This window comes from Triticum aestivum, chromosome 1B (genome assembly GCF_018294505.1).
Source record: "Triticum aestivum cultivar Chinese Spring chromosome 1B, IWGSC CS RefSeq v2.1, whole genome shotgun sequence".
Classification (NCBI taxonomy): Eukaryota; Viridiplantae; Streptophyta; class Magnoliopsida; order Poales; family Poaceae; genus Triticum; species Triticum aestivum.
In genome coordinates, this window is record NC_057795.1 from 198,923,220 (window position 1) to 198,995,308 (window position 72,089).

The following is a 72,089-nucleotide window of genomic DNA, read 5'->3' on the forward strand; positions in this document are numbered from 1 at the left end:
CTCCATGTTGATCGTATCTTCCATATGACTCGTGTTTGACCTTTCGTTCTCTGTGTTCTGAGGCCATGTTTGTACATGCTAGGCTCGTCAAGTTAACCCTAAGTGTTCTGCATGTGTAAATCTGTCTTACACCCGTTGTATGTGAACGTAAGGATCTATCACACCCGATCATCACGTGGTGCTTCGAAATGACGAACTTTAGCAATGGTGCACAGTTAGGGGGAACACTTTCTTGAAATTATTATAAGGGATCATCTTATTTACTACCGCCGTTCTAAGTAAACAAGATGCATAAAACATAATAAACATCACATGCAATTATATAGTAGTGACATGATATGGCCAATATCATATAGCTCCTTCGATCTCCATCTTCGGGGCTCCATGATCATCTTCATCACCGGCATGACACCATGATCTCCATCATCATGATCTCCATCATTGTGTCTTCATGAAGTTGTCACGCCAACGACTACTTCTACTTCTATGGCTAACGCGTTTAGCAATAAAGTAAAGTAATTTACATGGCGTTCTTCAATGACATGCAGGTCATACAAAAATAAAGACAACTCCTATGGCTCCTGCCGGTTGTCATACTCATCGACATGCAAGTCATGATTCCTATTACAAGAACATGATCTCATACATCACAATATATCATTCATCATTCATCACAACTTCTGGCCATATCACATCACATGACAATTGCTGCAAAAACAAGTTAGACGTCCTCTAATTGTTGTTGCATCTTTTACGTGGCTGCAATTGGGTTCTAGCAAGAACGTTTTCTTACCTACGAATAACCACAACGTGATTTTGTCAACTTCTATTTACCCTTCATAAGGACCCTTTTCATCAAATCCGCTCCAACTAAAGTGGGAGAGACAGACACCCGCCAGCCACCTTATGCAACTAGTGCATGTCAGTCGGTGGAACCGGTCTCACGTAAGCGTACGTGTAAGGTTGGTCCGGGCCGCTTCATCCCACAATACCGCTGAAGCAAGATAAGACTAGTAGCGGCAAGTAAGTTGACAAGATCTACGCCCACAACAAAATTGTGTTCTACTTGTGCAATAGAGAACTACACATAGACCTAGCTCATGATGCCACTCTTGGGGAACGTTGCAGAGAATTAAAAATTTTCCTACGGTTTCACCAAGATCCATCTATGAGTTCATCTAAGCAAAGAGTCAAGGGAGTGAGTTTGCATCTACATACCACTTGTAGATCGCGTGCGGAAGCGTTCGAGGGAACGGTGATGATGGAGTCGTACTCGACGTGATTCAGATCTCCGATGACCAAGTGCCGAACGGACAGCACCTCCGCGTTCAACACACGTACGGAACGGACGACGTCTCCTTCGTCTTGATCCAGCAAGGAGGAAGGAGAGGTTGAGGAAGACAGCTCCAACGGGAGCACGACGGCATGGTGTTGGTGGAGAAGCAGCACTCCGGCAGGGCTTCGCCAAGCTTGTGACGGAGGAGGAGAGGTGATGGGGAGGGGAGGGGCTGCGCCTTGGGTTGTGTGTTGCAGCCCTCCCCTCACCCCTCTATTTATAGGGGAAGGGGCAAGGGGGGCCGGCCCCTCTAGATGGGATCTAGAGGGGGGGCGGCGGCCAGGGAGGGGGGACTTGCCCCCCAAGCAAAGGGGGCGCCCCCTCTAGGGTACCCCCCCCCAACCTTAGCCGCATGGGCCCAAGGGGGGCACCCAGCCCTCCAGGGGCTGGTGCCCTGCCCCACGCGGCCCATGTGGCCCACCAAGAGGGGTGGCCCCTCCCGGTGGACCCCCGGAACCCTTCCGGTGGCCCCGGTACAATACCGATATGTCACCGAAACTTTCCAGTGTCCGCATGACAACTTCCCATATATAAATCTTTACCTCCGGATCCTTCCGGAACTCCTCGTGACGTCCTGGATCTCATCTGGGACTCCGAACAACATTCGGTAATCACATACAAGTCTTCCTAATAACCCTAGCGTCACCGAACCTTAAGTGTGTAGACCCTACAGGTTCAGGAGACACGCATACATGACCGAGACGGCTCTCCGGTCAATAACCAACAACGGGATCTGGATACCCATGTTGGCTCCCAAATGCTCCTCGATGATGTCATCGGATGAACCACGATGTCGAGGATTCAAGCAACCCTGTATACTATTCCCTTTGTCAATCGGTACGTTACAAGCCTGAGACTCGATCGTCGGTATCCCAATACCTCGTTCAGTCTCGTTACCGGCAAGTCACTTTACTCGTACCGTAATGCATGATCCCGTGACCAAACACTTGGTCACTTTGAGCTCATTATGATGATGCATTACCGAGTGGGCCCAGAGATACCTCTCCGTCATACGAAGTGACAAATCCCAGTCTCGATCCGTGTCAACCCAACAGACACTTTCGGAGATACCTGTAGTGCACCTTTATAGTCACCAGTTACGTTGTGACGTTTGGTACACCCAAAGCACTCCTACGGTATCCGGGAGTTACACGATCTCATGGTCTAAGGAAGAGATACTTGACATTGGAAAAGCTCTAGCAAAACGAACTACACGATCTTGTGCTATGCTTAGGATTGGGTCTTGTCCATCACGTCATTCTCCTAACGACGTGATCCCGTTGTCAATGACATCTAATGTCCATAGTCAGGAAACCATGACTATCTGTTGACCAACGAGCTAGTCAACTAGAGGCTTACTAGGGACGTATTGTGGTCTATGTATTCACACGTGTATTGCGATTTCCGGATAATACAATTATAGCATGAATAAAAGACAATTATCATGAACAATGAAATATAATAATAATGCTTTTATTATTGCCTCTAGGGTATATTTCCAACACACCTGTCCCGGAGCGCCTCATGGGCTGTAGAGGGAAGGGAACCAGCCCCTTGGAGGGCTGGGCGCCACCCCCCCTTGGGCCCTTGCGCCTAGGGTTGGGGGGAACCCAAAAGGGGGCGCCCCCTCCCCTTGGCCGTCGCCCCCCCTCTAGATCTCATCTAGAGGGGGCCGGCCCCCTTCCCCTTATAAATAGAGGGGCGAGGGGAGGGCTGCAACAACACATCCAAGGCGCAACCCCTCCCCTCCCAATCACCTCTCCTCCTCCGTAAGAGCTTGGCGAAGCCCTGCCGGAGAACTGCCGCTCCATCACCACCACGCCATCGTGCTGCTGCTGGAGCCCTCTTCCTCAACATCTCCCTCCTCCTTGCTGGATCAAGGCACGGGAGACGTCACCGAGCTGCACATGTGTTGAACGCGAAGATGCCATTGTTCAGCGCTTAGATCGGAGTCCACCGCGATCTGAATCGCGTTCGAGTACGACTCCTTCATCCACGTTCTTGCAACGCTTCCGACTTGAGATCTTCAAGGGTATGAAGATGCACTCCCCTCTCTCTCGTTGCTAGTTACTCCATAGATTGATCTTGGTGATGCGTAGACATTTTTTAATTTCTGCAACGATCCCCAACAAGAGAGGCTACCAAGGATAAACAACTAGATAGTCAGATATGCTCAATATGTGCAAATCAACAAGGCATCACAACAAAACTCTACAACTCAAGTACTTTATTCAATAGGCTCCGGGGAGCGAGATATTACAAACATGGGTCTCATGACCCAACATTCAGAGCATACAAGTCAAAATACATGCAGAAGCTTAACATGTCTGAGTACAGACATCTACAAATGAAAGGCTGAGAAGCCTGACTATCTACCAGATCCTACCGAGGGCACAAAATCGTAGCTGAGGTAACAAGCTAAACGTCGAAGTTCACGCGGAACTACTAGTGAGACTGAAATCTCTCTGCAAAAACATAAAATAGGCAAAGGTGAGTACAAATGTACCCACCAAGACTTACATCAGAACTAACTACATATGCATCATTATCAACAAAGGGATGGTGGGGTTTAACTGCAGCAAGCCAGCTTTGACTCGATGGCTATCCCGAACTACGACTGAAAGTAACTCTTTTGAGGTGGCGCACACGAGTCCACATATTCACCATATCAATACACCACTATGGTTCCGCTCCCGTCTCCCTACGAGAATGCCATCCATAGCACTCACGCTTATCTTGCGCGTTTTAGAGTATCCACTTTCACTTGTCTATGAACTGTATAGGCAACCCAGAAGTCCTTTACTGCGGACGTGGCTATTCAAATAGATCATATTAACCTTGCAGGGGTGTACTTCTTCACACACATTCTCGCCACTTACCGCCATGTATACGTCATGTATCTCGGCAACCTTCAAGCAGAAGCCTGGCGAGGGTGTCGGCCACGACCTGAGTAATCACTCAAGACTCTAGTCCAGGTTTATCGCCTATTCGGGTTCCATCCGCAAGGAGATCCGGCCGGGGTGTCGCTCACGGCCCCAAACAATGTGTAGAGGGTTCCAAGCCCACCAAACGGGCGGTGCTTGGCATACCCGGCCACAGTGCCTAGTCTGACCCAAGCCCACTTGTACCGGGTGCCACTTGGTAGACTACTAACACAACCTACAAACACCAGAAACTAGTTGCAACTCCTGGATAGAGATCAGGCTGATTAATAAGTCGAGAGGGGTCGAGTTACCGGAATCCAATGTGTGGTAGTAACTGTTCATGGATCACAAACACAGAACTCAGTTCCTGAGGACGACTTCAATGAGATAACCCACCACGTACTCCTACATGGCCTCTCACCGCTACCTTTACCAAATTGTGTTCACACACTTAGCTCACACACAGTAGGACATGTTCACACACCTCCAATTCATCCCCAATGAATCAAACCTGACTCAACTCTAAGCAGTAGCAGGCATAACAAACAAGCATGAATGAGTAGGCACATCAGGGCTCAAACAACTCCTACTCATGCTAGTGGGTTTCATCTATTTACTGTGGCAATGACATGTCATGCAGAGGAAAGGGGTTCAACTATCACAACATGTAACAGTTGAATCATTGTTGTCCTAATATAGTAACAGAGAGCAGGAGCGAGAGAGTGGGATTGTATCGGAATGAACAAGGGGTTTTGCTTGCATGGCACTTCTGAAGATAGTATAGCTCTTCATCAGTGTCAACGAACTCATCGCTGGAACACGTCTACTGAAGGTGGACAATTACAGGCAACAGAAAGGAAACACAATCAATGCAATGCAACAATATAATGCATTAATGTGGCATGGCAATATGTTGTGGTTTGAGCTAATGCAACAAGCAACCAGATTAAATGAAGTTGGTTTGAATCAAATATTCAAATTCAAACTCCATATGTGATTTCTTAAATGCCATTTAATTGAATTTTCCTAAACAGTAGTCATAAGTTGTTCTAACATGCATGAAAACGGTATAGATGGATAGATTGGATTTTTCTGATCATTTTCATATATAAATTATTTCATTTGGAGTTACGGTTGAATTACTATGATTTTTAGAAGTTTATACTATTTTTTGGAATTTCCTAGATTATTTTTAATTCAGAAAATGATTTACTGCGTCAGCCTGATGTCAGTGTGATGTCAGCTGGTCAACTGTCATCAAAGCTGACGTTCAGGACCCACATGTCATTGGCTCACTGTTAAGTGGGGATTAATCCCGTGTTGACTGGGGTTTGACCCACCGCGGGACCCGCTGTCATTGACCGTGGTGGGGTGATTAGCCTCTAATTAAGTGACACGTCGACTTCGCCGAAGCTCGGCCGGTGACGACCAAAACCGCGGCGGGAGCTCGCCGGAGTGGCGCTACGTGCTGTGTTGGGCAAAGCCAAGGGCACTAGAGGGTTGCCCTTGCTCGTGCGCATCCAGGGGAGGCACGCGGGAGGGTGCGGGGTGGCCGGAGCTCGCCGGAGCGATCTCGCGGTGGCGGCCAAGGTACGGCTTCAAGCAGGCTCGGGCTACAGGGCACGGGGAAACTCTCTGAGGGGCTCGTCGGACTCCTAATGAAGCAAGGAGGGCGGTGATGCATGTGGGAGCCACTGCTTTGGGCTCTGGCCACGGCGGTGCCATGGCCGGCGGCGGGGAGCTTTCGGGTGCGGCGGCTGCACTAGCTAGGGAAAGCAAATGACAATGCAAAAGAGGGGGAACTAACGAGGAGCTCACCCTGAGTCGGGGGGGACGCTCAGTGGGCTCGAGGTCAGACGGGGGCGGCGAATCGGGCGACGGCATCCGGTGGCCGTGGTCACGAAAGAAGGCCACAAGCATTGTCTTGGGGCCGTCTTGGCTCGTGTATCTCGATGAGGAGGGAGAAGAGGTTGCGGCGGAGCTGCTGGACACATCAGTTGGGCGAGGGAGGGCCGGTGGGCTTGGCTACAGCGATTGGCGGTGACAGGCTCCTCTCAGGCTGCGCGGGAGAGAGAGCCAGGGGAGGGGAAGAGGTCCAGGGAGAGGAGGGGAAAATGAGAGGGCCCAGCGCGTTCTCTAGGCACTGTTGGGATGAAGGGGAGCTCGCCAGCATGAAGCAGGAGCTGGCACGGCCGACGTCGTGCTCTGATTCGCCTCTGGCTTCTGGCAGGGGTAGGAGACAAGGATGCCCTTGTGGGCTGGGCCTTCTGTGTTGGGCCAGGTGGTTGTGCCAGGTGCACTACAGGTAAACACTTCTCTCTCTCTCATTTGTTTCTGTTTTCTATTTTTGTTTTTATGTTCTGGTTCAAAATAAATACTAAACCATTTAAAACCTTTCTGTGAATTTTTATGTGAGCTCAGAGAGCTAGTCCAAGGTCACATGCAAACTTACAAAATATTTGAACATTATTTCTTATATAGCAGAAATAATTCCAACCCAAAATATATTATTGATTTAAATCAAAGGCCCAAAATAAATTATTTCTGTGACTCCAAAAATATTGGTTTGAATTTTACCTCATGCCAATATTTTCACAGAATAACAAGAACATTTTCTTGGACTCATTTGATGAGTTTTAAATGTTGATTATTTTTAGAGGTTTTCTGAGGCTTTTGAAAATTCCTCAATTCAAATTTCATTTGAATTTAAACATGATGCCCACATGGAAGCTAGCATAGGTCATACCAGAATTAGGGATGTGACAACTCACCCCCACTAAACAAGAATCTCGTCCCGAGATTCAAGACGTGAGGTAAGAAGACAGAGGGGATACAAAGCTAACACGGTCTTCATGAACCAACTGCCCTTCTCGAAGAGGTTGACTCATTGCATCATATTGATCTTGATGTCTTTGCTTTGAGAACTTCATCCAACACGAAGACGACGGAGAGAAACTCTACAGGAATCGATCTCCTCGAAGATCGGGCACTCAAGATCAACTCATGGAGTGAGACGTAAGAACATCTCTTGAGTTGAGACACAAAACATACATCCAAAGGGATGGAGTGAAGCAGACGACGAAGGTTCACTTGGTAGGCCAAATTCCATGCTTAAGAAGATGGTGCATGGTTTTCAACGTAGCGAGGAGTAGATTGCCATGATTCCGTGATGGGGCACCTTAGGGAAGATGACTCGTAGAATTATTCCCTTAGGTGGCAAAAAGAATTACTTTTGATACATAGATCATTGAAACTCTCTATACCAGCCTAAGGAGATTCACAAACGATCGTTTGAAAGAGTTTGAAGAAATGGCATACTCTGATCGAAAAGGGAACTATGGTTATAGCACAACTCGGCAAACGGGAGGCACACTCAAATTTGATACCGAGGATATAACCTAGTGACTGAGTGTGCTTTCAAGAACTTGAGCAATTCCATAATCATCAAGGTTTTACCAATATCCGTGTCAAGGATCCTGGTAACACAACATACTACCATGATGAATGGTGATGGATGATGTAGATGCAAAAGAGAATAACACCTTCTCAGATTTCACCTTAGCGAGCCCAAGGAAACAAAATCTGGATAATCGACTGAGAGACATTTAGCACTCCGCTTCTAATGTTCTCCTTGATGTGCTAGCGTAACCCATTTGTAGATATGGTTGGGTATCTAGAACATCAAGTAAGAGATCGGACTTCGGGAACACAAAAGTCCATAAGGAAGAATTACTAGGTAAATCCTACGAAATCCTTAGGGGGAGGTGGCCAACTTCCTCAATAAAGATACTACAATAATATGTCTTCCGGCTGGGTGCGTTGGCGACAACATCCACTTTACCGGGTTACAGAGAGACCAATATTATAGTCCTTGGGAAACGTTCCAACCATCATAACTGCCTGAGATTTAGATCTGGTTGGCGTCAGGATATTCCAGACTCATCAAGTCTAAAAAGAAAAATGAAAGTTTGCAACACAAATCGACGAGATAACGTTGCGAGATTCTCGGGAAATGGACTATGGTAGTAAGCTCCAAAACATGAGCTGGTTCTGCTACACACATGTGAACATGCTGTCCTAGACAAGCATGACCACGTAATAGTCTTATAATAAAACACTGGCGAGTTTAGGTGGGGAACCATTATCGAGGGTTTCGAAGTCCTTGTATACTTATCGATGAACTTCTTATCCCTGAACAAATCAAACAGTGGCTTGGTGTGCTAGGGATGCATATGGAATGAAGGTAGCTAATCTCACAATCCAATGTATACTTCGCACATGCATGACTGACTTGGGATGATTCCAAAGGAAGAAAAAACTAACTTTCTCGAATTCACAGTGGCAACTTGCAGCAAAAGCACGTGAACCAGAGGAATTCACTACTTTCATCCAACATATGCTTCATGAACAGAACATGAAGGTAATGCTTATAAAAGTTTCCAACACTAGCTGGATGTTCGACACGAATCATGGAGATGATGAAAATGTTGTCAATGGGCTCAACAACAATTTATCGAGATTTCCATATAAATGGAATTCCACAATCATGTGAACAAGGTGATAGCATTGGTCAGACCCAAAAGATATAATGGTGTATGCTCGAGGAAACAACCATGAATAAGGCAACATTATGAATATCGTTGGTTCTGGTTTGATTTCATGATAGCCCATACTCAAATCAAAGGGTGGATAAAATTATAGGTCCATTAACTGATCACGAGGGTCAGTCGATGAAAATATCAACTTTCTTCAACACACATACAAGATATCCCTTAAAATGAACTAAGTCGGACAAGCTTTCATCTTCCAACTCTCCAAGTTGTTGTTTAGCTTAGCCAACTAGTTCGGGGTATCCGACACAGATCCTTGGAGAAAGGGTGGTTTACAAGAAAACCAACATGTTCACGAACTCAACATAGCGGTCAGGTGACAACCTGGTGATACTTCCAAGAAGATATTCAGAAAATCACAAACCATCGATATGTTACTAAGCTCGAGAACAATATTGCTTTTCAGGGCAAGACTATGATCAAAAGAGTGAGGAGTTGACACAATCCTAACTCATTGGTCGAGGAGTGCACTAGAAAATAAGGACTAGGTAGCACGATCAGTCTTAGAATGAGGATTCAATATCCAACACGCTAAGAATGAAATTATTGTCCCTTAACTACCAAGCAACGGGGTTGCTAGGAGTATTGATTTCACACATCATAGTTCACCCGTCGGCATTCTGGTTACCATAACACAAAAACCGAGGAATGAACAATGATAGCAAGAAGTATCACTACGTCAAGTACTCATAAGAGATGGTGTAATTCTCATGACATTCCTAGCATAAAGTGGTAACACTTCAGGTAGAACAGACCAAAAGCTGGATTGCATTTTGCTCTGCGGAATACAATTGCTTTGACCCAATCCTGGAAATGGATAAGGTACCGGAGTATGTTTCTCCTAGTCATTCCGAAGTAGAATGGCTTGACGGACCAGAGGAATAATGCGCATCGATAACACAAATGCATAACTATTCCTGACTAACAATTGATAGACGAGGGCCAAAAAACAACTAAAGAAGGACGACCCAAAAGAACATATGATTTTTTGAGTCGTGGATGCATGGATTGGCATGTCGAACGAGTTCAACATATTTCTCCCGAATAACCCATGCAGAAAGGTTGAACTGGCAGAGTCACAATATACAATGGAGAACTCATCGAGAGCACTCTTGTTGTGATCTTTTGATCCAACAAACTTCTGCCATAAGTGGTTCATAGTATTTGGAAGAAGGAAATACCACAGACCTCGAGGACTAATGCAAAGGTTACTAATAACCTAAAGGAACGAGCAAACACTATCAACATGAAGTAAGTAGGGTGAATCTCGGGTTCAAAACCCTAGGAATAGAATACCTACTAACTAAATTGCATCACGGGATGCTTTCGAGAATGATGGTCAGAATCATCACACTAGGAACACAAAACATGGCTAGGTTACTGGGTGATACTCTAAGACACCTAGGGTCATAATAATAGCTCCAACATATACGTCGAGGCAATAGAGTACCTCAACTTACTGAATAGTGTGGTTAATCTGGCCCAAAGGGACATGGGAAACAGGAGGAAGGGATTTGCAAATGCATCAGACTATTTAGAAACCTGGGATGACTCGGACAACATAACAGTTGTAAATGCTCAAAAAGATTTGAGACATGCTACAAAAATGGTGGCATAACCACTCAAAAGCACAATACCAAGGCTTCGAGATCAACAGTTAACATACGGAAATAGTAGGAACTAAACTTAGGCTTAAGTCCAACAATTCTATAAGTCTATGGAATTAGTAACACGTGTTCCTGATAGAAAGAAGAGAAAGCCTAGTTTCTTAACCCCGTAGGAAGATAAGATGACTCGGATCAGAAGGCATAAGGTAAAGGAGTAAAAAGAGCCTTACGTTCCCATCCACAATCAATTCCCTTATATAACTAAAGAATTTATAGATTCAACTTTGACCATTTTGGCTTGGTAATCCTACAGGCAGTCAGGCTCTGATACCAAAGCTGTCAGGACCCCGATCCTATGCCACATCGATCTAGCATGTAACACCTCATATCACTTTGCAGCCTCACACATGGTATTCCCATGGGTGTCGCCTTACCAGGCCCAGACCGTTTGCGCCTTTTGGCTCACGTATATGATAGTGTCGCTAGCATCCATATGACAAAGAATCCGGGCTGACATGGCTAGTCGTAAACCCAAAGTGGCACTAACTTACAGGGACAGGCATACATGACCCAATGACGAACGTGTCGGTCATCAGCGAGTGAATCCGGGCTGTAGCAGCTGGGCTAGCAGGACTCCGGAGAATCCGGGCTGTAGCAGGCTAACAGGACTCCGGTAGACACCGTGTGACATTTCCCCGAAGGGACAGACATATGAACGAAGAAGGACACATGCCGACCAGCCTAAGTGTTCTGGAGCAGTAGCAAGCTACCATGGCTCACTGGAAGCACTAGGAGACATTTCCCGGTAAGAGAGGCTACCAAGGATAAACAACTAGATAGTCAGATCCCACACATACTAAACATTTCAATCATACACACAATATGCTCGATATGTGCAAATACAACATGGCATCACAACAAAACTCTACAACTCAAGTACTTTATTCAATAGGCTTCGAGGAGCGAGATATTACAAACATGGGTCTCATGACCCAATATTCAGAGCATACAAGTCAAAACACATGCGGAAGCTTAACATGTCTGAGTACACACATCTACAAATGAAAAGGCTAAGAAGCCTGACTATCCACCAGATCCTACCGAGGGCACAAAATCGTAGCTGAGGAACAAGCTAAACGTCGAAGTTCACGTGGAACTACTAGTGAGAATGAAGTCTCTCTGCAAAAACATAAAATAGGCAAACGTGAGTACAAATGTACCCATCAAGACTTACATCAGAACTAACTACATATGCATCATTATCAACAAAGGGATGGTGGGGTTTAACTGCAGCAAGCCAGCTTTGATTCGGTGGCTATCTCGAACTACGACTGAAAGTAACTCTTTTGAGGTGGCGCATACGAGTCCACATATTCACCATATCAATACACCATTATGGATCCGCTCTCGTCTTCCTACGAGAATGCCATCCATAGCACTCACGCTTATCTTGCGCATTTTAGAGTATCCACTTTCACTTGTCTATGAACTGTATAGGCAACCCAGAAGTCCTTTACCGCGGACGTGGCTATTCGAATAGATCATATTAACCCTGCAGGGGTGTACTTCTTCACACACGCGCTCGCCACTTACCACCATGTACACGTCATGTATCTCGGCAACCTTCAAGCGGAAGCCTGGCGAGGGTGTCGGCCACGACCTGACTAATCACGCAAGACTCTAGTCCAGGTTTATCGCTTATTCGGGTTCCATCCGCAAGGAGATCCGGCCGGGGTGTCGCTCACGGCCCCAAACGATGTGTACAGGGTTCCAAGCCCACCAAACGGGCGGCGCTTGGCATACCCGGCCACGGTGCCTAGTCTGACCCAAGCTCACCTGTACCGGGTGCCACTTGGTAGACTACTTACACAACCTACAAACACTAGGAACCAGTTGCAACTCGTGGACAGAGATCAGGCTGATTAATAAGTCGAGAGGGGTCGAGTTACCGGAACCCAATGTGTGGTAGTAACTGTTCATGGATCACAAACACAGAACTCAGTTCCTAAGGACGGCTTCAATGAGACAACCCACCATGTACTCCTACATGGCCTCTCACCGCTACCTTTACCAAATTGTGTTCACACACTTAGCTCACATACAGTAGGACATGTTCACACACCTCCAATTCATCCCCGATGAATCAAACCTGACTCAACTCTAAGCAGTAGCAGGCATGACAAACAAGCATGAATGAGTAGGCACATCGGGGCTCAAACAACTCCTACTCATGCTAGTGGGTTTCATCTATTTATTGTGGCAATGACAGGTCATGCAGAGGAAAGGGGTTAACTACCGCAGCATGTAACAATTGAATCGTTGTTGTCCTAATGTAGTAACAGAGAGCAGGAGCGAGAGAGTGGGATTGTATCGGAATGAACAAGGGGGTTTTGCTCGCCTGGCACTTTTGAAGATAGTATAGCTCTTCATCGGTGTCAATGAACTCATCGTCGGAACACGTCTACTGAAGGGGGACAATTACCGGCAACAAAAAGGAAACACAATCAATGCAATGCAACAATATGATGCATGAATGTGGCATGGCAATATGTTGTCTTTGAGCTAATGTAACTAGCAACCATATTAAATGAAATTGGTTTGAATCAAAGATTCAAATTCAAACTCCATATGTGATTTCTTAAATGCCATTTAATTGAATTGTCCTAAACAGTAGTCATAAGTTGTTCTAACATGCATGAAAATGGTACAGATGGATTGATTCGATTTTTCTGATCATTTTTCGTACATAAATTATTTCATTTAGAGTTACGGTTTATGATTTTTAGAAGTTTATACTATTTTCTGGAATTTCATGGATAATTTTTAAGTCAAAAAATGATTTACTGCGTCAACCTGACGTAAGTGTGATATCAGCAGGTCAAGTGTGGTCAAAGTTGACGTTCGGGACCCACATGCCATTGGCTCACTATTAGCTAGGGATTAATCCCGTGTTGACTGGGGTTTGACCCACCGCGGGACCCGCTATCAGTGACCGTGGTGGGGTGATTAGCCTCTAATTAAGTGACACGTCGACTTCGCCGAAGCTCGGCCGGCAACGACCAAAACCGCGGCGGGAGCTCGCCGGAGTGGCGCTACGGGCGGTGTTGGGCAAAGCCAAGGGCACCAGAGGGTTGCAATTGCTCGCGCGCATCCAGGGGAGGCACGCGGGAGGGCGCGGGGTGGCCGGAGCTTGCTCGAGCGAGCTCGTGGCGATGGCCGAGGTACGGCTTCGAGTGGGCTCGAGCTACAGGGCACGGGGAAACTCTCTGAGGGGCTCACTAGACTCTTGTTGAAGCAAGGAGGGCGATGATGCGTGTGGGAGCCACTGCTTTGGGCTCTGGCCACGACGACGGCATGGCCGGCGGCGGGGAGCTTTCGGGTGCGGCGGCTGCACTAGCTAGGGGAAGCAAACGACGACACAAAAGAGGGGGAACTGACGAGCAGCTCACCCCGAGTCGGAGGGGACGCTTAGTGGGCTCGAGGTCAGACGGGGGCGGCGAATCAAGCGACGGCATCCGGCGGCCGTGGTCGCGGAAGAAGGCCACATGCGTCATCTTGGGGCCGTCCTGGCTCGTGTAGCTCGGTGAGGATGGAGAAGAGGTTGCGACGGAGCTGCTGGACACATCAGTTGGGCGAGGGAGGGCCAGTGGGTGTGGCTACGACGATCGGCGGCGACGGGCTCCTCTCGGGCTACGCGGGAGAGAGAGAGCCACGGGAGGGGAAGAGGGCCATGGAGAGGTGGGGAAAACGAGTGGGCCCAACACGTTCTCCAGGCGCTGTTGGGATGAAGGGGAGCTCGCCAGCGCGAAGCAGGAGCTGGCACGGCCGGCATCGTGCTCTGATTCGCCTCTGCCTTCTGGCAGGGGTAGAAGACAAGGATGCCCTTGTGGGCTGGCCTTCTGTGCTGGGCTAGGTGGCTGTGCCAGGTGTGCTACAGGTAAACACTTCTCTCTCTCTCTCATTTTTTTCTGTTTTCTATTTTTGTTTTTATGTTCTGGTTTAAAATAAATACTAAACCATTTTAAACCTTTCTGTAAATTTTTATGTGAGATCAGAGAGCTAGTCCAAGGTCACATGCAAACTTACAAAATATTTGAACATTATTTCTTATATAGCAGAAATAATTCCATCCCAAAATATATTATTGATTTAAATCAAATGCTCAAAATAAATTATTTATGTGACTCCAAAAATATTGGTTTGAATTTTACCTCATGCCAATATTTTCACAGAATAACAAGAACATTTTCTTGGACTTATTTGATGAGATTTAAATGTTGATTATTTTTAGAGGTTCTCTCAGGCTTTTGAAAATTCCTCAATTCAAATTTCATTTGAATTTAAACATGATACCCACATGGAAGCTGGCATAGGCCAGACCAGAATTAGGGATGTGACATCGAAGGCGAGGGGGGGGGGGGCGACGGCGGCGATGGAGCAGTTGGGGAGAGGGGGAGTGGAGGGGGGGGAAAGGACTTAGCGAAATTTTGAGCCCGCGTGGTCGGGGGTTAAGTCAAACTAGCAGTAGCACGTTTTGCCAAAACGCGGTATAGCTAAGTTAGCTATAGCGTTTTCCAGCGAAACGCGCTACATCTATTCTTTTTTGTTTTATTTTTCTTTTTCTTTTCTTTTTTTTACATTTTCTTTTTTTTCATTTCTCCTTTTTCTATTTCTTTCATTTTTATTTACTTTTCTACTTTTTTTCTATTTATTTTGTTTTTCATAGCAGTAGCGTTCTATAGCATAAACGCGTTGTTACAAAGTTTTTAGCAATAGCGCGCTTCTGGAAGAACCGCTACTACTATTCCTAGCCTACCGGCACGAGTGAGGGAATTATAGTAGCAGTGCTTTTCCGTGAAGACGCGCTACTGTAGCGTGCTTTTGCAACACACGCTACTAATAAGTAGCAATAGCACCGAGTTTTGACCAGCGCTACTGCTATACCTCTGTGTATAAGGTCTTCCCTAGTAGTGTCTACTCCCCATTCTCCTCTCCGCCGTGGATCGAATCTAGCGCCGGATCGAACGTGAAAAAGTAGTGCATGACAAACAGAGAAGTGCTTACCGCCATTGCTGCGGGCCAGGTGGTGATCCGCTCGTCAGTGATGGAGTCCGGTGGTCTTCTTGCTCTCCTTCGATCGCCGCCGACGGTGAGAGTTGGGAGAATGGAGGAGAGTGGGGAGAGGGAGCGGTGAGGCTAATAACTGCTGGTGTTTCGGGAAGCAACGCGGCTTCTCGAGCGTGGCCGCGCGCGTGCAGCCGCCGCTGCCCACGTGCACCGTTCGGGCTTGGCCCTGGAGAAACTACCGATTCGAGCGTTTCCAATGAGTCAGGTCCAGAAGTGCTTTAAGATTCGTGCCATGCGGGCCGAACAGTTAAAGCAGGCAACCGATCAGCCCATTTACGTCTCGCGCAAGTCAGGTCGGGCCTCATGCAGGCAACCAAACACGCCCTAGGTGACTCGTGTCAGCTGGGGCTCGCTTGACGCCGCCCAATGACGGTGACCCGGCGTAGCCCGCGTGCCTGCGTCGGCTATGCCACATGGCCGCCGAAACGAAGGGCAACGAGGCAGAGTTTTTTTCCCTACCGAGGGAAAAGAATTCTATGAGACCAGGTTTCACGGCAGGTGAGACCCATTCTAATGGATGACACATGACATTCACAAATCACAAAGCTTCTAATCTGAGTGGGTCTCACCTGCTAACCGTGAGACCCGGTCTCGTATAATTCTTTTCCTGCCCGGGTGGGGTGCGCTGGGTCGAGTGAAAAAAATGGCTAGACAGTCGACGTCAGGGGCCCCAGGTACCACTTCTAGCCAAAGTACGAGCTCCAGGTACCACTTCTAGCAATCAGCATCCACCCGAAGCCTTCTTTCCCCCAAATCTTCGGCAAGAGCTAGTACCTTCCGGCAAGCAATTACTTCCATCGTTATCGGATCGGTGAAGCCAGCGTCGATTACGAGGGACGCTCCCAAGAAGCTGCCGTCCGCCGCCACCGCCCCTCGAGCCTGCTTCTTCGCAGGAGCAGCATCGACATTGACCTTGAGACAGCCCATAGGGGGCGGGATCCACTTCGGCCGCCTAGCACGAATAGCAGGTACCATTTCGTTGCCCCTCTTCTGTGATGCAGTTGATTGTTCTTATAGAAATCGCTGAACCAATCCGTAAGTTGACATTGGACTTTGATATGCCTCTTTCGTGGATCGCTGAACCAATCCCATATCATGGCTACTGTTTTCGCAAACTCTTCCTTGCGGTGAATCGATTAGCTCAATGGTCCACTGTTTAGCATTGATATCCTGTGTGCACGCAAGATGTTTGACAATATGCTCCTCTGCCGGGACATCATACATTCCAGGAGTGCAATATGACGGCAAGTCTTTAATACGTCAGCATTACACTATGTAATGATTATACTATGTCATCCAAATATCTACCTGAAAAGAAAAATGTCATCAATATTTTCCGGTATTTTTTTTCCTGTTTTTTAGCATTACTTTGATGCATATGATTTTTTTTCCATAAAAAGGTGAACTATGGATATATCTTTTGTTCCATAATCAGAAATTTTAGTTCACTATAGTCACGAATTTCTTTTGCTGAATTTGGCCATCTTTTTGTTCTGTGGTCACATTTTTTTTGTTTAACATAGTCAAATATTTGGTGTGTTGCAATCACATGTTGAAAAATGTTTTGTTCACTGCAGTGAAATGTTTGGTTCATTCTAGATTGTCTATTTGTTGTATTCAATGTTCGGTTCATAAAAACACAAATGTGTGGTTCCAACACGTGTCATAAAAAATAAGTATTTTTGGAAATGTCTCTTTTGGGAGGCTTGTATGCAATCTAGCAAGAATTTGGTATTTCTAAAAAAACATTTATATGAGGTTGAGGTTGGTTTATGAAGAAAGAGATAAATTATTAAGGCCGATAATTATTGGACACACGAAATGGAAAATAATATAAATAGGAAATGAGGTTCCAGTTACATCTGTTGCTATAATATCGACAATGTTGTCTAGCAAATCAGGATGCTAATGAAATAAAAAAACAGTTTGGAGTTATAAGATAGACAAGTTCGAGAGAAGAGAATAGGTTTACTGATTCATCAGAATATGAATTTGGTACGAGATGTCTATGTTCTCCCAGAAATTATATTACAAGGCATGTTTGCAAGACGAGAAAGGATTGCACTTAGCATCTCCTCTCTTGTTGTGTTCAAATGGTCCCTTTTTATGTCGCCCCTAACGAGAGCAACTATAGAAGACACTATATAAGCACTTAAACTATACAAAAAAACTACCATTTTAAAGGTTTATGGTCAAAAAATCCACTTTAGCAAACACCCAATATCATCCTCAATCTGTAAAAAAGTTTGGGTACACTCTAAAACACCTTCTTGAAACTGTAAATATGAAGTTTTAAAACCAAAATTTAGGGTGCGCTCTATATCTCCCAATGCGTGAAGGGTGGGAAATTTCCGACCAACCACTCGCCTCCCAACACCTTCTTCCCTTCCGGCCGACCGCTCCTCATCAGGCTGCAACCTTTTCCGCCCATTTCGTGCCACCAAACCATGTCCATACGCGAGCACCATGAGCGATGTCGGCCAACAAGTGGCAGCGGCAGCTGTCGAAGGCAGATTTGTGCGTGAGAGGTGTTGAGCTTCATGCACTAGCCAACGCAACCAAAAGTCCGAACTGGTGGGGCTAGTGCAATCCACATATACTGTAACATCCCCTCTCACGTGTGACGGGGAAGACAAGTCAACACGTGCAACCGGAAGAGAGCGACGGCGCGTGAAACTCACGTATGACTCGAGAGGCCACTACGTAGACTCAAAGGGGGAGCTACCAGAATTTTTTAATAAATTGCGAAAGCCAGGACTTGAACTCAAAACCTAAGCTCTGACACCATGTTAAGCTTCATGCACTAGCCAACGCAACCAATAGTCCGAATTTTTGAAAGGGCTAGTGCAATCCACATATACTGTAACAAGAGGGAGCAGGGAGGAGGAATTGAGAGATGCCGCCCATCGAGCAGCCGCTCGAGCCTCATTCGCAGATGGCCATTGACACGTAGGCCACCCTGCTGCTGCCCCCCCCCCCCTCGGTCGCTCCGGTGTGTCACCATCAATACCGGCTCCAAGATAGCGGTGGCGCACCATCCTCGATCGCAAGGCCATTGGCTTCACCCCGGCGCGGTGCCGCCACCTCCCAAGGTCTTATTTGTGCCACCAAACCATGTCCATACGCGAGGACCATGAGCAATGTCGGCCAACGAGTGGCAGCGGCAGCTGCCGAAGGCAGATTTGCGCGTGGGAGGGAGCGGGGAGGAGGAATTGAGAGATGCCACCTGTCGAGCAGCCGCTTGAGCCTCACTCGCAGATGGCCATTGACACGTAGGCCACTCCCCACTGCTTGCCCCCCCCCCCCCACCCACATCGCTCCGATGTGTCACCACCAATACCGGCTCCAAGACAGCGGTGGCTCACCATCCTCGACCGCAAGGCGACTGGCTTCACTCCGGCATGGTGCTGCCACCTCCCAAGCTCTTATTCGGCCGAGGAAATCCGTCTAGGCGCATGCCAACAAATTGCCCTATCCTTTCTTCCCAACGGGTGGCAGCAGCACACAATGGCCAGCCCTGACGAGGTAGGTGGATCAGGGGCGGTGGCGGAGAAGACGAGGTAGAGCAAGAGGGCGGCGGCTCGAATTGGGTAGCGGAGCGCAACAAGGAGACACTACCACATGTGACGGTCCCAAATGGTACATATGTGATGGTCCCGGGCCCGTCATTGCGGCCCCGTCACATATAGGTTGGGTCATATGTGACAGGCACGTTTGGACCGTCCGGCACATATCTAGTAACCCATATGTGATGGGCCCGTATTTTCTGCCCGTCACATACTTTAATTTTGCAAAAAAAAGGAAATACTAAAAACATAATATTTTTTATTAAAATTAATTTTTGAAGAACAATAAATGAAAATGTTGACATTCAATTCATTCATATGAAACCATCAACAGTATAATTACATCTATCCATTTATATTGAAATGAAATAAATTACAAGTAGCGCTTGTTTGTTTTCTTAGCCATTGGCGCCGTTGCAAAATCACCCCATCCACCATGGAATTCGCCTATATCCCTGGTCACTTGAGTATTGATTAGACGGCAGAGCATGTTTTAGATGCGATGAAGTCCTTCCTGAAATCATATTATCATAATGTTCATCATTGCAAACATTCATGCAATGCTTCTTGAAGTCAGTTCTGGTAGTCCATGCAGGGTTCGATAGGCGAACCCAATCATCCATGGTGGCCAAGAGAAAGAAGGCGCACAGTTCGCTACCCTCCGGCTGTTACCTGCATGGGATGTTGAAGTAATGATACATCTCGCCATTGAAGAACTGCGTGCATCCTTGGGCCTTTGTCGCAACGTCCCAAGCAGCGTCGATGGACTCCTTTATAGGTTCAAAATCCCGTGGCGGTTTATCATCTCCTTTTTGGCGCCTCAGGGAGTCGTAGTAGTACCCCCCCACCCCACCCCAAATCTGTGGCGATGCATATCAATAGCCAATGACCCCTGCGTATATGAGACGAAACTAAACATATACTCACTCCGTCCCAAAATAAGTGTCGCTGATTTAGTACAAAGTTATCAGAAAGCAGGTGTACGAAATGAAACTTACGAATGGTTATGTGGTATCATGACCACTTTCTTTGTTTTGAACATGACGGAGATGTCCTGAGATACTTCGTGCAAGGACCATTGGACTTTTCCGTCCTGAGCATCACGTCCATTACTGGTTCCGGGTCGACGACGCCAATATCATTGTTTAGTGTACTGTTTTGTGGCTCATGTGAAGAGCCCATAGCCTAATTAGCTTGGTCCAAAGCCAACAGAAGTTGTACATGTCGGCGATTACGTCTCAAGTGATGCAGATGGAGATGCTTTTGCGTTGGATGGCTTTGTCCTCTGTATCGAAGAACCCGAACTGCAATGGCACCTTTGAGGTTGAATCTTGTGCCACCACCGAAGAATTACGGGTTCCTGGAGGCCATGAGGTATTGATCATGGAAAGTCCTCATTTCAGCGGTGAACTTGGTCAGCTGCCACGCGTGCACTATGTTCTCACCCATTACAAAGTCAGTTTCGCGGGGGCCTTCTGGGTAAAACGTTAAGCTCCACATGTCGGCTGCGGTGTCCGCTGTCAGTTTTAGGATGGTCTCCAAGTCTGCCGCGGTGCATCACCTTCCTTGTACCACCTTTCAGGGTCATTGGGGTCATGGAAGGGCTGAGGTTCTTGAGGTTTGCTGACTTGTTCTTGAGGCTTGTTTACCCCTCTTGCTCTTGTCCCCGTCACTTGACTTCTTGCCCTTGCTCTTCTTGTTGCTGCCCCCCCCCCCCCTCCTATTGGATCATTCTTTCTTCTTCGTAGGGTATTCGGTCATCTCCTTCGACTTCCTCTTCCGCTGTGCCGCTGCCAACGCGTCCTTCACCTCTGTTCCAACATTTAGGAGTGGCGCGCGTGGGTATGGAGGAGTGCTCCTTCTGATGTTCTGGTGAGATGGGAGCATCGCTGCCACAATAATTGCCATCTGCTTCGAACGCACGGAACAGCGATGGTGCGTTCTTGCGGATGCCAAGCATGTTGCGTTGCGGCCCCGACGAAGTTGGGACGGTGGCCTGAGGAGAAGTATGAAAGCTATTTTAGCTGCCACTGGGTGTTACACTATTACTAGATAAGAATGAAAGCTAGAAACTACCTGGGGAGACGGGGCAGCGGCCGAAGCAGGAGAGTTGTCGGCGCCGGCCGTAGAAAACGGGGCTGGGCGCCTAGACAAAGCCCGTCACATATGACTCGGGCCACATATGTGACGGGTACAGTCACATACGAGTGGTGGGCCCGGGTGTGAGACTCAGCCCGTCACATATGAGCTCACTTCACCGTCACATATGAGCTTATGGGCAAAATCGCATATAACTTTTTTTGTGGTAGTGAGAGGGACGGAATCAGGGGTGTCTGCCTGGACGGAACGAGATCCCCTCACATTGAACCAGATGACCCACATGTCATACTCTTGCAATGTCAGGGTACTGTTCCCTGACATTGCTTCTTTCTACCATTGGATCCGTAATATAAGGTTAGGATCGCATACTGTTGCCGATCTACTGTGGAAATCACTATTAGGGACTGGCACTGTAGATGAGAACTGTTGCCTAATCTTGTAGCAGAAACACATGACCTATATCAATTAATCTGAATCCAACAGCTGAAATATAGCAAGAGAATCCCTTGAAGGGATGGGTGGCAGCCGGACAGGAAGCCGCGAGTCAATAAGAAGGGAAAAAATATAAGAAAAAAAGGAGGCACCCACTGCCTATTGGGGCCTATGCAGTAGAGGAATTATACAGACTTAGTTTTTGGGTGTTTGACTTCGTGGTGCACTACTATTAGAGCCTCTAAAAAAATTTAGAGTACACTGCAAAATTGGGGCCTATGCAGTAGAGTTGTTTTTATATATCTCATTCTTTGAGCCAGTTCTCACAAGAACAAAAAAAACTAGGTAGAATCAAATTCTTAGATATGCCCTGCTGATATTTTGGCAACCCGGTTAAATAGTTAACCATTGTGAATAATTGTAATGCACTTGTTCGTTTGTTTTACTTGTATTCTTGGTTGTGTGATTGAGACATCCAATCAATGGTTTGAGACACTTACAATTATAAGCCGAGTCCTTTGGGCCTCTCCATTTGCGTGGTTTCCTATCATGATTTGTTAGTGCATGGTACATGCTTAGAAATCACCTCATCAACGCATAATATTTTCTGTTTTGCTATTTCTTAGGCATCTAAGAAACAAGAAAGTGCATTATTTCTAGGAATAGCCTCCGCATCCGCATCAAAGTTCATGCAATTTTCTATTTTTTGGTATAACATTTTTGTTTACCGTTTTCTGATTTTTTGAGTTACTAGTAACTTTAACAAAAAAAACCATGTGCAATTTTAAAAAGTTACAAATAACTATTAGAAAAAAATGTGTTTTCAACTTTGGAAAGTTAATAGTAACATTCAAAACTTATGTGTAACTTTTTGAATAATTATGTGTAACTATGTTGACTGACAAATAAAGAGTTTTTCTTATTTCTCAGTTAACTGACAGATAGATAGTAGACCCTAAGGTTTTATGTCTTAGGGTAGTGTTGTATCTAAAGGGTACTTCATTTAATAAATTTTAGGCTCAAAGCGAGTATGCCAACAATAAATTAATTAACGTGCCTAAGCTGTTGTGTAAGAATAGTATGCTAAAGGCACTCCAATGAGGCCATGGCAACGTCCCATAACTTGTGCCAACTCTGCAAAATCTTACTTGGATGAGAGAGAAATAAGAAAGAAAAGAGAGGTCGTATGTTAGACAACCAGCAATTATAACAAATATAATTATAACAAAATGGTCGGACCCTTCCCCGGACCCTGCGCAAGCGGGAGCTACATGCACCGGGCTGCCCTTTTGCTCCTTATCTCATTGTAGGTGTGGTCTGAATAGAAGAAAAAATGCAACAACATTTTATTGACAAACTTGCATAAAGATAATATGGACACCACAACCTTTTTTTTTGTAATTAATTGGAGTTCCACATCAAGAAAATGGCTAGCTGGACACTCTAAGGAACAATTCAAAGTGGAGCACCCTATACCCATGTTTTGGGTCCCCCCCCCCCCCCCCCCCCCCCCCCCCCCCCCCGGTTTTATATTTACTCGTATTCAATGGTTCGAGACACTAACAATTGTAAGCTGAATCCTTTGGGCCTCTCCATTTGCGTAATTTCCCATCATGATTTGTTAGTGCATGGTACATTTTTTGAAATCACCTCATCAACGCACAATATTTTCTGTTTTGCTATTTCTTAGGCATCTAAGAAATAAGGAAAGTGCACTATTTCTAGAATAGCCTCGGCATCCGCATCAAAATTCATGGAATTTTCTATTTTTGGTATAACATTTTTGTTTTTTATTTTCTGATTTTTGAGTTACTACTAACTTTAATAAAAACAAAAACCATGTGCAAGTTTAAAAAGTTATAAAGAACTGTTAGAAAAAAAATGTGTTTTCAACTTTGGAAAGTTAATAGTAAGATTTAAAACTTATGTGTAACTTTTTTAATAATTATGTGTAACTATGTTGACTGACAAATAGAATTTTTTTTTCTTATTTCTCGGTTAACTGAAAGATAGATAGTAGACCCTAATGTTCTACTCCCTCCGTTCCTAAATATAGGTCTTTATAGAGATTTCAGCAAGTGACTACATACAGAGCAAAATTAGTGAATCTACACTCTAAAATATATCTATATACATCGGTATGTGGTAATTCATTTGAAAACTCTAAAAAGACTTATATTTAGGAACGGAGGGGGTATGTCTTAGGGTAGTCAGTAGTGTTGTATCTAAAGGGTACTTCATTTAGTAAATTTTAGGCTCAAAGCGAGTATGCCAACAATAAATTAATTAACGTGCCTAGCTGTTGTGTAAGAATAGTATGCTAAGGGCACTCCAATGAGGCCATGGCAACGTCCCATAACTTGTGCCAACTTTGCAAAATCTTACGTGGATGAGAGAAATAAGAAAGAAAAGAGAGGTTGTATGTTAGATAACCAGCAATAATAACAAATATAGTTATAGTTCCCTTGCTCCTCTCATTGTAGGTGTGGTCTGAATAGAAAAAAAATACAACAACAATTTATTGACAAACTTGCATAAAGATAATATGGTGGACACAACAACCTTTTTTTTCGTAATTAATGGAGTTCCACATCAAGAAAATGGCTAGCTCAACAACCAACCACCTACTATACCCATGTAAGTATGTAATCTCCATGGTTCAGTTTTTTTAATATAAAGGCAGTGGGAGTTTTCTCTCACTGTCATTCAAGGTTCAATAAAAGTGCAAAGTTAGAGCATTTGGAAGGGCCTTAGAACGCTGGGTTACTTATCTTATAGGGATGATACAACAGTGCTACTCTGGAATTTGCTCGTCCTTTCTGCTATAAACAATTTGGGAAAACCTGAAGCAGAGTTAGAGCAAAAGAAATTATGTCTGATGAGCATACACTTGGATTACAAGAGAACTAGAATGAGTATAATATCAGATGAACGATGTAATTCTATCCAAGATCAATCTTTGCTGAATTCGAGGAAAGTCGCAGTGTATGCAATTACAACCTCCTTTTTGAGGGTCTTACGCATGAGGAATCTTTGAGATTCCCTAAAGACGTGCCACTAGTGTTGAGATCGTAGAAATGAGGGGATCGCACTAGACCACCAGCACCACCATGGGCGAAAGTTACCACGCACATGGGTTGTCGACAAACCACGTGTAGACTTAGAGAAACCGGGAATAATCAAGACTTCTTCCCCTCACAGTCATGGAAATACTGCAGGCACACAACCATTAATTAATCAGTAGAAGGTACATTTTTTGGATCACCACATGGTCATTCTGTAGCTTGCCAGCGACTTGATCCAATGCATGTGCTCTGTAGCTCAGATCCGCATCAGCTGCAGCGGTGTGCTCGTCTTATACATGACAGCATCTCGTTGACGCCAGGAAGCCACACTCCCGCAGCTGCAGCGAATTTACACTGCAGGTCGAGGCTAGCTGAGATCCATGGCGTCGAGCAGGGCGATCTTGGCCATGGGCCTCCTTGCCGCCGTGCTGTCCCCCGCCTTGTCAAAGCGGTCGTTTATCTCCATGCCAGCCGACGTGAGTAGTCCTGTGACCCTGGCCAACGGCCTCTCCTACGGTTACCACGCCAACTCCTGCCCGCAGCTGCAAGACATTGTGTGGCCGATCGTGGAGAGCGCGGTCCTGGGTGAGGTGGCCATCGCCGCCGGCCTCCTCCGTATCTTCTTCCACGACTGCTTTCCTCAGGTAGGGGGAGACTCTTGATTCCACTTTGAACTGCTCGCTATTTGTGTGTTTCTGCTTCAGCCTAACCGGCGGCACTTCAGGGCTGCGACGCGTCCGTCCTTCTGACGGGACCCAACAGCGAGCGGGACCTGCCGCCGAACCAGACGCTGCAGCCGCGTGCGATGCAGCTCATCGAGGACGTCCGCGTCAAGGTACACGCCGCCTGTGGCGCCACCGTCTCCTGCGCCGACATCATCGCCCTCGCCACCCGCGACGCCGTCTTCGTGGTACGTGCACACGTCGGTCGCTGCAGTTGTACTGTACAACAAAAACATCTCCCTACCTCACTCGCGAAAGAACCTATGCAGGCCGGGGAAAGCGAAATGTTCTACTTCTACGACCTGCCGCTCGGCCGGTTTGACAGCCTCGAGCCGGCTAATAGCAGCGCCGTCTTCGACCTCCCGCAGTCCACCGCCGACGCCAACACGCTCATCAACGTCTTCAAGAGCCGCAACCTCGAGCCGATCGACCTCGTCGCACTCTCTGGCGCGCACACTGTCGGGAAGGCGCAGTGCAGCTCCTTCAACAACCGCTTCTCCGAGGACGCCGACTTCGCCCGGAGGCTCGCCGCCAACTGCTCCAGCGACCCGAACCGGCTGCAGGACCTCGACGTGGAAACCCCCATCGTGTTGGACAACCAGTACTTCAAAAACCTGATGGAGGGAAAGGGGGTGTTCACCTCCGACCAAGTGCTCATCAGCGACGGGCGCACCGACTGGGCGGTCAAAGGCCTCGCCGAGAACAAATATTGGTTCTACAGCCAGTTCCGTGACTCCTTGGTGAAGCTGAGTCAGTACCAACCCGGAGGAAACGTGGGCGAGATCCGCCGCAACAGCTGCTTCACGCCCAACGGACAGAGCATTCCCGCCACCGCCGGTGACGAGGGGTTCGCAGCCTCTGCTTGAGTTCACCGCTCACTACGGGATCGTCGTTTAGTTTGCTTGTAGTAAGAGTATAAGCTCGTGTGTACTCTGCTTCGTTCAATCCTCTTTCATGATGGCTCAGAACACGTTTGAAACAGTTGCACGGTTTCCCCCCCCCCCCCCCCCCCCCCCAATAATACTACACGGGCTTTTACAGGCTCTTTACAGAATTTACGAAACAATAACTCTGCCCCCCCCCCCCCCCCCCCCCGCCCCCCGTGGGGTGGACCCGTTCCACCTCCTAATTCCAATAGCAAACGTCCACGTTGCCAAGTCCGCTGACACCGTGAACAATCCCTCCGTGAGTCTAGCACTGCTCGAGTTTGTTCACTCATGTTTTGCTTTTGGCTGGCGCGCCACTGAGAGATTATGGTGGCGTTTGGTTTGAGGGCGGCGAGAGATTGGTTAAGGATATCCGTAACCACGTGTTTGGGGATAACTGATTTTTCTGTTTGGTTGTAAGGATGGGAGGTGGAAGGATAGCCAGGATTATTTGTTTGGTTGCATGGATAAGATGTGGATGGATTGTCTATAATTGGGCAAATATACATCAAGAAAATAAACTACATACACACATGTGTACATCAATTATACCACACATACATCAATTATACCACACACATATGCACGGATTTGAGACAGAAATATCAAAGTCACTCACATGTGTGAATCTACACACATATCAGTTTAGCACGTGCGAGGTTGCAAAGCGTGAAGATCCAACACATCAACACATCAATCTCCAGAACATGCATCCTTACAGAAAATCCTGGATTAGCACTGCCGCATCAAACTCCAGAACATGCAGCCGAATTAGCACGGCCGACGGCCATCATCTCTCACGCGAATTAGCACTGCTGCTCGTCGTTCCCAGCGACCGCACTTCACCATCTCCATGCCGCCCTTGCTCACGTGGGCAGAGCCGTCGAGCTTCAGCATAGACATAGGAGATCAGAGGAAGGGGAAGGGAGAGCGTCGCCACCACTTTCGCCCTTGATGCGCCGCCGCCATCGCACATGACCTGCCCCGCAGTACGAGGTCAAGGATTGAGATGATATGGGGAAAATAGACCGGGAGCGAGTGAAAGACATAGGCAGAGAATGATTCGGCTACGCGCGCGTCGGGTGGCTGAGTATATCCGCCAGATTTTCGCGGATGTGTTCAGCCAGGTTTTGGAAGCATATTCTAGGAATCTTGACTGCCCATATCCACGCTTGTGTTTCAACCAAACGACTGGCAGCCGCTTTTCAAGTGGCTATCCCTAACCAGCCGTGGGATACCTACCAAACCAAATGCCACCATGTGGATGAACTATGTAATTTTGTTTCCAACTGAGATGTACTGTTTTGATATAAACTTTTTGGTACTCAATGACTTGGATGTATTTTATTATTAATAAAATGGTTGTGTGCATCGTATGATGAAGTGGTTGGGTTTTTTCTTAATGCATTGTAAAAATTTCTTGGCATCGTGGAGGATCCTGGCTGTAGAAGTATGAGAGGGCGATTGCTTAAAGAGGAATCACACGACATAACACCATCGAGTTACAAGAGATTACAACACCTTAACCGTAATCGATGAGATAACAAAAAATGGTTTGTATTGTTGAGTATATGTGTTATGTGCATATTGTATATTGGACCCGCCTTCTATTTTTTTGTATAGTTGAGGTCCATGGCCCATTTTTATACATGATATATACGTGCTTATACACGAAGAGCAATACATCGTGCAATTCCCACAACATACATGGTATCAGTTTTTTAGGTTTCGTTCCTCACTTCCGCTCCGCCGCCGCCGCCGCGCGTCTACCCAAGCCTCCGCCGCCGCCCGCGCACTCCTGCCGCGACCCGCCGCTGCTTCACCTCTCCACGTGCTGTCGCCCGCGATCCAATCGCGCCAGCCACCAACTGCAACCACCCCGTTCCGAGCCGCTGCTGCGCCTTTTCCCGCAGAAGCTGCTCCCGCCCCGAGCTGCTGCTGCCTCTCGCCCGACCCGTGCAGCCCGATCCGAGCCGCTGCTGCCGCTGCTCGCTACCGATCGCGACCGCTAGCCGCCAACACCCAGCCCCGATCGCTACCCCCGATCGCTCCCATGATCGCTAGCCGCCAACGCCGCCAGCCACCAGATCGCTAGTACACAACGCCGCAGCGCCCCGCCGCGCGTGATCGCTGACTCCGAGCCCGCTCGCATCATCCGCTGCTGTCGCGCCACTGCTACCGCCTGCCCGCCCGCCAGCCACATCGACGAAGCCGCCGCAATTCTCACCCGAGCCGTCCGCGCCGCCCGCTCCGTCCCGTCCTCGCTATGTCGTCTGTCACCTCCTCCGCGTCCACCAACTCCAATCCGTTCGCCGACGCCAACCCCCCCGACGTTAATGACATCCGCAACCTCAACATCTTCGAGCGGGTGTCGGTTTGTCTCTCGCAGGCGGATTCCTCCTACTACACGTGGAAGACGTATTTTTCCCTCGTATTACGGGAGTATCACCTCATCAACCACGTGGACGGCACCGCCGACTCCAGCCTCGTCCCCGAGTTCCATGACTGGTCCACCATCGACACCACGATCATCCACTGGTTCTTCCTCACCATCTCGCAGGACCTCTTCCCGACGGTCGTGGCGGACGGTGACGATGCCTGCGCCGTGTGGACCAAGCTGAACGGGCTCTTCATCGACAACCACCTCCAGCGTCGCGTTTTTTGCAGCAAGAGTTTTTTGGGTGTCACCAGGACAACACCTCATTGACGACTACTGTCGCCGCCTGAAGACTCTCGCTGACGAGCTCCGCGATATTGGCGTGAAGATCTATGATGACTTCCTCCTCAGCACGCTCACCGCCGGGCTCAACGAGGACTTCGGCAACACCGCGGCGAACCTCAGCCTCATCCCCAACCCGTCCTTCGCCAAGTTCGTTGCGTACCTCCGCTTGGAGGAGCGGCGGATGAAGCAGGTGAAGGCGCGGGCCATCCACACCGCCCTCACCACCGGCACCACCCGCGACGCCTCCTCGGCGCCTCCAGCCGCCCCGGTCGCGCCCCCGCCGCAGCGCCACCCGGCGCCGTTCCCGGCGCCACCGTTGTACCCGGCCACACAACCACCATAGCTTCTTTTCCTTTTCAGTTGATTCATAGTGATGTGTGGACCTCTCCGGTTCCTAGTAATTCGGGCTATTTATATTATCTGGTTATCCTTGATGATTACTCTCACTATGTGTGGACGTTTCCTTTACGACGAAAGTCGGATGCACTCTCCACTTTGACGGCTTTTTATTCCTATGTCAGCACGCAGTTTGGGCGTCCCATCCTTGCTCTTCAGACTGACAATGGAAAAGAGTTCGACAACCTTGCTTTCCACACTTTTCTGTCGCACCACGGCACAATTTTTCGTCTCACATGCCCATATACTTCACAGCAGAACGGTCGAGCCGAACGCGTCCTTCACACTCTGAACGACTATGTTCGCACGCTCCTGTTCCATGCTAATGTGCCGCCTAGTTTCTAGCCGGGCACACTCGCTACTGCTTCACTTCTCCTTAACATTCGCCCTTGCCGCCCATGGTGGAACTATGCACCTCACCATCTTCTCTTCGGTACGCCCCCATCTTATGATGTCTTGCATATTTTCGGGTGCCCTTGCTATCCTAGCACTGTCGGCCGCTCCTCACAAACTCGCACCTTGTTCTGTCGCTTGCATCTTCATCGGCTACCCCTCCAACTCCAAGGGATATCGGTGCTACGATCCCGTCTCCCACCGCGTGTTCACTTCCCGACACGTTTACTTTGATGAGCATGTGTTTCCGTTTCAGCAGGTACCCCCGGCTGTTCCTCCCGCCATCGGTGATGCGGGCTTCTCGACGCCGCTCCCAGGGTGCTCGCGCGCCTTTCTTGGCCCGCCCCTGGCTTTGAGGCGCACCCCCGCATGCGGCACCTCCTATAACCATGGCACTGGCACCCCCGACGCCCCCGACGTTGGCCCCCCCCCCCCCCCCCCCCCCCGGCGCCCCCGACGACCCCGGCCCCTTCGGCACCCGCGACGCCCCTGGCATCCCCAGCGCCTGTGGCCGGTCCGGTCACCCGCGCCCGTACGGGCGTTTTTTGCCCGAGCTCGCGCTACACCGCGGATGAGTACGTCCATGCGGCGTCCACCTCTGAGTCGTGGTCGTTACCGTCCTCCGTTCGAGCCGCTCTTCGTGGCCCGCTCTGGATGGCTGTGATGCAAGAGGAGTTTGACGCCCTGTTGCACAACCAGACATGGCATCTTGTTCCCCGTCCCCGGCACGCCAACATGATTACTGGGAAGTGGGTCTTTAAACACAAGCTCCGTCCTGATGGTACCCTTGATCGCTATAAAGCGCGCTGGGTTATTGGTGGCTTCCGACAGCGTGCTGGCATCGACTTCACCGACACCTTTGCTCCGGTCGTCAAGCCCAGCATGATACACACGGTTCTCCACCTTGCGGTCTCCCGTGCTTGGCCGGTGCACCAGATGGACGTCTCCAAAGCCTTCCTCCATGGTCACCTTGAGGAGCAGGTCTTCTGCCAGCAGCCCACTGGGTTTGTTGAACCGGCACTTCCCGACCACGTGTGCCTGCTTTCGCGGTCCTTGTACGGACTCAAGCAGGCTCCGCGTGCTTGGTACCAACGCATCGCGGTGTTTCTCGACCAGCTTGGGTTCCGCTCTACCCGCTCGGACGCCTCGCTCTTCGTCTATCATCAGGGCTCTGACACAGCCTACTTGCTACTCTATGTCGACGACATCATCCTGACGGCATGTACGGCTGGTCCCCTCAGTCAGCTCATGGCTCGTCTTCGCGCCGAGTTCGCCATCAAGGACTTGGGGTCCTTTGCACTACTTCCTCGGTGTTGAGGTGGTGCGTCATCTGTATGGCTTCTTCCTTCATCAGCGGAAGTACGCTCACGAGCTCCTGGAGCGCGCCGGCATGCTTAACTGCAAGCCTGCCGCTACGCCTATTGATACGAAGGCCAAGCTCTCTGCCACGGATTGTCCTCCCGCTTCGGATGATGATTTCTATCGTGATGTAGGGTGGAACCCTAGATGGATGATCTTTCACGTTTGGAGGGATCCTACGGGAGAATCACGAAGAACACACGGAAGCACAACGGGGAAACACGGGGAAAACGAGAGGAAGAATCACTAAACCGACATAGAATCAATCACACGAGTGCTAGATCACCGACAACATAGAGTAACATAAGATCCACGATCAACTAAGCTAAGGATACATAGGAATAGTTCTTCTCCGTACGGAGGTCTTGAATCCACAAGGTGATCTTCCCACGAGAGGGTCTTGAATCCGCTTGGGGGATCTTCTCCGAAGAGGTCCTGAGCTCCAAGGAGAAGTAGCCAAGTGGATGAGCAAGGCTCTCACACAAAATATGAGCTAAACCTATGCTACCCGTACCAGGAGGTGGGGGCGTCCTATTTATAGTCTTAGTGCAAATGGAAGTCAAAACGAAGGGGTACAAGGGCTCCAGCCCGCAGGTTTGGTCACTCAGGAGTCGGACGTCCGGAAGGTGTCGGACGTCCGGAGGCTCGGGATGGTCCGGTCGTCCGGGCGCGCTCGGACGTCCGCTGTTTCAGCTCTGGTGTAGGCGCGTCGGTCGTCCATAGATGGTCAGACGTCCGGAGCTTCTGGAGGGGCCGGATGTCCGGAGGCCGTCGATCATCCGTCGATTTGGCTCGGGTGTTGGTCGTCCGGTTGTCCGGAGCGTCTCGGACATCCGTAGATTCGGTTCGAGTGGCCTGGTACCGGATGTTCGGAGGGTCCGGTCGTCCGTGTCCTGGGACTCGTCGGACGTCCGGACAGGATCGGACGTCTGATGCCTGTAGCTTCTGCTGCAGCTCTTCTTCTTGTCCATCATGCTTGGGGTCCTCGCCGTCTTGGCTCTTGCAAGTAGTAGACCCTTGGCTTACCTCCATGTACCTGATTACACACAGAGTCTCCGAATGAGGTAGTAGCCATGTCTCGTGAGTAGTAAGAGGGAGTTCGGAGAGGAGCGAGTTCACCTTATCTTCGATAGCCTTAGCTCGGGCTCTTGTCATGGGTCCAAGTGGTGTTGAGGGATATGTAGGCACGTCCATGGGGATGAGCGAGGGATGCTCCGCATCATCTCCCCCCTTGGGAGAGATCCGACCTCGGATCAAAAGGTGCATCACCATGGAAAGGTGCGAGGTCCTTGACGTTGAAGATGTCGCTCACGTTGTACTTGCCTCGTGGTAGGTCGATCTTGTAGGCGTTGTCGTTGTAGTGTGCTAGAACCTTGAAAGGTCCATCGGCGCGAGGTAGAAGGTTGGACTTGCGTTCGTTGGGGAAGCGGTCCTTGCGAAGATGTAGCCACACTAGATCACCAATGTTGAATACCATGGGTTGCTTGTTGATGTTGAGCTTGGTCGCTAGTCGTTGTACTTGGCGCTCGATGGTGTTCCTTGTATCTTCATGCATCTTCTTGATGTAACTTGCACGAGCACTTGCATCGAGGTTGGTTCGCTCTTGTAGAGGAAGAGGTAGAGTGTCCAATGGGGACAAAGGGTTGAAGCCGTAGACGACCTTGAAGGGGGACTTGCCGGTCGTGGAATGTCTTGCACGGTTGTAGGTGTACTTGGTGATGGGTAGACACGCCTCCCACTCCTTGATGTTCTTCTTGATCAACACGCGAAGTAGAGTGGAGAGTGTATGGTTCGTCACCTCCATTTGGCCGTCGGTTTGAGGATGGTATGCCGAAGAGAACAATAGCTTGATTCCGAGCTTGGCACATAGGGTCTTCCAAAAGTAACTCAAGAACTTGACGTCACGATCCGAGACAATCGTCTTTGGCAATCCATGAAGTCGCAAGATTTCCCTACAAAAGAGATTGGCAATATGTGAAGCATCGTCTATCTTGTTGCAAGGAATGAAATGTGCCATCTTAGAAAATCTGTCCACAACAACAAAGACGGAATCCTTGCCATTTTGAGTTCTAGGCAAACCAAGTACAAAATCCATGCTAATGTCTTCCCAAGGTTGATAAGGAATGGGAAGGGGCATGTAAAGACCATGGGATTGAGCTTTAGACTTAGCTTTGCGACATGTAGAGCAACGGTTGGTGAAGCGTGAGACATCACGAAACATCTTGGGCCAAAAGTAGTTCTTGGAGAGCATGGCGAAAGTCTTGTCGCGTCCAAAGTGTCCCATTAGTCCGCCTCCATGAGCCTCTTGCAAAAGGAGCAAACGAAGAGAAGACTCGGGAATGCAAAGTTTGTTAGCTCTCATAAGATAATCATCCTTTATGTAGTATCGTTCCCAAGACGTGTGTGTCAAACACTTAGCGTAAGGAGTAGCAAAAGAAGGATCATGCTCATACAAGTCTTTTATATGCTCAAAACCAATAACATTCAACTCAAGTTTAGTGACAAGCATGCATCTGCGTGAAAGTGCATCCGCAACAACATTTTCTTTACCCTTAATGTACTTGATCACATAAGGAAAAGATTCAATGAATTCACTCCATTTGGCATGACGCTTGTTCAATTTAATTTGACCTTTTAAGTACTTAAGCGTTTCATGATCGGTACGAATGACAAATTCATGAGGTCTAAGGTAATGTTCCCAAACATGTAGCACACGTACTAAAGCATACAATTCTTTGTCATAGATTGGATAATTGAGTTGAGCACCGGAGAGTTTTTCACTAAAATAAGCAATGGCTCGTTTTTCTTGCATTAAAACTCCGCCAATTCCGGTACCACTTGCATCACAATGAACCTCAAAAGTTTTGTCAAAGTTGGGCAAAGCAAGAGTCGGAGCGTGAGTAAGTAAAGACTTGAGCTCATCAAAAGCGGTGGATTGCAAAGATCCCCAAACAAAAGGAGCATTCTTCTTACTCAAAGCATGTAAAGGAGCGGCAATTGTGCTAAAGTTTTTCACAAAGCGGCAGTAAAATCCTGCAAGACCAAGAAAACTTCTCACTTGTTGCAAATTGGTTGGTTGGGGCCAAGTTTTAATCGCTTGAATCTTAGTTTCATCAACATGGACACCCTTGGAAGAGACAACAAAACTCAAGAAGAACACTTTGTCAACGCCAAAAGTGCATTTTTTCAAGTTCGCATAAAGGCTTTCCTTTCGGAGGGTTTGCAACACAGATTTAACATGATTAATGTGCTCTTTCATGGTTTTGCTAAACACGAGGATATCATCAAAGTAAACCACAACGAAGACTCCAATGTAAGGTCTAAGCACATGATGCATAAGACGCACGAAAGTTCCGGGTGCTTCCGACAAACCCATAGGCATCACTAACCACTCATATAAGCCAAATTTTGTTTTGAAAGCGGTTTTCCATTCGTCACCTTCTTGAATGCGGATTTGATAATAGCCACTTTTAAGATCAATTTTGGAGAAAAAGTTGGCTCCACTAAGTTCATCAAGCATATCATCTAAGCGAGGAATTGGATGCCTATAACGAACGGTAATGGCGTTTATGGGTCTACAATCGGAACACAAGCGGAAACTTCCATCTGGCTTAGGCACAAGAATAACGGGAACGGCACATGGGCTTAAGCTTTCACGTACATGACCGTTGTCGATGAGTTGTTGTACTTGCCGTTGAATATCCTTGGTTTCTTCAGGATTGACACGATATGGAGCTTTGTTTGGAAGTGGCGCTCCGGGGATGAGGTCGATTCGATGCTCAATGCCTCGTAGTGGAGGTAGACCCGGAGGTAGCTCATCGGGGGAAACATCTTTGAATTCCTGCAAAAGAGATTGAAACACTAAAGGTAGCTCGTGAGAGGTGTTAGTTGTTGGCTCTCCATCTTTGCACACAAGGACGAAGTGCATCACACTCGATGGGTTCTCACACACTTCTCTCATCTCACTTTTGGTGGCAAATAGGATGAGGTTTTTCTCTCTAGGCGAAGAGGCGCTCAAGTTTGGCTTGTGGCTCTCACTCACTTTTGGGTGGGTAACTTTCTCACTCTTCTCTCCATGATGGGTGGCTTGCTTGTCGGCTATCACTTGACTAGGAGACATAGGTCGTAGCACATATTCCTTCCCTTTCATTTTGAAGCTATAATGATTGGTGCGCCCATTGTGGATGACACCAGGGTCGAATTGCCATGGTCGACCAAGAAGGAGGTGGCAAACGGTCCTTGGGACCACATCACACTCCAAAGTGTCTTCATAAGCACCAATTTTGAATGATACTTGGACCATATGCTCGACTCGTATAGTGCCAGAGTCACTTAGCCATTGAACCTTGTAGGGGTGCGGGTGCTTCCTCTTGACCAATTGAAGCTTGGAACATAATTCTTCACTTGCCAAGTTGTGACAACTACCTCCATCGATGATGACCTTGACGGACCTTCCATTGATGCCGACCTTAGTGTGGAAGATGTGGCATCGTTGGTCTTCTTCTTGTTGATGTTGAAGTGTCAAGACTTTGGAGACAACGAGAGCGGGGCTCGGATCCTCATCACAAAAGACTTGATCATCTTCATCCTCGTTCACGCGCCGGTGCATGGCCACTTGCTCAAGGGCTTCCATCTCCTCTTCACTCATTGAGTCATATGTGCCGTCGCCGTTGAGGATCATGGTGCGCTTGTTCGTGCATTGGTAGGACTTGTGGCCTCGGCCGCCGCAAGTGAAACACTTGAAGGAGCTTGTTTTGACGGTCTCATCGGTTGGAGTAGATGATGAAGCACATGGCTTTTAAGTTGCTTGTAGTAGGAGGAAGACGACTTGAACTTGTAGAATTTTTCTTGTAACTTGACTTGTCGTCGTTGCTTTGCGAAGGCTTGGTTGATGTAGATGTTGAAGGAGTCGTTGAAGCTTGGATGTTGGAGAAACCATAGGTCTTGGATGAGTACTTGGCGTACTTGAAGTCATCTTGCACTTGACGTTCCGCCTTGGTTGCTTGATGTACGAGCTCAATGAGGTTGGAATAAGGTTGGAAGTCGGCAATCTTCTTGATGGGATGATTGAGTCCATTCAAGAAACGTGCCATTGTTTGCTCATCATCTTCCGTGACATTGGCTTGAATCATGGCTATCTCCATTTCCTTGTAGTATTCTTCAACACTCTTTGTTCCTTGCTTGAGGAGTTGTAGCTTCTTGAAGAGATCGCGGTTGTAGTAGGTTGGTACAAAGAGTGCGCACATGACATCCTTCATTTGAGCCCAAGTGGTGATTGGTGAATCACCTCTTGCTTGACGGCATTCAAGGACTTGTTCCCACCATATGAGCACATAATCTTGGAACTCAAGTGATGCCATAGCGATCTTCTTCTCTTCCTCATAGTTGTGCAAGCGAAAAATTTTGTCGACCTTCAATGCCCATGAGAGGTACTCTTCCGGATCATTGCTTCCATTGAACTTGGGCATTGTGAACTTGAGCTTGCCATAGCGTTGCTCTTCATTGTGTTGTTGGCGATGGTGATGATGACGTCCTTGACGAGGAGGATAGTCATCCTCATGTTGCTCTTGGCGCGGAGGAAGTCCATGATCAACTTGCTCTTGTTGAACTTGAGGTTGAGGTGGAGCTTGACGAGCTTGTGGAGGTGCTTGAGGAACTTGACATTGCGCACGCGTTTGGTAGTTCCTCTCTTGGATTTATTCTTGAAGGGCTTCCTCTTGATTGCGCCGTTCGCGATTGCGGTTGGCGATGGCTCGACTTGATTCTTGAAGGGCACATTGCGCCTCAAGAGCTTGTGCTTCTTGTTGTTGTTGTTGAAGACGTTGAGCCTCGGCGTCTTGTTCCTCTTGGTGTAGACGCGCTCGTTCTTCCTCTTGGCGCCGTAGTCGTTTCCGTTCTTGAGCTTGAGCAAAAACTACTTGGTTTGATTGAGGACGAGGGATTTGCTCATCGACTTGTTCTTGTGAATGCTTGTCATGTAGCGGGTTCCGAGATGCATGCCGGTCTTGACGCGCGGCTCGTCGAAGAATGGTCGATGACGGTGTACTTATGTCGGACAAGGTGTCGTCGGAGTGTCGACTTGAGCGGCTCCGTCTTAAGGATGAAGAAGTGGAGGGACGCCGGTTCCTCATGAAGGCGTGGATCTCGTCCATTCTTGCATCATTCTCTTGCTTGTGAGAGTCGAACTTGTTATCGAAGTAGTCTCTTGTACGTTGCTCGGAGAGTCACAAGTCGGTGGCGAGGTTGTCAATGCGGTCGCTCATAGCTTGTTGCTCTTGGTGTAACGCTCTTTGAGCACCAAAGAGGTGGCTCTTTGTGATGAATGATGACATGTCGTCGCCGTTCTCGATGAGAGGTGGAGTGGTAGAAGAACTTGGCCTATCCATCATACCAAGCAAACTGTAAGTGGTAGAAGGAAAAGAACGTGTACCAAATGTACCTTGACTGAAGTTGAAGATGAATCAAGTTCACTCAAATGCGGACAATGAAATAGCACTGTTGGTACCAATTCTTGTCGGTTCTCACACCTACACAGGTAAAAGCTTATGGTGGAGCTTGGTTAGGATGGTGGCACAAAATTTGATGCAATAGTAAGTGAGCTTCAATAATGTTGGAAAAGATTCACAAATTCGCAAATGCAACAAGTAGACCAAGCAAGTATGGGTACACGGAAACACACACGCAAATAGATAAATGGGATTGTGCAATCCAAAATTGAGCCAAAATGTGGAAACAACGAGATGCTCTTGTTGCACAATACTAGAGAGACGCTAGCACGATTGCAAAATAGGCGGATACGCAAACTTGTGCACAACCTACTAGGCAAAAATGCAATGATCTCTATCCCAATTATGCTATATGTATGATATTTCGGTGCTATGATCCAAGATGATCGGATATGACAATCTTATTGTTGTATGATGCTATGGTTCTTGCTCATAAGCTCTTTGCTTATCTTTCCTCTTTGCTTAAAAGCTTGGTTGGCTCTTTTACTTTTGAGCTCTTTTCTCATGCAAAACTCACGAACCAAGGTAGCAATTGTGTATGCGATGACAACTTTGTGACACACAAGTTGATCTCAAGATATGCACCACTATTGTATGGTATGTATGCTATGGAGTATGATCACTAATGTGCACAAGTCATGTTGCCTGCAATACTCAACGGCTAGTCTCAATGGGTAAGCTACGCAAAATGAGGCAATGTGGGTTATCAATGCAATTGCAAGTTATGACCAAGATGTCGTCGAAGTTACCGTCCTTGCGATGATGAGACCCTTGCGAAGATGAGCCGTGGTGGTGATGACGTCAACCGTACCTAGATAGCCGAAACACAAAAGGATACGGGATCCACAACTCAAAATCTCAAAGACCAAATTGTGTCAAAATCGTCATAGGGGGTATCGGGGAAGATGGTGGTGTATGTGGGTTTGGAAGAGGTGGTGGAATGTGGGTTTGTGGTTGTGGAGGAACTGACAAACTTCAGTTTCGTCAGGGTTTCACGGATGTCTGGGTTTTTAAGGTCGTCCGGACTTTGTCGGACGTCCGACCTTTTCCGGTCGTCCAAAGCCTGGGCAAAAATCGGGCTCGGGAAGAAGAACTGCGAGATTTCCGGGGAAGAAGAAGATGGGGAGGTCGAAATTGAGTGATATGGTGGATGGAAAAGGGTGGGGAGGGTGGGGAAAGCTAGATCCACACGCAGCAACACAAATCCATGGACCAAATCCAACAAAATCTCAACTCACAAACAAATCACAGAAAATTTTGGGGCTATTTTTGGTGGGGAAGTTTCGGAATTAGGACGAAAACAACAAAATCAAGCTAGAAAACACGGGGTAGGGGCTCCAAAAACATGATCAACGTGGCTCATGATACCAAGATGATGTAGGGTGGAACCCTAGATGGATGATCTTTCACGTTTGGAGGGATCCTACGGGAGAATCACGAAGAACACACGGAAGCACAACGGGGAAACACGGGGAAAACGAGAGGAAGAATCACTAAACCGACATAGAATCAATCACACGAGTGCTAGATCACCGACAACATAGAGTAACATAAGATCCACGATCAACTAAGGTAAGGATACATAGGAACAGTTCTTCTCCGTACGGAGGTCTTGAATCCACAAGGGGATCTTCCCACGAGAGGCTCTTGAATCCGCTTGGGGGATCTTCTCCGAAGAGGTCCTGAGCTCCGAGGAGAAGTAGCCAAGTGGATGAGCAAGGCTCTCACACAAAATATGAGCTAAACCTATGCTACCCGTACCAGGAGGTGGGGGCGTCCTATTTATAGTCTTAGTGTAAATGGAAGTCAAAACAAAGGGGTACAAGGGCTCCAGCCCGCAGGTTTGGTCACTCAGGAGTCGGACGTACGGAAGGCGTCGGACGTCCGGAGGCTCGGGACGGTACGATCGTCCGGGCGCGCTCGGATGTCCGCTGTTTCAGCTCTGGTGTAGGCGCGTCGGTCGTCCGTAGATGGTCGAACGTCCGGAGCTTCTGGAGGGGCCGGACGTCCGGAGGTCGTCGGTCATCCGTCGATTTGGCTCGGGTGTTGGTCGTCCGGTTGTCCGGAGCGTCTCGGACATCCGTAGATTCGGTTCGGGTGGCCTAGTACCGGACGTCCGGAGGGTCCAGTCGTCCGTGTCCTGGGACTCGTCGGACGTCCGGACAGGGTCGGACGTCTAATGCCTGTAGCTTCTGCTGCAGCTCTTCTTCTTGTCCATCATGCTTGGGGTCCTCGCCGTCTTGGCTCTTGCAAGTAGTAGACCCTTGGATTACCTCCATGTACCTGATTACACACAGAGTCTCCGAATGAGGTAGTAGCCATGTCTCGTGAGTAGTAAGAGGGAGTTCGGAGAGGAGCGAGTTCACCTTATCTTCGATAGCCTTAGCTCGGGCTCTTGTCATGGGTCCAAGTGGTGTTGAGGGAGATGTAGGCACGTCCATGGGGATGAGCGAGGGATGCTCCGCATCATATCGGTCTATCATTGGTTCTCTCCAGTACCTCACTCTGACTCGACCGGAGATCCATTATGTCGTGCAGCAGGTGTGTCTTCATATGCATGCTCCTCGAGACGTTCACTGGGCTGCCGTCAAGCGGATTCTCCACTATATATGTGGCACTATGGATCTTGGCGTTACGCTTCACGCCTCCGCTGGCACCGCCCTCACCGCCTACTCTGATGCAGACTGGGTGGGCTGCCCTGACACTCGTCGCTCCACTTCGGGCTATTGTGTCTATCTTGGACCCTCACTTATCTCGTGGTCGTCCAAGCGGCAGCCTACGGTCTAACGTTCTAGTGCCGAGGTTGAGTATCATGCGGTGGCCAACGCCGTCGCCGAGTGTTTGTGGCTTCGCTAGCTGCTTCAGGAGCTCTCTTACCCTATTGACCGTGCCACGATGGTCTACTGCGACAATGTCTCGGCGGTCTACCTCTCCGCTAACCCGGTACGGACCAAGCATATTGAGTTGGATATTCATTTTGTTCGGGAACTGGTGGCCCTTGGCCATATTCGTGTTCTACACGTCCCTACTTCCCAACAATTTGCCGATATCATGACCAAGGGCTTGCCTACGACGTCATTTGAGGAGTTCCGGTCTAGTCTTTGCTTCAGCCGCTTCGACTGCGGGGGGGGGGGGGGGGGAGGGAGGGGTGTTGAGTATATGTGTTATGTGCATATTGTGTATTGGGCTCGCCTCCTAGTTCCTTGTATAGTTGAGGTCCGTGGCCCACCTTTGTACATCATATATACGTGCCTATGCACGAAAAGCAATACATCTTGCAATTCCCACAATATACAAGTATCTATCTGTCACATCCCTAGTTTTGCTATGCACTAGGCTAGCTTTTCATGTGTTCATTATGTTTAAATTTATTTGAAACTTGAAACGGGGATTGGTAAACCCTAGCACCACATTAATAAACTAGGTTCAACTAAAATGATTTTCAATGAACCCAAAATGCCCTTAAAAATGTTCATGATTAATGGCACAAGGTGAAAGCCTAAACAAAAAATGGTGCATATTTTTCGAGGACATAAATGGGCTTTGAATTAATCCAATAAGTATTGGAGTTGGAGCTATAAATTGCCATAAAATATTTAATAACTCCAATAATTTTGAAACTTTGTATAGGGCTCTGAATAATTCACTAAGCATCCGCAATAATTTATAGAATTTACAAAATGGTATGGTTTCAAAACTAAATCAAAACAGACTGCAAAATTAAAAAAACATAAAATAAAAAGGAAGAAAACTTACTTGGCCTAGCACTGTGCGGCCCACTGGCCCATAGTGCCGGCTGTCTCCCTCCTTGCGCCAGGAGGATAGGAGTGCGCGGCCGTGGTGCGCTGGCACGCGCCTGGCCACCTCCTGCTTGCCGCCGACCGCCTGGAACTGGCTAAGGACGCCACAGACGTCCCCAAGCCCAACCCTCTCACTCTCGCCCTTGTTCCCCGCCTCTCCCCCGCTGTTCACGCCATGGCCGGAACCACCGAAGACGTGTCGCCATTGTTTACGTAGCCACTGCCTCCCCCTCGACCTCTCGCCATGTCCAGAAGAACAGCCTCGCTGTCCTCGTCCTCTTCGCTGAGCCATGCATCGCCAGACAGACACAAAATGCCACCCACACCATCGTCTTCAAGCTCGGGCACCGAAGGCCACCGCCATTGATTTGTCATCGTCCGTGCCTCCCCTGAGTCGTTGAGCCCTCTGTTCAATGCACCGTAATCTTCCGGTCGCTTCCCCCTAACCCCATCGTCGTCCGCGTCCTCTAACCGTAGGCCCCGTCGAGCCCAAGAGCTCCTCGCCGCCGGCCATGAGGCCGCCGTGGCTAGAGCAAGCGCAGGCCACATCCGAGCAGGCCATCATGCTCAGTACGCTCACAGGAGCATGTAGCACCCCACCGCTCGTCCTTCCATGCACCACAGCGTTGTTCTCCCGTGCTCACCCAAACTCTGGCCACCCCCATCATGGTTGCCGCCATCGCTCTGGTCCACCTCAACTCACACCGCTTGCACTGTTGGATGACGCGTTCGCCAGCTCCACGCAGATGCCCTCCGCTGCTATTTTGGTCGTAGGGGGAGCATTTCCGACGCCCTTCACCGTGTCTACCATCGCTGGTGGCTAACCGTCGGTCAAAATCTTCACTAGTGACTCCCCTTGAGTCGATGACATGTGGGCCCGATCGCTGACAGTTTTTAGTTTCATGATAAAATTAACACTAATTACCTCTGTTAGTTAGCTGAATCACTGACCAGTGGGCCCCACTAGTCAGGTTTGACTCTGAATGACCCTGTTGACTTGCTAACACAAGCATGACGCAGTGATGACACAATAAACCATTTCTAGTTTAGAAATATTTGAAGATTCCAGAAATTGTTGCAAACTTAAAGAAAGTCACAAAAAATAAACTATTGCTCAAAATGAAATAATTCATATATGAAAAATGGTCAGAAAAATCCAAAGTACCCATATGTATCATTTTCATGCATGTTTAAAGAACTTATACTTACTGATTAGTCAACTTCAATTAATGGCATTTTAAATGCTTAATCTTGGAGTTGCATTTGAACCCTTGGTTCAAATGGACTTCATTTAAATTGTTGTTAGATGCATTAGCACAATCCATAACATCTTCGCCATGTCATGATCATGAATCATTTTTTTGCATTTGATGTGTATGGATTGCCTCCGTGGTACTGTTCTTCTTGATGGGTTCTACTCCTGCGAGTGGCACGGAGTACCTATCCGAGAAGCAGTGCTACATTGTTGATATTTCAGGCAAGCAAAGCCCGTTGATCATTTCTATACAAACCCACTATATTGGTCTTGCTCTCTGTTATTTCATTAGAACAACAACGATTCAACTGTTATATGTTTCGATAATTGAAACTATTCCTTTGCATGACCTGTCATTGCCACAATAAGTAGCTAAACCTTCCTAGCATGATTAGGAGTTGCTTGAGCCTTGTTGTGACTTCATCCATGCCATGATTGCTATTGCTTAGAGTCGTGTCAGGTCTGATTAATTTGGTAATGAATTGGAATGTTGTGTTATGTCCTGATGTTGAGAGTTAAGTGTGTGAACCTGTTTTGGTAAAGGTAGCGATGAGCCGATGAGAGGCCATGTAGGAGTACATGGTGGGTCGTCTCATTGAGACCGTCCTTCAGAACTGAGTTATGTGTATGTTGTCCAGGAGTAGCTACTACCACAAATTGGGATACTTAATTGACCCTCTCGGCTTATTAACTACCTTGATCTCTGTCTAGGAGTTGCAACTAGTTTCTGGTGCTTGTAGGTTGTGCTATTGGACTTACCAAGCGCTGACCAACGGGGTTGGCTTGGGATGACAAGGCACTGTGGCCTGGTGTACCAAGCGTAGTACCATCCGGTGAGGTGGGCTTGGGAACCCTACACACATCATTTGGGGCCGTAATGGAAGCTTCAGCCAGACTTCCCTTGCGGGTTCAGCCTCAGATGGGTGATAAACCTGGAATAGAGTCTCGTGTGGTTAATGACTTTGGCCGACACCCTCATCAGGCTTCCGCTTGAAGGTTGCTGAGTACATGCACTACAAAAAAAGACACATCTATGACATTTTGGGCCAAATGAAAATCTTTTCTGTCATACATATGACACTTCTATGACGATAATTGTGACAAAACCCGGTATCATCATAGATGTGGTGGGCTCCTACTTCTATGACAAAAAATCATGACAGAAAATGGGCTTTTGGTCCTGGGCGGGTCGGAGATGCAGCTGCATGACATTCTTTGGGCCGTCCATGACGGAAAAAACCATGGTAGAAGCGAGGGGGAGGAAAATTTCGGGGAGTTGCCGGTTACGGTGGGAGAGTGATGCGCGTTTCTCTCGTACAGGTACGCGCGTGTGTGCGAGGCGTTGGCTGTAACTGAACCCGAGCGAGGCGTTGGGCTCTAACTGAACCCGAGCGATTGCACTGCAGGCTACACATTACTGAACCCGAGCGATCGATCGATGGCTGTTAACTGAACCCGATGGAGCGATTCCTTCGCTACTGCTGCTAACTGAAGCCGATCGATGCTGCCTCTGGGATGAACAGTGAGCGTTACAGGGGGGGGGGTGGATGAACAGTGAGCGGTGGCGTTGCCTCTGGATGAACATGACCCCGTGGTGTGGAGGGCTAGATGAACAGTAGACGGTGGAGGGGTGGCCGTGGAGGGGTGGTTGAACAGGACCCCGTGGTGTGGAGGGCTGGATGAACAGTAGACGGTGGAGGGGTGGTTGAACATTAGCGGGTGGAGTAGCACGCGGTGGAGGCTGGATGAACAGGAGCCTGTGGAGGCTGGAGGAGGTCGACGGTAGCCCGTGGAGGCTGGAGGAGGTCGACGGTGGAGATGAACAGTATCCCGTGGAGTCCCGTTTTGCTGTAGGCCACACCCCTCCCGATGAACAGGACCCCCGTTTCGACCGTAGCGCTCCAGCACAAGTCCGTTTCTTCCATTTTGCGGTACGCCACACCCCTCCCGATGAACAGGACCCCCGTTTCGACTGTAGGAGGTCTGTTTCGTCCGATTTGCGGTACGCCACACCCCTCCCGATCAACAGGACCCCCGTTTCGATCGTAGGAGGTCCGTTTCGTCCGTTTTGCGGTACGCCACACCCCTCCCGATCAACAGGACTCCCGTTTCGACCGTAGGAGGTTCGTTTCCTTCGTTTTGCGGTACGCCACACCCCTCCCGATCAACAGGACCCCGTTCCGAATGTAGGAGGTCCGTTTCCTCCGTTGTGCGGTACGCCAGGCCTCGTTTCCATCGCCTGTTTCGTCCAAGCCGGTTGGCTCCCATGCGTTCCGTTGCCTCCCGATGAACACGACGCATTCCGTTGCCTCCCCATGAACATGACGCATTCCATTGCCTCCCCATGAACACGACGACGACTCTGTTTCGCCGTTCCGACCCAGCCATGTACGTACGCGCGAGTAGGCGTTCGAGACCCTGCCCGTATGTACGTATGTGGCCGTATTTTCTTTCTTGCACCCTGGCCGCTGTACGTACGTGTACGTGCTACGTGCGCGCCTCTACTACGACACGTACGCGCCTCTACTACGACACGTGCGTGCCTCTACATCGACCAGTATATATGTACGTACATGTTCGCGACCAGAATGAAAACGCTACGTATGCTTCCACCAGGTGGGTCCTGACTGTCAGGCACTTCCTTGCCTGCGAAGATGTAGCTGGTGGGTCCCAGCAGTCAGGAGGCGAATCATTTTTTTTGCCCGGACGCACTTCCTTGCGTGCGAACATGTAGCTAGTGGGACCCAGCAGTCAGGGGGCGAATCGTTTTTTTTTGCCCGGACGCACTTCCTTGCGTGCGAAGATGTAGCTGGTGGGTCCCAGCAATCAGGAGGGCGAATCGTTTTTTTTGCCCAGACGCACTTCCTTGCGTGCGAAGATGTAGCTGGTGGGTCCCAGCGGTCAGGGGGGGCGAATCGTTTTGTTTTTTTGCCCGGACGCACTTCCTTGCATGCGAAGGTGTAGCTGGTGGGTCCCAGCAGTCAGGGGGAAATGTTTTTTCGTGAAATATGGTGGCCCGTTCGGTGGGTCCCCGCTGTCAGGTGGAGGAATAATTATTTTGCGCGTAATAAGGAAGCACTTCCTTGCTGCGACCGTAGACCCAGCTGTCAGCCTCTCCACGTACAGTCCACGTCTGATGGAAGCCGTTCCTTGACCACGTTGACCACACCGCGCCGAGAGCACCAGGGCGGTGGACGACGACGAGGCCTAGGAAGGGGACGACGCAGAGTCGGGGAAGATGCGGCAGTGGATGCCCACGCGTAGAGGAGTAGGAGGGTTCACAGGTTCGCTGTGGTGTGAGGCTGTCGTCGCCGCAGAATAACAGGGGGTGTGGGTGAGTAGAGGGATGGCCTGGCCAGCGGTGGGAGTAGTAGGGGGCGGTGAGGTCTCCGCCGCATCGTAGCCGGCCACGGGAGGAAGGAGCACGAGGCACGACCGGTGCTGGTTTGGACAGCTGGAGCAAGAATACCAGAGGTTGAAGAAGCACTACAGCCATTGGATGGACATCGTACGGTCACTGGAGCTAGAATCGTGCATATTGACTAAGTTGACAAAGCCCTCCGTCCCCGTCAACTTAGTAGGCCCACAAGTCAGCCTGCCACTATACTGGGTCCCAGCTAACAGGGGGAGTATTAATTTTTTTTGTGCGTAATAAGGAGGCATTTCCTTGCGTACGAAGATATAGCTGGTGGGTCCGAGCTGTCAGAGCCGGCCGCGGGGAGGAGGAAGCAGGCAGTCCCGTCGGCGCTTGTTTGAGCGGCTGGAGCAGGAAGAACAGAGATTGAAGAAGCACGATGGCCGTTGGATGGCCATCCAACATTCACTGCTTGTGCGTCAACCTTTTTTTTAGGAAAGACTCAAATCTGTGGAAAACAGCATACAACCCATCTGCCATTATTTTTAATAATTTACAGCCCATTTGCTAATTCTTAAGGGTTTTTTGGAGCCCATATTCTTTTTGTTAGCATTACAGCCCATATTGTGGCCACGGTTAAAAACTTATATGAAATTTTGCATATTTCGGTGCAGTCCGAACTGTTTTTAATCACGAAATTTCGACTCACATTCAAACTGATATTAAAAATAAATGTATATCAATATAAAATCCAACAAATTCTCCACGCATAAAAATTAATGTAATTTAAAATCTCGAAATAAAAAAAAAGATATTTGAAACTAATTGCTGGTTTGATGTGTTTTAAAAATGTACAACCCATTTCTCATTACTGATGGGCCATTTTCTCAGCCAGCCGAATGAAAGCTCTCCTCGTTTTGAAAGATTTGCAGCCCAACAAGCCTGACAAAGCGACTTACTTGGCAAATCACAAAAAAACTGGGCTGTGGCCGTGGACCCAGCTGTCAGCCTCTACACGTACAGTACTCTCCCGATGGAATGTCGTTGACCACATTGACCAAGCCGCGCCGAGAGCACCAATATAGTGGACAACGGAGAGGCCTAGGAAGGGGACAACACGGAGCCGGGGAAGACGCGGCAGTCGATGCCCACGCGGAGAGGAATACAAGGGTTCACTGGTTCGGCTGCGGTGTGAGGCTGCCGTCACCGCAGGGCCTAGCTAGCGGTGGGAGTAGTAGGGGGCGATGAGGGCTCAACGGCAGCACAGCTGGCCGCTGGAGGCAGGAGCAGGCGGTCTCCCCGGCGCTGGTTTGGGCGGCTAGTGCAAGAAGAGCAGCGATTGAAGAAGCACCAGGACCGTTCGATTCAAATCCAACGGTTACTGCTGCTAGAATCGTTTGTTGACTAAGTTGACAAGCCCTGCGTACGCGTCAACGTAGTAGGCTCACAGGTCAGCCTCCCAACCGGTGCGCCCCAGATGTCAGTGGGAGGAATCATTTTTTTCGCGTAATAAGGAGGCAATTGATTGCGTGCGGCCAGGCCAGCGGAGGGAGTAGGGTGGGCTGGGGAAGCCTGCGCGGCATCACATCGGGCCACAAGAGGAGGGAGCAGGCAGTCCCGCCGGCGCTAGTTTAGGCGGTTGGAGCAGGAAGATCAGAGATTGAAGAAGCACGGCGGCTAGAATCGTGTGTTCACTGACAAAGCCTTGCGTAAACAAGTCAACCTCGAAATCTGTGGCGCATACGACCCATTTGCTATTATTTTTATAATTTTTACTCATTTTCTAATTCATATGGAATTTATTGCAGCCCATTTTCCATTTTTAGAATTGCCGGCCATTTTCTGGTCAGTACCAGGGTCAAAAAATTAACTAAATATGTGGGAAATTTTTGCTGGAGAATGAAATATTCTTAATCCAAAAATTAATAGCCATACTAAAACAAATTTAAAAATAAGTTGGTACTATGTCATGTTAAATCCAATGAAATACGTATAAGATATCAGTGAAGAACAAAATTCAAAAAAAAACTAATATCCCATTTGCTCATCTTGAAAGATTTGCAGCCCAGTAATTCGGAGAAAACAAATAGGCCTAGCTTGGGTATTCTTCAAAAAGAAATACTGGGCTACCTATTTTCCCAAAGAACTGGTGCATGAGCATTTAGCTTTATTTATTTACTTATTTATGTTTAGGGGACCATGAGCATGTTCCTGGGCCGGATTCATGTGAGAGCGTCCCTTCCAGTTAATTATGGGCTTCTCTATTGGGCCTTCATCAGTGGGCTGCATGTTATCAACAAGTGGAAAATGTGTCCCGTACGAAAAATAGTATGAGCTACGTACAGTACGAGGCACTAAAGGATCGAACCGTGCAACGACTTCCAAAACATTGTGTTTGTCGTTCTAACAACACATTTATATTCAACCAACAGACGAAATATACTACTGATTGTACATTGAAAATAGCAGCAGCAACAACCAGGGCTGGGGGTGCAACAGAAGCAGTAAGCAGGCCAGAAGAGTGAAGACGCAACTCTCTCTTCCAAACCAAACATCAGCCATCATTACAAAAGGGCTACCAAAAAAGAACAAGTGTATGCATCAAACTAAATAAAGATCTTACTACACCAAGTGTACACATCTAACTAACTAGCTCAGTTAGACGTTACTATTTATTAAGCTGTGGAGATTGGCTGACGACTTGAACCAGATGGGTGCCTGACGAGGGAAACTCCAGCCAGCAGGTCGAAGTCTGATACTTACGACCCTCTCTCCTACTTTGGGCTGCAGAGCGTGGCGGCACATATCAGGGTATGGTGCATGCAGAGACGCATGGTACATTGTGTACACACAGTTTTGCCTGATGAACGAAATCGCGCTGCCATCATGATCCTTGCCGTCGGTTATCTCCTGGTTAATCGGATAATTCAGTCCGACAAACAGAGAGCGTGTACCAAGGCTACTTACCAGCCTCCAGTCAAAAATTCCTGAAGGCCCAGAGAAGCTGGGATCCTGCTCAAAGACCTTGCAGTGACTGTGATTGTATTCCGCGAAACAACACGTCCGGTACGTGCGAACGATCATCAATCTTTCACCATCGTCTGATCGAGCCAGGAACCACCTACAATTGCCATGCCGCTTTTCTTTGAAAGGTTCTGGGATTAGGAAGGGTAGGGACACCAGGCGGCCTACAACATCATATCAAGTTGGAGTCAAATAAAAAAGGGCTCTTGATTTAGTCAATCTTAAGAACAACATGTTATGAGCATGGATATTTTTTCAGTAAATGTTGACAGTAATATAAGCAAGCCATCATGATCTCATAGGAAAGTAACATACTGCTGTAACAGCCGTTTGTAGCGATGACTGGAGTAGGCCAGCAATACGTCCAGCCATAGAAGGAGTCGACAGCGTAAATGAAGCCCTTGTGTTCAATGGCATTAGAGAACCATGGAGGATGTATGATCCTGCGATGGACGTTCAGATTTATCCACTTACCGCAGTGACCTGTCAGATAGGCGAGACCGCGGTTGAAGAATGCAATTAGCCTGAAATCTTTATAATTCCTAGATCTTGTGGGCACTTGGCAGATTACAACCTTGAGCAAATCAAACTTGGTATCATGTTGGCTACTGTAAGATTCCGAGTATTCTAGGCCGCGGTGCCAAAGCAGTGTAGTGTTAATCGAAGGAAGGGGGATCAATCACCGGGTGTTGACCTCCACTAGCATCCAGCTGCCACACCGTCGACGAGCACCATCCAAGACGTGTTCATGCCGACCCAGTACATACCGTTAATTTAGCTGAGGCTGACGAGGATCGGATCGCAGTGAAGGGGGTTGATGCTCGCCACCCTACAATCGTTATGTTGCGTGACACGCCGTTTCTGAAGATCAGGCGGCATCAACAAGCAAGGAGATGGCTTAAAAAGCTCCGGCCTGAGGGCTTTGAGTAAACGGTACAGCCCCGACGAGCACGCGGCGAGCGGCATGGTACTGAGATTGTCCACACGCGAAACAATGAGCTTGATTACCTCTGTGGGGAGCGAATTCCAGCCACTCTTTCAGCGGACGCTGCTCGGTTCTGCCATTGTTAGTGCTTGGGTTTCGGACGAGGGGGGGGGGGGGGGAGGCGCCTTAGCGGGGATGGAAGCTTGGACGAGATTATGTACGGACAAAGATGGAGAAGCGAATATGTGCTGCGGGAAGTGGACATGTGATGATGACTACAGCACGCCGCTTGACTTACGAGACACATACCAGCAGCGTAGGGTCATATCGATGCCAGACAACTTGCTTGAGTGATCACAGTACTGGTACTCCCTATAGTACCTACTACAGTACTATGCCCTAGCTTGCTAGAGTAGAGTAGTAGAGTAGGACTCTGCCCTACTACTAGCACCGGAGTAGTAGTATATTCTAATCTAAAATAGTTACAATCTTCGATGCCCGTTCGTGGAACGACTACGAACCGTGCTCAAAGACCGTGTCTACGTGGTGTTTGGACTTATATGCAGAAAGAAATAGCAAGATGCCCGTGCATTGCACGGCACACCATCATCACCAACTCGGTTTTTTCTCTACTCCTACTCCTATAAAAGACTCAATTGGTGATGATGGAGGCGAGGAGGCGTGTTTAGCCGGGCGTGCAGTGGACGGCGCAACACTATTCGATTTGTTATAAAAAAGTACTTGTAGAGATAGAGACATAGGGAGGAGCACGAGGTAAGGCCTTATTTGTAAATGTGGAGAGAGGTGCGGGTATCTTTTGTAAAATTGTCATAGTTGGCTTTATATCCGTCAGATATAGATCATACGGTCTATATTACAAGATGGCAGGCAAACAATCATCGCCAACTAGGTTTTCTATAAGAGTAGATATATATATATATAGATATAGATAGATAGAGACTAGGGAGTACTAGTAAGGACACCATCTACTGCTTCGTGTGCTACTCCTGTGCTCCATTCGGCGGCCGCAACGTCCCATACAACCACTCCCTCCTGCGCTCCATTCGGCAGGCGCTGTTGAAATCTGGGGAGCGCACTCTCGCGACTGCTGGCAGCCATGACTTCACCGACGACGACTTCTTCCCCGACCTCGGCAACCTCTTCCTCAATGACATGGGCAACAACCTCAACGCCAACGGTGCTGCTCCCATTGCACCGTATGTGTTTCTGTCCTTCCTATTTGAAATCATGGTAGAATTCATGTTTCTACTCTATATCCTACTACTATGCTAGTCCACATGATTAGTTTCATCTCTGTTATAGCCGTCATGATTTATTTTGTGCTTATTCGGATTAAATATCATAGTAACTTGCTCACATATTCAACTGGCACAACGTCCCCTACAGCCACTCCCATTTCATGGACGGCATGGTCGATGCCTCCAAGGAGCCCTTCGTCCACTGCTATGAGTGCCCAATGCCATTTTGTGGCTCGCCGGCGGACATGGTGCATCACCTCACGGATGCGTGCAGCGATCACTGCTGGCCCTTGGCGGAGAACATCAAGTACGACACGTGCTACCGGTTCACCATGCCGGAGTCGCTGGAGGATCATCGCCGCCTGCTAGTCTCGGAGGAGGACGACATCGTCTTCCTCTTGATCGTGGGCACCGGCGAGGCCCGCGCAGGCCGCCCCGTCTCTGTAATGTGCGTCAGGGGCATCACCGCTGACGCTGACACTGACATGAGGCAGATGTACGGGTGCGTGTTCAATGTTACTACCCCTCCGGGCGCGTGCGGTGAAACTGGCCTCATCAGACAGACTTGGACTTTGAGGAGCTGGGACTATCCCGCCAATGTGGACTTGGAAAACCCATGGCATCCGTTCCATCCTTTACCCGCCGACTCGATGCACGGGGACTTCAAGGAGGTTCACCTGGACATACGCATTATCAAGTTCACTTAGAAAACATGTAGTGTGTGTGTGGGCGCTTATGGCCCGTGTCTTTGCCGCTTTTTATTCTGTAAGCTTGTCGTTAAACTTGAGTGGCTTTCGCTGCAGTCCTTCCTTTGAACTGCTCCTCTCAGTGAGCTAATGTAAGACACTTTGGGTTTCATTTGATAATGGAACCGGGGAGGAGCCTCCCTGTTCTTCTAAAAAAATACGCATTATCAAGTTAAATGTTGATCATTAATCTTCGCTCAATGTAATCCGCTGTCTAAGCATGTGGAGACTTCCATGCATGATCTTGCTCTATTGGAGTATAGCGCATGAATAAAAGTGTATCCGTTTATGGTTTAGTCTAGAATCTTCCATGTATGAATTTTTACTACAGTACTGGTGAGGCTGGTCATAGTGGGAGTAACTTAGCAAGTAACATAGCATTTCAAGATAGGTTTGCTTATGTGGCATAGAATTAATGAGGAAAAATGTGTTTGAAGTAACATAATATGTTACTGTAACATAACGCAACCCAAAGCAAAATGAGTCTATAATGTAATAAATGCTATCATCTATGATACGACTTGTATGTTACTTTGCACTATGAAGGTAGTAACAAAGACTAGTGTTATATGCATGACACTAGTCTAAGTTACTCCCCACTATGACTAGCCTCAAAGACTTACGATGAACCATTTCTTACGTCTCATCTGCCCCCTTGCAAGTCATCCTGATTTAATCCCTCCGTCTAGGTGTATAAGGGCATGGTTAATATTACTTAATAGTATAGCCAACTGTTGACTATAAGAAAGTGCCATGTCATCTGTAGCCAACATGTATAACAATCGATACTCAAAAACTAATTCTTAAAGATCATTTCTTGCAAAGCACAATAAGTGTTATTTCTTCACAAGTTTTGGATGCAGGTTGAACAGTTGAATGCTTTTGTTTGCAAAAGATACCTTTTTATCTATTTCACCTGGATGTTTGTGAGCTCTAGAGATGAGATAATATCTGAAGAAACCTATCGATACCCGTTACACATGAGATGACCCCCACATCCTTTGTCAAAATAAACAACTCCCCGATCAATGCATTTCACTCTTCGGTGCAACGCACGGGCACCTTACTACTATAGATTAGTACGACCAAAAATTGAACTAACATTATATATAGTACGATAAATACTGATGCATGTCACCTAAAATTATATCATTCAAAACTATGTTCAAATACGAATCCAACGATATAGTTTTTGTTGACATGCACTAACATTTTGTCAGTTAAATCTTCAGTCAAATTCAATGGGGGACTAATAAACCACGACCGATGTAGTACAAGTGTAGAGGGCAGCGCTGCACGGGAGTCTCACCTCTCACCCCGCTCGTGGCACGGCAGTAAAGCCGTCATATCACAAAACCCAACCACTCCCAGTAATAAATGGCCTGGTAAAATAAACGGACAAGCAACCATCACATCCCTCCGTCTTTTTTGCATTTCATCTCTCTGCATTTACTTTCTCCGGTTCATCTCCCACACTCGATCCCTAGCTACTACTCCTAGGGCCAGTTCTTTTGGCGGCTTCCCCAGCTTTTCCCACAAGACTAGTCACAGTGGAGAGTAACAATAAGGCGCCTCACTCATTTATTTGGGCTTCTAAACTACTACTCCGTCCTGGTTTATTCCTCACCATTGTAATTTGTGCTAAATTTTGACCAAAGATTTAACTGATAAAATGTTACTCAAAACACTTAGGCGCGGTGCATCTAGGTGTGTAAGTCATCTTACGAAAACCAAATAATCCCAAAACACTTAGGCGCGGTGCATTAACTTCTACCTCGTTTCTTGTTTCTTGACATATCAACCAATAAGAGATAAAGAGTGTGCATGCTTTTAATGACTTGAGATATCAAACACGACATGCAGTGGTTAGTTCATTGCATGCAATACTATTAATTAGCAAATAAACATTAACGTTTCTCGTTTTCTCCTCCTCCTTGGTCACGGTGCACAGAGAAATAACCACAGAGAAGGAAGCTAAAAGTAAACAATCAAACGAGCATTTTTGCATTTGTTTTGCATTGAATCGTTTCACAAGCTTGACTAGTGCTGTTTTTCTACTTCTACAAAAACTGCATCGTAATGTTAAAACGTGCATTTGCACGTACATAAGTAATAGTAGTACTCCCTCCATCTAGGTGTACAAGTCTTCCCTCCTTCTTGGTCACCGTGCACAACCAAAGATGACTTATTGACCTGGACGGAGGGAGTAGCACAGTCTGCAAGCATATATCGAGAGAGACGTGTAGTCCGATAGTATATAGTAAAGTTTGTGCTATATGCACGTACTTGCAAAATGCGTAATAATACACAACATTTCCAAACTTTCCCTTTTACATACTTAATTAAGGACGCTAAAAATTCCTGAACGTTCGGGATTTATCATTTGTGTCCCAAAACTACTGAGATCGCCTTACGAAACAAAAATTATACTCCTCCTAAAATCCACGGCGCTCGCAGGAGCGCTTGCGGCGCGCCACGAGTGCCCTGGTGCGCGGCCATTTCCCAGCGCACCGACACAACGCCTCTTCCTCAGCCTCGCAACTCATGAGGTGCTGATTGGCGGCTTGCCGGCGGGCGAGCATGATCTCACCGGTGTGGTGATCCGGCGCCAACAGGTACTCCTCCTGGCTGGAAGCATGCACCCGGTCCACGTACCGCCAAGCGTAGATGAGGCGCTTGGGCCCGACTACACTCAGGGCATCGACACGGGCGTCCTCCACCACCCTCACGGCCCTCGCACGAGCCTTCTGCCAAAGAACCAATTGCTTGACTCTGTCGGACGCGACATAGATCTCCCAGAAAGCTTGTTGCGCGGTGCGCTTCTCTTCCTCGGCCTTCTTCTCCACCTCTATTTTGGCGCGCTCTGTTGGAGGCAAAGCCTCCCACAAGGCGACATCCATTTCTTTCCAAAGCTCCTCAAGGCTGGGGGCTCGCCGGGCGGCGCGGCGTTATCCTCGTAGCAGGGAGCCGACGCGTCCTCCGACACGCATGCTGGCGAGATTGGGAACGCCGACGCGTCCACCTCGACGCGTCGCGGCGAGGAGCTGAACACCGACGCATCCTCCTCGATTAGTAGCGGCGAGGAACGGAACGGCGACGCGTCGCGTCGCGGCGAGGAGTGGAACGCCGACGCGTCCTCCTCGACTAGTGGCGGCGAGGAACTGAATGGTGACGCGTCGCGTAGCAGCGAGGAGCGGAACACCGACGCATTCTCCTCGACTAGTGGCGGCGAGGAACGGAACGGCGACGCATGACCGTCCGCACGGTGCAGCGAGGGGCTCCTAGGGCTTGGGAGGGGAGATGCCATGGTGGTCGACGTGATAGGGAGGGGGAGGAGATAGCGATGAACATGAACGTGAGGGGGAGGAGATAGCGATGTCGTGGGAGGCGTAGTATTTATAGCGAGCAATGGCACACCTACGTAAGATATGGACTGAGCTGCACTGACTTAACTACAGGTCCAGTTGCGTCACTGACATGTGGGCCAGTACACTACTGGGCCCGTATGTCAGTGACCCAATGCACCTGAAGTTAAGTAAAAGCTACGTGGGCATATTTGTTGGAGTAAATTACGGGGGAGCGAAGGGGTGGAAATATTGCTGGTCACAACGGATTGGACGAGCGTGGGGGGAGGAGAGTCATGCATGTAGATTTTTTCACACGGGGTGGAGTGGTGGGACCGCCGGAGGGAGAAGGAGAGTTTGGCAGGCATATTGTTTCCACACATGGAGAGGAAAAGATTTGGAGACGAACGGGCTTCCTGCAGGTATGGGGAACGGTGCATAATAAGTCATCTTGCATGCCGGGCTAGGTATAGTCTCAAGTCATTAAAAACATACACGCCCCACACATGTTCATATTTCAAGGTGCACTAAATTATTGCATGCGATGATTAAGGCTGGCCATCATGGTGGTATCTTAGCTGGTATCATGCACACGGGAATAGCAAACATGCTGATGTGGCAAAGAATTAAAGAAGAGAGGGGGGTTAGACTAACTAGTGTTCATGCATGCATTGGTAAACACATTTTTTTGTGAAGAACGACAGCATTAGTTGAGTACTTTTGCAGACTTCAAAAACTATTCCACCGCCTCTACTATCTTGCTAAGAGTAGGTGAAATTTTTGAGTCGAGCCCTTTAAACTAGAAGGGAGGTAGTGGTACTCTAATAGCTAGGTGTGTAAGTCATCTTACGAAAACCAAATAATCCCAAAACACGTAGGCGCGGTGCATTAACTTCTACCTCGTTTCTTGTTTCTTGACATATCAACCAATAAGAGATGAGGGTGTGCATGCTTTTAATGACCTGAGACTATCAAACATGACATGCAGTGGTTAGTTCATTGCATGCAATACTATTTAATTAGCAAATAAACATTAATGTCTCTCGTTTTCCCCTCCTCCTTGGTCACGGTGCACAGCCTAAGATGACTTACTCACCTAGACGGAGGGAGTATCAACATTCACAATGTCAAATCAATATTTTTACACTCATTATAAAACGTAGTTCTTATACTCATTATAATCAGTATTGTAGATATTGATATTTTTAGTATAAATTTGGTCGTGGGATTTCATTGATGCCTGTCAAAGCGTGGAGGAAGCGGAGCTTAGGGCTTGCATTGCCGGTCTCTACATAGGTATTTCTCTTCATAATCCTGTAATTTTAGAGACTGATTGCGCTTTTGTGGTAGCGTCTCTTGCATCGGGGGACTATGACAGGTCTGCTATGCGTGACCTGAAGATGAAAGCATTGAGCATCTCGAAGTTGATCAACAATCTTCAATTGTCAAAGATTAGCCGTTCGGCCAATAAGGTGGCACACTTAATCGCTAAGTATAGCTTTGACAATAGATTAGATGGTATTCTTGTAAATAACGTACCGCCCTGTGTGGTGAATATTGTATCGAATGAGTGTACTGGTGTGGCTGGTTAATTAATATAAGGTGGTGTTCAAAAAAAGTATATATTTGGTCAAACACTTTGCAAACGGTTGACGGGAGTAAAAAGGACCAGAGGGAGTATCATGCATGCGGAGTAGGCAAAAAAATTGCTCATTTATAGCCGGTCGAAGTCTCAAAGGGCGCGACCGCGCGAGGGAGGCGAAGGTCGTGGGAGGCGCGATGGTTGACGGAATTAAGTGAAGTTACATCCACGCGCCGGCATGGCGTGCGAACAGGCAGAAGCTATACCGTCAGGCCTACGATATGGGTCTAGTAGACATGACATCTAGTGGGTCCCGCATAGTTCTCGAGAACTCTTTGGGGGCTTGCAGCCGTTTATCCACCGGGCAAGCCAGCAACCCCATGCTGTTCGCACGCCCTACTCGTCCCCGTCTTCTACCTCACAACAGTTCGCTCCCAGTCGTCCCGTCCTTTCACATTAGTTCGCTCCCAGTTTTTGCGGGGTACAACAGTTCAACTTCTCCTAACCCTCCTCCAAAATCCATGGCCTCCCAAATCTCCATGGTCGCCGCTGAGTACCAGGTTAGAGCCATCACCGGCGATCAGTTCATCGTCATCTACACACGTGGATCCGCGACGGTGAAAGCATGGCTTGCTCGCTTCCTACGCATGTTCAACAGTTCAACGGATGAGTGGGTCGCTGGGCTAGATGTTGAGTACACCACAGTCCTGGGACGAGAGAAGGATCTAAAGGACGAAGAGAGGAAGAAGCCCGCCATGATCCAGGTTTGCGTACATAACGTTTGCTTGGTCTACCACATATGCCATGCCGACGTTGAGTGCCAGGATTTTAAGAACTTCCTCAAGGACAAAAGAGTGAAATTCGTTACTGTAGGCTTTAAGAACGACAAAGAAGTCCTGCGTCGGATAGGTCTCGTTGTAGGCCAGCCCTTCGATCTCCAGAAGGCAAGCCTGGTGTCCTCCTCTCAACCTTCAATGCTGACCCTGGCAGCAGCCATGATTGATCCTTCGTACGCTAAACTGAAGAAACCTCATCACGAGTTTCATCATGCATGGGAGTCGAAGACATTAGATGAAGATCACATCCTGTATGCAGCAATGAATGCCTACCTTTGTTTAAATATCTACATGGGTTGGATGAAGAAGCAGAGCCCAGTGTCCGGTTCAAGCAAAGAAGCATCGGCGAAGAGGAAGAGGAAGAGGGACGAGGACGAAGTCGAGGACGTGGACTCGGACTCCGAGTAGGTGGCAGTGCCGTCGCTCATGCTGGTTCTACTGCAGTGTCAAGCTGACTAGTTCCTTAGTTTATTTTCAAGGGTGTGTTGTGCTGAGGCCCCAGCAGAACTATGTTTATGTTCTTTCTCATTATTTGAACTGTTTAGTATGTAGAGTAGTACTAGTACTATGTCTTACCACTATTCTTCTTGCAGTTGGTACTACTGCTCATACCTTCGTGTTCCTACTGTACTTAATACGTTTGTACTAGTAGTATAATTTGGGTCAGTCGATTTGTGAAAGAAGTTCGACGGAGCGAAGGAAGAAGACAATAGAAGAGGTGGAAGAAGCCCTTCTAGCCATCCATGTTGCATCAAATGGCACACATGAGTCGACTGACCCAAATTTCTCCTTCAGATTGCAGGATCCACGTGGCATTCAAGGTCTCGAAGGTAGATTCCGCGTCCGCACCCGGTTTGCAGGCTCGACGCGCGCGCGACCGGCTTCCGCCGCACAGCCACCATGCGCGCCTCCTCCGCGCGGGCGGAGACGACAATGACACGCTAGTTCCTCCTCGCCGGCGTGCTGGAGCACGCGCTCGTCCTCCTCTTCGTATGCTGCGTGCATAGACGCGGCTCCACCAGCTGCTCGCGTGCTTGGCAGCGCGGCGGATGGCGAGGAGGGACTGCAGACGACGTGAGCGGGCGAGCCTTCGGCTTCATGGCACAGGGATGGCGGCGACACGGCGGTGATGGGCAAGAAATTGTTCGCCGGAGCAGGCGGGCGCCGGCATGCACAACAGCAACGGCATATTGATGAGTGCGCATATGGGAGCTTACTTTAGTTTTATATGAGGTTGGTCAAACTTAAAAGAAAACCGTACTAGTACACGTAAACATTAGACTTAGGCAGCGCTTTTTTTTAAGTTAGTACCACAGCCATGATACGGAATCCTGTGCAAGCGCGTGAACCGCGGCCGCGCGGTCGATCGAACGGTGCATCACCGTGTCGTGCTCGAAGGACATCCACCGAACCTTTTTGTGTGTGTGAAAACAATCCTCGAATATTACTCAACTTTTTTTCCTGGGAAAGTTCTTGATGCTGCAATATTTCCATATATTTGAATTTAGCTCCAGTTTGTGTTTATTTGGATTTGGACGTTTTAGGTGCGCCCTAGTTTTTTTAATACTTATTTTGTGTGTGTGACTGAGAGAGAACGTGTGTATGATTCCATATGTGTGTTGTGGCGGAAGGGCAATGTGGAGACGGTGTGCGTGTGATACAGACATAGAGAGGCATGAGTGAGACATAGACAGATGCTGATACGTTGTGTATACATGAGAGAACGGTCTTCTAGTTTACTTGTGTGTGTGTGTGTGAGAGAGAGAGAGGAGCATGTGTAACACAACAACCATCTCTCTCGATTCGTCCGTCCCTCGCACGATCGCATGCAACATATGCATCAACGCGCACATTTTGACACCCTCACTCGGCCCCTGCCCACCTCAAGGCCCGCGCAATCTCTTCGTGAATACCCATTTCTCTCCTTAGGTTTGTTTTCGCTCAATATCTGACACACACACACACACACACACACACACACACACGCACACACACACACACACACTCCCCCGAGCACACAATTCATCCCCATCCAAGGTTATACGGCGACCACTCTCGCTTGTGCTTCTTTGCACCCCAACATGCACAACACCTCAATCTTCAAAGAGGGCATCGAGCAGATCGAAGACGACGACCACACTGCGCTAGAGAATGCAGGGTCATTTGGAAGCAGGGTGATGTGACAACGGCTGACTGACTCCTCCCCCACCCTCTCTCTCTTGCACAAAATTACCAATCCCTCTCTCCCCCGCACAAAATTGTCAATCCTTCAACCCCTGAGATCCTTCCCCTCTCGTCCATGTTTTTCCAGCTCTCTCATCAAACATGTTGTCTCTTCTCCTTCCACGTATACAGAATCATGTATATTACATGTCTCCATCTTTCTCACAGACCTTACTTTTTCCTCTCTCTTTCTCTTTCTCTCTCGCTCTCTCTGTCTTGTTAGGTTTGCCTCCTACTCTCTCGTCCACATACATACAATCTTTCCCGCCCTATATACTCCATCTTCAAAAGCTCTCTCTGCACGTTTCATTCACACAATGGGATATGTCAAAATGTTGCTTCTATAATGGCTGATGTAGAGTTTTGGTTGTTTTTGTTGCATCCTACAAAGTAATAACTATGAAATGCATTTAGATTCTCATTTGACTGGGATTATGTGAGTTTGAGCATGTTGTGAAGTACTATAGACCTTGTATACATCTTGGGATTCGACAATGATTGTAACTATTGAATTGTATAGACCATTACATTCGAAGTCAATAGCCTAATATATTTATTTCACAATTTCAACAAATGATTAGTTCACTACAAACTAAGAAAACAAATGTGTACTCCCTCCGTTTTTATTGAAGTCCGCGTATTAGCATTGGTCAAAGTCAAGTTTTGTAAACTCTCAGAAAGCTTATAACAAAAATTATTAACATATACAATAACAAATAAATACCATTAGATTCATTATTGAATGTACTTCCACATCATACATATTTGTTATGGTAAATGTTTATATTTTTATATAAACTTGGTCAAACTTTAGGAAGTTTGACTTCGGTCAAACCTAATATGCAGAGTTTACTACTACTACTCGCTAGCTGCTTAGCCGAATCACTCAACACGCCACACAGGGAGTCCAGTGTCACAAAATTTTGAGGTCGGCGGGAAAATCTCCCGCGACCCTGATTCGAGCAGTGGGAAGTTACCATCATAGCCTTCAGAACAGGCCTACGGACGACGCTTGGTAGGGGGCTGTTTTCATAACTTCAGGTTCACCCTATCCAGCCAGCCCCACCCCGGCACCCAGAGTAGTACACCGGAATACTCCCCATTTTCTATCCCCACCGCAAAATAGACTTCTCCACGGCACCGCAGCCTTCGTGCTCCTCCCCTTTACATCGGTGCACTTGTCCACCGCAGCGCATCTGCCTCATCGACGATCTCGTACGCCGCACTGGAGCCGGTCCACAGTCGTCTTCATAGACGGAGCCTCTTCCCCGGCATTGTCTTCCACGGTCTCGGATCTGCTTCCCGGAAGCCGACGTTAAGCGCAGAAGTACCACTATCATGGACAATGAACTGACTCCCGTTGCCGACCATGACTCATAGAGGCCGCCGCGACCATCGTTCTCCTCCTCGATTGGTAATGTGTGTATTGAATCACTTAGCAGTACATGTGCAGTTCCAATTTTGTTCATACCTACCCTTCAATTTTCCTGGGTGCTATTGTTCCCGTAAAAGTAACTGGTTATAGCCTCCATTGTCCAACAAAATATCAGCTTGTAATTGTGCGTCGCTCCTGTATCGCGCCGTGCTTGGGTAGGTTTTTCATATGCAACCAGCAGTGTGGCTAATGATGGAAAGGTTTTTAGAACTAGCAAGATGCCCATGCGTTGCACGCATCAAGATGCATTTGTATGAGTAGTTTATATTGTGGGAGAAAAGAATGAACGAGGGAAGGCCTTATTTGCAAATCTGGAGAGGGGTATGGGTATCTTTTTGCAAAATTCCCATTTGTTTCCTTCCTATCTGTCAGATATAAATCAGACGACCTATATTGCAAGAAAAAAAAGTATAGAGAAAAAAAGTAGACAGTAAAGGATGTAGAGATAAATATTAAATATTAAATATTAAATAAATATAACCGTAGAGAAGAGAGTAGAGATAGCAGAGACGTCGGGAAAGGATCGCGCACGCGCGGGAAAAAGCGGCCGGGCGTGCGCTAGTTTTGGCGCGCGGCGTCTGGCGCGCTTTATAAAATCCAATGCCCTCCCACCGCTCTGTGCCTTGCCACCGCTCTGTGCCTCGCCACCGCTCTCTCCCCGCTCTTTTTCGCCTCGCCGCAGCCGCGCCACCATGCCGCCGCATCGCCGAGAAACTTGGGGCTACCGCGGCGTCCGCGCGCGCCCCTCCGGCGGCTTCTCCGTCGAGATCCGGTTCCGCGGGGTGCGCCTCGGCCTCGGCAATTTCGACACCACCACCGAGGCCGCCCGCGCGTACGACGCGACGGCGTGGCGCCTCCGGTGGCCTCATAGAACATTGAACTTCCCCAACATGCTGACGTGGGAGCGGGCGCAGGAGCTCACGCCTCTGTCGCGGCTTAGCACCGACGAGGATCGTTGCGACAACCGGAGGCGGGAGCACCTTCTCGGCATCGCCGAGATGGCCGAGGAATCCATTGAGCTGTGGCGCCAACACTTCCCGCAGGACATCATCAACGAGCGCGAGTTCTACGCGCAAAGGAGGGCGGAGAGGGATAAGAGGAGGGCGAGCGAGCCGCCTATCGCGAGGACAAGCGTAGGCGAAAAGCGGACGCTCAATTCAATATGAGGCTAGGAGCAGCGTCGCCCTGGGAATCCGACGACGATCGGTATCTTCACGCCTACAGTCAGACGTCGGAGGAGGACATCACCGAGGAGCAGTCGGACGAGGAGGAGTAGTTGAATTATCTTTTTTTATCTATCTATGCTGAGAACTATCCTCTACTCTCTAGTATCTACTTCTCGATCTCAGCACTGTAAATGCTTTTTTAAAGCGCCGCACGTTGCGATTCTGTTGGAGATGCTCTAACATGGCAGACGAGTGCTTTAATGTTGCCCACAAGATGCGCGAGTATTACTAGTAGTATTTTTCTTGCCATGTTGAGATTTTGAAACCACGAGTGTGAACATGCAGAGGAGCAATGAAGACCAAACATGGGATATTCGGGACATCTTCAAGGAGCGTGGCAAGTTAAAGAGGAACCGCACCATACCTGTAAAACGAGCTTTGGTAAGTAACACCCTTTCAATTACTTTCGTTTAGCCTTTTGTTCTTCGATGTGTATATGTTGTAGTTTTTGTTTCTCTTAAGCGTGGTGTTCTTCGATGTGTAATAAGAAGAGTCTTAATCGTCCTAATGCTTTCGTTTTTAACTTGATGTAGGAAGTGGGTGTTCTCATCGTGTAGTCTGGTTTTATATTTCTTTTCCTTTTGAATTCACTTCTCCGAGTTCTGTTTATCTGGCTTCTACTAAATGGATCTAGGTTTCTTTGAGTATTGATCTAAAAAAGAAGTAACTTCATGTCAGGATGCAGTTCCTGCAAGGAGGGAAGTATGGTCAACCTCGAGATCATGTTTCCAAAATGAGGCTGGATTACACACAAGGTGCCAGTCCCCTAATGATGCTGGATTAGACACAAGGTGCAAATTCCCAGATGATGCTGGATTACACCCAAGCTAGGTGGAGTCGTCAGCTGTTCGTGTCCTCATGGCATTAGTAAAGGCTGAAAGAAAGCGTGCAGCAGCCCTTGAGAATGTAGCTGAGTTCCTAAAGAAGCGAAAAGAGCAATCAGATGCTCTCTTCACCCAAGTCAAAGAAGAGATGGAAGAAGCCAGAAATAAGCTAGTAGAAGCAGAGCAGGCTAGGCGTCTCCTGCTATCTAAAACTGTTGTCAATACAAAATTTCCTTCATAATAGCTAGGTTCAAATGTTTATCCAGTCAGCATGCCTGTTGTGATGTCTGTGCATCTACTGATGTGGCACAAAATGTTTTTTTGGGTCATGTAATAACAGCAATTACTTTCCAAACAATAACAGACGAAGCATTGGACATGGTATAGTTCACGCGCAAGCCCGACATTCCAAGTCCAACTTCCACATCAAACTTATGTTCACAGATATCTGCACATTCATACATAATGTCCACAACCATGATTCACTTCAAAGCCAAAAAAATGTGAGGAGAGTTATAAATAAAGAAAAACCTCTACTAGTTCCTGCTACCAGTGAGAGCACAACAAGTCAAGACCATGCGTAAATTAATTATATTTTAGTCATTTTTTGTGTTTTAAAATGCATGATGGCTCGCGGAAGGACGTGTTGCCGGCACATGCGCGGATTCAATGAAGGCAGGCGGGGCAGTCTTAAGCTGGTTGCATGCAGCGAGGAGGCGTGCTCAGCCGGGCCTGCAGCGAGTGCGGCCCTCTTGGCCGGCGTGCTGGTTCAATGCCCGCGCTATGAGAGGTCGCGTCCGTGTCAGAGCAATCACTCCCTCCAGTCCTTTTTTGTTTGGGTATAACAAAATCTTATTTTCCATTCACATTTTACAAGTAAAATTCATGGACAAACTTTGGGGACTAGTAAACCAGAATGGAGGTAGTAGTTTTTTTTAATCAAAGAAGGGTTCCCCTTCCGATTACTGAAAACCAGCATCTAAATTTAAACCATAGTATTTGCCCTAGAACTACCAGGTTCAACATCTCGTAACATAAACCCATACAACCATACGCCAAGGAGGTATGTCGGGGATATACCCCGCGGTGTAACCCGCCGGATGTATGACCCGGCTGGAGCATGGCGACTCATTGGTGACCTGCCCCGAAGCTTGGTGATTCACGGGTAACCCGCCCGATCTTGGCGGTTCACTAGTAACTCAGCGGCGGGTCAGACGGACAACAAGGCCCAAGGCCCAACATGCCGGTTCATACTATGGTGGGCCGGATTGCAAGGAAAGGCATAAGGAATATTCCCTTATAAAGGAAGCAAGACTAGGACTCCACTTGTAGTAGAGTAATCCTAATCCTATTAGGATTAGTCATGTAACCCGCCCCTTCAACTTATATAAGGAGGGGCAGGGCTCCCCAAAGAGAGATAAGAAAGAAGCAATAATCTCTAAGGCTAGACACAATTAGAGGAGAGCCGGCTTACCAGCGACTCTCTCATGAGCATAATGAGACCTAGCCACAAACAGCATGTAGGGCTATTACCAGATGATGTTTCCCGGGGCCCGAAGCTGTCTAAATCCTTGTCTTGTGTGTTGATCCGCCTTGCGTCTCTCATCCCGATCAACCCCTCTCAAGCTACCGCATAGATGCGTTGGCCTCGCGACTAAGTCCTGACACTAAGGATATCTGCCATGACAAATCCACGACAAGGTACGTAGTACTATGAATTCCATTTTCGCTCCATACCAATCGTTCTAAAAACTACTTACTACTTATAACGTGCCATTTAAAATTGGAACTCTTAACCCCGCTAAAAAACGATATTTTAAACGTGGCTACTCGATCTGTGGCAACTGGCGAGCCACCGTGCTCCAAGTCGTTCACCTGTGGTCCCGACCATCAACTCCTACAAAGGTGCTCCACCACGTACCCGGTACCCGCGAATGCAGCAATTGTGCACCTAGGGTTTTAGGGTTTATTTGTTAACGTCGCCTTTACGTAACGCTCATGTGTGCGAGACAGCGAGAGGCCGACTGCGTGCGTGCACCTCTTCTCTTCATATATGTACTCCACCGTTTGTCTGGAGTCCAAAAAATTATAATAACTACTAGCAATGTACCAATGCATTGCCACACGATCAAAGTAGATTAATACATATTCACCGATTTGATAGAAAAAAAGTCTAGTTTTGAAATACGTATATCACTAAAAATATGTTATGTTTCACTCAAAATATATTCCTTTGGCGGTTTTGATGAGGTAAGGGAGGCATGTTGTTGGTTTCAAGGTTCGAGAAGTGGTATATGTCTAATTTCTACTCTTACTAGCAAGATGCCCGTGCGTTGCACGGAACATCAAAATCTCGTGGGAGAAAAGGATGAACGAGGGAAGGCCTTATCTGCAAATGTGGTGAAGAGTGTGGGTAAATTGCCATATTTTCCTTCCTATCCGTCAGATATAAATCGGACGACCTACATTGCAGGATGGCAGGCCCACCATCATCACCAACTCTATTTTTTATCCCTACTCTTATAAAAAGCATTGTCGGTGATGATCGTGTGCCTGCCATCCTGCAATATAGACCGTCCGATCTATATCTGACGGATAGGAAGGAAACTATGGCAATTTTGCAAAAAGATACCCACACCCCTCTCCACATTTGCAAATAAGGTCTTCCCTCGTTCATCCTTTTCCCCCACAAGATAAACTACTCATATAAATGCATCTTGATGTTCTGTGCAACACATGGGCATCTTGCTAGTTGTTGCAAAAAGCCCATGTGTGTGTGGGAGAGAGGGAGAGTGGAGGAGGACGGAGTGCATGTGTGACAAAGACACAAGTAGTGTGTGTGCGATAGGTATCAGCTTAAAATGAGGCGATAGTGTGTGTCTGCACAATCGAGAGGGCGTGTCTCAAGAAGGGAAGAAAAAGCTACATAGATACAAGGAGCGGGAGAGAGACATGTATGCGATGGTGGAAGCATGAGTGTGCGGGTGTATAAACCTATCTAGGGGCTAGCTAGTCGATAAATGTTTGTGAGAGAAATACGAGTCGGGGTGCGAAAGCGAGAGTTTTGTGTGTGTGAGAGAGAGATGGTAGTCGGGAAGGGGAGTGGAAGCAGGAGTTGTGTGTGTGTGTCTGTGAGAGAGAGAGAGGAGACGGTAGTCGGGGTTGTCTGATCGGTGTCAGTCTGGGATGGAGACGAAAAGGAGACCACAACAAATGTTGTGTCTACAGGAGAGAGAGAGAGAGAGAGAGTAATTTTAGTGGTATGAGTCATATGTAGAGACATATAGGGTGTGTGAGAGAATCCCATAGAGAGAAAGACAAAGTGAAAGACGAATGGAGACTGTGTGTGGCGGTGAAAAAGAAAGCTTTGGTATCGAGTGATACCAGAGAACAGTAGAGACGTGAGAGATAATGAAAACTGTGTAATGTATAATGATAGGGAGAGTGTGACACTTCTCAAGGGAGACGTCGAGAGACCATGTTTGCGAGGATAGGAGAAACATGAAGTGAGCGTGCGGGTGAGCTGGAGAAAAGAGAGTGATGGCTACCTGAAGGAGCATGCACGCGAGAGAGATGGGCGTGAAAGGAGTGAATAAAAAAGGGATTCAAATATTTGAATTCGAGATGATGATACATGTAATCCATACCTGAACCAAAATTGATCTATCAAACATGCATACTCATATGAATTCACACACATCTATGTTATTTAATATGTAGATATTACTGATCCATACATTTTAGTAGACCATAATTTGGTTAAAAAATTTCGAATTCAACCTTAAGATTTCGAGATCATTGTATTTGTAAATCATATTATACATATAAAGGAGCAGAATTCTTTGTTGTGCTTTTGAAAGTATATGTAAAAAATGCTGTATATAGAATGTAATTCCAATTTCAAATGGATCCCGCTCGAAAAAAATAGTAGAATACAAATGGGATTCGAATTGAGTTGGCACGGTAAACGTGCACTGTGCAAAATTTGAACGAAGCGGGGAAATTCGCAGTAACCGCCCGAAACCAAAATCTGGGAGATGGAAATCACTACTGCCTATCCCTGCCGCGCAAAGCCTATCTGCTGGATTTCTATAGGTTTCGATAGGGGTAGGTTTGTAATTTCACCCAAACGTGACATAACCGCCTCTCACCCGAATTCATACACGGTGGGCGCCAAAACACAATGTGCCCTCGGCCGGAATCGACTCCCTCCCCGATTCATATTCATACACGGTGGGCGCCAAAAACAAACTCTCGTCGGCAAATATTCGGTGTATGCGAGATTACCATCCTATCCCCAACCGACTAATGTTGCTGTGATGTAGTAGAAATTTGAAACGGGGGCTAAGTTTGTAAATTTCCTCGCATTTGAGACAAGTGGGCCCTAAATACATGGTTCCCCCCTTCCTCTCTACCTCCCTTTTCCCCATTCGTACTCCGTGGGCGCCAAAACACCCTCTCCACCCCACCCTCCTCCGTCCGCCGCCGTCCGCCACCCCATCCACCGCCGTCCTCCTCCACCATGCTGGAGCTGATACCCCGACGCTGCCGTCCATTACAAGAGATCGACCTCTCTCATCCATGCCTTCGGACCGCGATCCTTGCATCCCGTCCTCTTGCTTCATCCCCGCCGTCGTCCACCTTGCCGGCGCCGCTCCTACGACCATCTCGTCCACCGCGCCCCACCACCACCGTCTACCCTCCTAGATCTGCTTCCACGCTGCCGACAACCATCACTACCGCAGCACCGTAAAATTCTCACCAGATGCGTACACGGCGCCGCACCAGAGGCGGTACTCTTTCGTATCTTCTCAACTTATTTATCGCAGCAAGAAAATAGATCACCACTGCTTTACTCTGATTTCTTGTCTTGGTTGCGAAGTTGCCTTTGTCCGGTTTGCACCTTCAGATCCGCCATGGCACGCTCAACACTATACTCCCAATGCTTATGGTTTTCCCCTTTTATATTCCACACTAGTAAAATCACAGTAGACTAAATTTCAAAATTGGGTCAGTCGATTTTTCAGAGCTCGTCGGAGTTCACCGGTGTGATCCAAGGGGCTCGGGTGGTTGTGGGGCCTCGCCGACCGAAGAAAACTTAACGTGGGTGGGGGGTGGGGGTGGCGGAGGAAAACAGGCGGTGGGGGCCGGTGGTCCGGCCGGCGGCCCGTGCGGTGTTCTGTATGGGAAGAATCAGAGACGAGGAAGAAGAAGGGTTAGCAGACGTAGGATCTTCATCCAACTGTCTGAAATGGTCGAGAGACAGCTCGGAGTTGCATTCTTAATGCGCTCTGGTTCATCATGTGTGGGCACTGCGCAACCAACATTTTATTATCCAAAATCTGCTTGCTCTTCTTTACCATGTTCGATAGTGCTGTGACACAAAACGTAGGACCGACTCCAGCAGACTGTACCCATACTTCACTGGCCACACCACTAGCCCCACCACACAGGACCTGCACTCCAGCAAAAGGTATACCGATTTCATTTGCCATAGCACCAGCTGTACCACAGAAAAATCCCACTCCAGCAAAAAGTACAGCAAGTCCACCGGCCGAAGACCTATCCCAACTGCACAGACGGCCAATTCCTGCAGATTGGAACCCCATTCCATTTATTCCCAGTTTAAAAGACAATGCTTTCAATGTTGTTAGGGACTACATGCATATATTCCCATCATGGGAAATTATTGTGAAGACAAACACCATTTTCACATCTTCCTGTCCAACTTACGTGTAAGTGCTATTATTCATGGTTATTGTTGTCCTGTTTTCTACCGATTGAACACATCAATGATTTACATTACATTGTTGTAACTAGGCGAGGGTCAATCTGGATAGTCATGACGAGCAAAGCTTGCTTGTGCTTTTCAAGGAAGCATTGCAGCAGTATTGGTGTTACCTGAGGAAATCACACTTTGGTGGCAAATCTATAAACGAATTTCTGATGAAGTCTCCTGTGCTAAATTTAGAAGACATTGATTGGAAAAACATTGTTATGCACTGGTCTCGTTCCTAGGATGAGGTACTGTCTATGAAATCACATGACAATTTGAACTTCTACTTTTCCGCATGTGCCTTACGGATCTTGTTTGTAGGAAATCTGCTCGAAGAAGAATTCCGGTTTGAAAAGAACGACAGGATATCGCAAATATGCTGCCCGCTGCTTTGCTCTTCTTAGTACCTGTTGTCCTGTATCACTGTACTTGCATACATACCTGGTTCATTATGTGACAGCAGTATGCATGATAGCTTGCTTATCAATTGTTCGCTCCAAATTATCTGATCTGTATGAATGGTTACATTAGTGTAGAATATATCCAATGCCAATGTTTTTTTAGCTCTGCATTGTTCTTGTAAGTACATGCTGTCCTTTATCAGTGTACTTATAATGACAGGTAGTTGTTCATGTACCATCACTCTGCAACTTATTTTCCTTTGCCCTCCATTTTTTACACATCAGATCTATATTTACTCTTACCATAAGGTTGGTACTGAAGAAGTTTAGCTGTGCATTCCTCTTGGCTGTACCTTTTGCCTATATCGCTGCACTTACATTTATAGCTACTTGGTTATGTAGCATCACTCTTCATCTTATCTTAAATATTCTCCATTTTTCGTATATTATCACATCTATATTTACTCTTAACAAAATGTAGAATAAAGGCAATGCTTATGTAGAAGATTCTGTGGTAAACTTCTTGAATTGCCCCCCATCAGCATGGACAAGGCCTTTATAGAGCCTGTCTTCACCAATAATGTAAGTTTGTCCATCTCAAGCCTTCAAACTTTGTTGTATATATTTGGTTAGGCATGACTGCAATAGCTGTTTATCTTTCGTGTTTGCATCAAATTGCATGTTTAAAGTTTATTATGTAGTTCATAAACAAAAGTTTGTCCTTTCTCAATTTAAGTTTTCAGTTGTACAACCAAGTTCCTTATTCATACCATGTAAATTAAACTATACAGAGCAAGTGATCTTCTTTTGCACTGCATGTATGCTTCTGTTCTTCATCCGTAATCCAGTGGTGTGGTGAACCTACCCACTATAGCACAATGTCATATTCTGCAATGTCTTAACTATGAACAATATCATATCATTCTACTACTCCCTCCGTCCGAAAATACTTGTCATTGAAATGGATGTATCTAGATGTATTTTAGTTCTAGACACATCCATTTTGATGACAAGTAATTCCGGACGGAGGGAGTATTATTTAAACCGTCTCTTTATTTGCCAATCTGAAATGGGATAAATTGACAGCACACTAACCATTGATACTTATGAGTTCTTGATCTGTAATCCAGCGGTGTCGTGAAGCTGCCAACTCCTTCACAATGTCATTTCCTGCCATGTCTTGACCTGAAAAATACCATATTGTGTTAATGCAATTTTAAACTGTGTCACTTTATTCGTCAGTAAGAAATGTGATGAATTGTCAGCACTGATACTTTTATGTGCAAAACCTGTCATCTGTCTACTTGTTTATCTTTCAGAGTGAGGAAGATTTAAGTGTTGAACAAGCGCAGTCTCATCATCTTGCTCAGCTGCTTGCACTGCAGCTCCCCAGCAGGGCTAACCTTTCTTGAACTCTATTGAAGTGATGTCGGTTTTGTATATTATTTTGTCGGCGTGTTTATTTTCACTGGTGGCGATCTTTGTGTATGTAATCTGTTGTCTGCTTGTGCTTTATTATCATAGTGGCGAACTTTGATGCCTAGTGGATGTAATATGCTGTAATTTCTTTATTGTATAGTCTAGGTTTTTTCTTATTCACGATGCTACAGTTATTTTACTGTATATTTATCCTTCGTAGTAAACCGGCCAAACCGTAAAATTACGGTACATAATCGGGCCTTCATGCAATCACGATGTAGGTTGGGCCTGAAACGTGCTGAACAACTAACGGGCCGGCAGCAGCCCGAAATGAACCCCGGCCCATGATTGTGCAAATCAAATCACGGGCTTTTAACAGGCCAAAATTGTCTCGATCCTTGTTTGGCCCAATCAGATATCAGCTGCGAGCAGGCCGGATGCAAACCGGGCCGTAGTTAGGCCCAACTATATGATGGGCATTTAACAGGCTGAAATTAATATAGGGCCGAAATGTTAAATGGGTCCTTAAGAGGCCAAAACTAATGTCAGGCCGAATTACTAAGTGGGCCTCTAGCAAGTGGGCCCAAAAGCATAGTGTCCAGTTGACGGGCCGAACCTGATATGGGCCATAATTGAGCCCATAGCCTCTTAAAGGGCCGTACCTGATCTGGGCTGTAATTTGGCCCAGAACGTGGTAGGATTTTAACGGGCCGAATCTCATATGGGCCACTATTAGGCCCGGAACATGGCAGGCAATTAATGGACCGGATCAAATATGGGCCGGCATTTGGCCCAAAACATGGCAACCAGTTAATGGGCCGGCCTACTAGGGTCCTCAAATTCTTGTGGGCCTACAGCTGGGTCGGCC

General features: G+C 47.8%; 1 protein-coding gene across 4 annotated transcripts; it reads left to right on the top strand.

Moving 5' to 3' along the window:
• Nucleotides 1-16,256: 16,256 nt before the first annotated feature.
• Nucleotides 16,257-26,454, top strand: LOC123115454 (peroxidase 42). Of its 4 annotated transcripts, XM_044536628.1 has the most exons (4): nucleotides 16,266-16,572; nucleotides 25,023-25,411; nucleotides 25,492-25,677; nucleotides 25,759-26,454. In XM_044536628.1, exons 2-4 carry the CDS (start codon nucleotides 25,148-25,150, stop codon nucleotides 26,353-26,355), a joined length of 1,047 nt encoding a protein of 348 aa, XP_044392563.1. In that variant the 5' UTR covers nucleotides 16,266-16,572; nucleotides 25,023-25,147; the 3' UTR covers nucleotides 26,356-26,454. The 4 variants fall into 4 exon arrangements, with proteins under 4 accessions (XP_044392548.1, XP_044392553.1, XP_044392559.1 ...); XM_044536613.1 differs by having other exon boundaries at nucleotides 16,257-16,572; nucleotides 25,492-26,454; XM_044536618.1 differs by having other exon boundaries at nucleotides 16,257-16,572; nucleotides 25,028-25,411; nucleotides 25,492-26,454.
• The last annotated feature ends 45,635 nt before the right edge of the window (nucleotides 26,455-72,089 follow it).

What these genes read in the sequence shown, in the direction of transcription:
- LOC123115454 (XM_044536613.1), top strand. Translation starts at nt 25,148, where the DNA reads ATGGCGTCGAGCAGGGCGATCTTGGCCATGGGCCTCCTTGCCGCCGTG. An exon ending in TCCACGACTGCTTTCCTCAG is followed by an intron (nt 25,412 to 25,491) that starts GTAGGGGGAGAC and finishes GCGGCACTTCAG; the next exon opens with GGCTGCGACGCGTCCGTCCT.